Here is a 71,850-nt window from a genome sequence, read left to right on the forward strand (position 1 = left end):
AAGAACAGATTAAGCGATAGGGTTGATTGTGTATTTACCCATTCTACCATTGAGCAAAAGTGAAATGGGATAACACTAAGCCATTTCACAGAGATGAGCAGATATGAGTCACCATGTTACAGAAAGGCTTTTCAACGAGAAAGAGAGGGAGAGAGAAAAAGAGGGGGAGAGGGGGAGAGAGAGAACAGTTAATGAGAGAGGGATGGAAATGGAAGAGGGAGCTAATACTCGGCAGTCATGCTAATTGGCTACATTTGCTAACTCTCTGAGGCGAGAGGATTCCGGCATTACACTCGTTTAATGCTCCCTCCATCACGTTAAAGAAAGGATTCGCTTGAATAATGAAGAGGAGCTGAAATGAATAACAGTTTGTTATTATCTGTGGGAGGGTTGTTTTTCACCTGAGTGACTATGTGTAGTCTTCTATGGATCATATCCATGCTCACCGAGCCTTACTCAAGGACAAACAGCTAAAAATAGAGGGGAGTACGCGACTACTATAATAGCAGGAGCGAAGGAAGGAAGGGAGAGGGAGAGAGAACGAGTGCTGTCAGATTAGATTCGGGTCAGAAAAGATGGGAAGAGCAAGTGAGGCAGAGGGTGTTTCATACGGAGGAGATTAATCACACTCTCTCCCTCTCTTTCTTCCTTTGTCTCTCTCTCTCGCATTCTCTTTGTCCCTCTCTCTCGCTCTCTCTCTACTCAATACCTCACTATCGCACACCTGCAAGATGGGGAGGGAAGTGGGGAGGAAGAGAGACAAATAAACTGAAATATAGCGGGGTAAGGAGAAAGAAGAAACCCTCCATTTCACTCCTCATCACCTTCTCCTCTCTCCTCGTCTCCTCATTGCCCTCTCATCTCTTCCCTAATGCAGATTAAAGTGAGCCATGTACTCTAATGCTCTAATTGGGCCTAGGAGATGGGAACCAATAGAGATTGATAGAGGTGGATAGAGATAGTGATAAAAGAGGAGGGGTGAGAAAGAGAGAGGGAGAGACAGGGGTTGAGGGTTAAGACAAGTGAGAAGCTTTAGTGATTGAGAGACAGAGAGGGTGAGCAATACATTGAGAGAGAGAGAGAGAGAGAGCTTGTGTAATTGTGATGGTAATAGGTTTTGTCAGGAGCACCTGTCAGGGTCGAGCTGGAGCCGCTCCGGAGCGACGAGGAGATGGAGGAGAGGAAAGGAACAGGGTATTGGAGTCAGGATCACTCTGAGGAAAGTCCAATCCATGATAGCGTTACCTGATTGCCAATTTGTGTCTGTCTTCAGACATCACACACACACACATGCACTGTAGTGGAATGATGGAGTTGATTGGACAGGCTCTTGGTGCCTAACGAGGGGTCCAGGGCAATCACAGACCAGTTGCTTTGTGACTGGAGGAGAATGAAGGCCGCTACAGCTTGTATTCTCATAATTTCTCGATGAAAAGGGAGCGCTACACTGATTGTCTTCCCCCCTACTGTGCATGCAGTTGAGTTGTGTTTGAATCGGGCGTGCTGTTCAGAAATGTTTACTGGAACAGAGAACTTTGATCAAACTTCTGTGATTGAGGCTGGAATCCTAGGGACTCATCTTTTTCTCTGTCTTTCTTCCTCTCTCACTCTTTTTCTCTTCACTCAATCTCTTGTTTGTCCTGCATCTCTTTTTCTCTCCTTGCACGCACACACGCACACATCGATTGGAGAGTCGATATTGAGCAGTGGCTCTCGTCTAAATTAATATTTGATTTCTCTGGGGGTTTCAGACTGGAACCCACGGCATTGAGTTACAGTCTAAACGTTACAGTCTGAGGGATTGCTCTAAACGTTGTTTGATTAAGTTTGTGTGTGTGTACGTGTGTGTGTATGCGTGCCTGCCTGCAATACAACCCCCTACACACACATGCATGCACACACTCACACACACACACACACACACACACACACACACACACACACATCACTTGTCTAGAATGCATCACTCACTGCTAAGCCTCTGCCATTAAAGCTGTTCATTTATCCGACACACATGGTGACTTATGTTTGATTGATGTGAGCACTAGGCCCAGAACTGTCTCTCAAACACTAGGCCCAGAACTGTCTCTCAAACACTAGGCCCAGAACTGTCTCTCAAACACTAGGCCCAGAACTGTCTCTCAAACACTAGGCCCAGAACTGTCTCTCAAACACTAGGCCCAGAACTGTCTCTCAAACACTAGGACCAGAACTGTGTCTCTCAAACACTAGGCCCAGAACTGTGTCTCTCAAACACTAGGCCCAGAACTGTGTCTCTCAAACACTAGGCCCAGAACTGTGTCTCTCAAACACTAGGCCCAGAACTGTGTCTCTCAAATACTAGGCCCAGAAGTGTGTCTCTCAAACACTAGACCCAGAACTGTGTCTCTCAAACACTAGGCCCAGAACTGTGTCTCTCAAACAGAGTCCCCAGTTCTCTGCAGCGATATGGTGAAACCAAATGCTTGCCTTGTGTACTGTAGCATCATTCTTGCTTCAAAATCCAATAGTGCTATTTGTGTACAGTATATGGGTGTATTCTAGGGTTTAGGGTGGGAAGAAAATCCTTAGTACTGCAGTCATCCATTGTAATGTAAGGATGAGAGACCCTGGTATTGTGCTATAACTCCAAACACAAACACAAGGTATGTTTCTCTCTGTCAGTGTGTTTGTTTACTTTGTTCTGTTGTTTGTGAGATCTGATTGGTATCAGCGCAGCAGTGTGTGTGTGTGTGTGTGAGAGAGAGTGTGAGAGAGTGTGTGTGTGTGTGAGATTGAGAGTGAGAGTGAGAGAGAGAGAGAGAGAGAGAGAGAGAGAGAGAGAGAGAGAGAGAGCACGCTGGGGTAATCTGCTTCTGCAAGAGTTTGTTACATTATTCATCTTCCTGGGGCTCTGCGGCAGGGAGGGAGCAGCGGAGAGGGGTGGAGGAATAGAGGAAGAGAGAGAAATGGGGAGAGAGAAACAGAGAGGGTAAAGGACTCAGATAGAGCAGCCAAACATCTACGCACTGAGAGATACAGTATCAGATACATTACTCCCAGATTGAAGCGGGTTATTCATGAACTTTACAGCCACAGTAAAACAGTCTTCTAAAACCCAACTTAAAAAATACCGAAGTGACCTTCATGGGAGGGATCTCAGATATTTGTGACTCCAGAGTATGTTGTTCAGAGCAGACATCTGTTCTAAACAGACAGGTACTAGTTAACCTGAGCCTTGTATTAAATGTCCACCCCAAGGCCTGGGGCGAGGTAAAGAGAAGAGACAGTGTGAGGAAAGGGCTGGGTATCGATCCTTAGAGACAGACTTTGGCCTTCGGATCAGACAATATTGACAGGCTATCACCCACACACCCAGCGAAGTCTGACACTGTCGGACACCCATCATTAACACACACACGTGCATGCATACCCATACGCCGGAGGGAGGCTTGAGTGTGTGTGAGGCGGAGGGCTGTGTGCTTGGGATGCGGAGCACGTCCGAGGTCTGTGAAGTTCTCCTTGCAGCAAAGCCTCATTAAAGAGGCTCGCCTTAACACAGCTATCTACAGCCAGACCAGACCTGACCACACACACAGAGAGGGAAGGAGATAGAGAGAGAGCGAGAGAGAGTGAAAGAGACACTGAGGAACACAAGCACGCACACAAACACCTGAAATACTATATAAATCTTTCTCAGGACACTGGTTTTACACAGTGTTTGAGTGGGAGCGAATGGGTTTGTTAGAAGAAGAAGAATGTTCGCTGCCATGGTGATTTAATCAGACACACAAAAAAAGACCTGACGAAGATCCAACTCGGCTCGAAACCCTGTTCTTTTTTTGCGTCAGATTAAATTACCCTGGGAGCACACCAAAGTTGCAGACATTCTTTTTTCTTTGATCTGTCCTGCACCTGATAAGTTGTATGTGCATATTTGTCTATTTTTTATTTTATTATATTTTTACAATGGGATTGTTCTCATCAGGGAGGGTGGGATTTGACCCCTCCCTCTACATCCACAGTGTTTAAACTATGTTCTCCCAAAACAATTCCCCTCCTACAGTAATATGATATTCATGTATATTTGATTGTGTCACCTCTGTGGAGATTGCCTATGGTGTGTCTGTGTGCCTTTTAAATCTGTGTTTATGAATAAGTAATAGATTGCTATGCACTCTGATTATTAAAGAAGCCATATTGCCAGGAAGCCATGATGAAATTATATTGTAATTCCTGCATCTCCGATGAATACATTTATATTTTTCTTTCTTGCAATTTCTTTCCTGTTTCTGTTCCGGTAAATGAGCGCTAAAGCTCTCTTGTTTTGCGCTGAGACTCCCTGACGTTTACATTTGTATGGTTTTCACAACTGCGCTGAGATTTTTTTAATAAAACTGTCCTGTTTCTAAATATACAGCTGATGGGTGATGTTTTCAGAGATATATAATAAAGTGGAGAAGACCATTTCTCAGTGGTCTACCTGGCAAGTGACAGTGATATGAGAGAGGCAGCACTGGTTGTGATGACTGCAGCTTAATAAAGACACATTAATGGGAGGCCATAATAAAGATGTATGCTGTCTCCCCCTCCCTCCTCCCTCCCCCTCCCTCCTCCCCCACCCTCCCTCCCCCTCCCTCCTCCCTCACCCTCCCTCCTCCCCCACCCTCCCTCACCCTCCCTCCCTCCCCCTCCCTCCTCCCCCACCCTCCCCCCCACCCTCCCTCCTCCCCCACCCTCCCTCCCCCATCCTCCCTCCTCCCCCACCCTCCCTCCCTCCCCCATCCTCCCTCCTCCCCCACCCTCCCTCCCCCACCCTCCCTCCTCCCCCACCCTCCCTCCCCCATCCTCCCCCCATACCTCTCTTCTAAAGCACATGATTTCACTGCCAGTGCTTCACCAAGGTAAATGTTCCGAGAGTGATAAAGAGGGAGACGGGTAGAAAGAAGGAGAAGGAGGGTGGGAGGGGAGTGGAGAGGAATGGAAAGAGTATATGTTAGGGATGGAAGTATGGAGGTATGGAGAGAGATGAGAGAGAGAGAGAGAGAGAGAGAGAGAGACAGAGACAGAAAGCGGAATGGAATTGGAGGCAGGTATGGAAAAATAAGAAAAAAAATCTAGAAAAAGCAATTAAGAGCCCTTAGGCAAATAGTTGCTGTTATTTGGTTAATTTAACAATTTCATGATTTCCTTTGCATTTCAAATTAAGAAAGCTCTTGCCTCTCTTTGACCCTGTGGTAATCACATAAGCAGTGTGGTAATGACACATACACCCACCCATACACACGTCATTCCTACCCTCATCCAGATATATGCCTCATTAGCTTTCAAGTTTGTCTTGCCCACGCTCTAATCATCATTTATATACCCCCCCCCCCGCCCCCTTCACTTTGATCCAGTCTCATTAGCATAGCAACGGAACCCTGACCCTCCGCAGGGACCTGGTAACCCTGACAACCAGAACTGGCCAGTCCAGCCACTGAACCCAGCAAAGTATCAGGACTCCTAGGGTGTACTAGGATCTATCTCAATAGTCTATAGAGGGTCTTCGCTCTGCTGCTTGTCTCCTGTCCATCATCTGGACTGATGGGGGATAAATCTAGTTGAATACTCTTCTGCAAGAATGTCAAGACATGCCATAACTTTGTTCCACATGCGCTAGCGCTAACACACACACACACACACACACACACACACACACACACACACACACACACACACACACACACACACACACACACACACACACACACACACACACACAAACACATAAATAATAAGGCAGAGTAGTGTAGGCGTTATCTCTTCCTTCAATGAGATTCTAAGTGATTTATTTGGATTCTATCCTGACACCTTCATAGTGAATTAATTGTGTGGTGTCATGACGTAGGCCTGTGGGTAAGGTTTATGACCCCACCATAAATACCTTTCTCCCTTCCCTCTCTGACTTTACTGAAGGACTCTTGAATAGCCTTTGTTAAACATAGAGAGTCTGCGAACATCAAACAAGTGGGGGGAAAGGAACCATATTTCGGTAATAGAACCAGTTGAAAACATGCATTGGTACTTAATGAATATGATGTCAGTTCTGTGGTCATCTGAGACATTATGACTGATGGCAGGACGACATAAACTGTACCTGGGAAAGTCTACACATTCTAGTTATCAGATTCACATGGAATTGTTGTTCAATTTAAATGTTTGAACATGAAACTATTTGTGAAAAGATTAAATGTAATTTTAGCTTCCAAATGAGAGAATTGGGTTTTCATAAGGTTAGAGCCCTGCTCAATCAGTGGCCCGCCCCTGTGAAGAGACATGGGTTATAAACTATGAAACACACCCTTCTCTCCCTCCACTATATAAGCCCTTGCTGAAAATGTAACCTCCTGTTCCGAGGACGATAGGACGACGGTCCAGACGTTAAAAAGGACTAACATGTCAACTACAGAACTAAGCCAACCTCAGCGTGAGCTTTGGTTGCGAATGGTATGAACTTTGAACTCTTATTCACTAAAGAAGTGAGACATCCTAGCCGTTGAGTTAGCAACAGCAGGTGTAAACGTGGGCGTATGTAATTCTGTGTGATTAGTTAGGTATTTAGTAAATAAATAATAAAACCCAATTTTGTATTGCTGATTCAACTTGTTAGCCAGGGTTCGTGAAGATAACCAAGAATTTACAACTTTCAGATGAGACTGAAATAAGGTGACGATTAATATTGACTGCTATTGATGTAAAATATTACTACGTCTTTAAGAGTTTATTCAGAAGATAACAGCTCTATAAACATTCTTTCGTGGTGCCCCGACTTTCTAGTTAATTACATTTACATGATTAGCTTAATCAGGTAATATTAATTAAAGAGAAAGGATTTTATAGAATAGCATGTCATATCACTTAAACCGGCATAGCCAAAGACACGACAGTGGGCAGACTCTCTGCCCAGCTGTTGATCTGGTCTCTGGCACCACACAACACACCATACTGTATGGGACTCTCCAAGAACAAGAACAACACATCACAAAACCCTATGTGTGCGTGCATGTGTGCGTGTGCATGTACGTGCACACGTGCGTGTGTGTGCGTGCGTGCATGTGTGTGCGTGTGTGTGTGCGTGCATGTGTGCATGTGAGTGCATTCCGTGACAGTAATAGCTGGCACAAAACAAGATACAGGCTTCTAATAATAGAGCTGATTAACATATTGTAGAAAGCACAAAGACAATATGCAGGAAAAATCCCAGGTGGGCCCAAACTGAGAGAAAGAACCCCCACTGGTACCATTTCCCCAATTCAACTGATCTCTACTGTGTTTGGTGTAATGCAGTTTTACACACAAAAAAAGCGACCCTGTGTTTGGGTAGTTTTAGAAGGAAAACTATTCTGAGTATTTCTTTCGAACACATCATTAGAGGTGTGAGGGTAGGTTTAAGATAAGGAACTATTTAAAAAGGTGTTATTTGAGGTCGTTTTTTTTTCCCTCTCTCCTCTGTGTGTTGAGTTTCCTGTCGAGCTGCGTTGAGACGGAGCATTAGAAAGACAGAGCTCTTTAAATAGCTTATTGATCAGTCGTTCTCACACCTCCATTTCCAGAGAGAGAAAGAAAAGCTTTAGAAAGCTTTAGACTCACAGTGGGCTTTTTCCAAAGGACCGCAGGGAACTCCGCTTTGTGTCTGTAAAATTCAATTTACCTTTTCACAGATGGACGGCACTGCAGCTGGTGTATAATGTATACACACAAAAACACACACCGATAGACACACACACAGATACATACAAAAAGAAAATGGAAATTGCTACCACCAGTGAATGAGTGTGTGTGTGTGTGTGTGTGTGCATGCGTGTGTGTAAGCATGTGTATGCGTGGGTGTATGTGAGTAGATTTAGTGAGGTGTAACCTAGCCCTGTGTGAACCTCTGTTCTCCCTGACTGAGATACGGCTTGGTCTCGCTCCAGTTCTCTCTCTGCATTGCATTCCACCTCCACCCAGAGAACAGCATGAAAGAGAGAGAACGAGAGAGAGTGTGAGGGAGAAGGAGAATGAGAGAGGGAGGAAACGGAGAACAAACGAGAGGGCTGTTAAACTGGGCTGGCCTGTCATGTCCTTTGTATAATAGGCTTCCAGCATCTGATGTGAACACAGAAAGGGAAGAGGGAGATGGGAGAAAGAGAAGGATGAAGAGAAAGAGGGGAGGGAGATACGAGAGGAGATATGAGAGAATGGGGAAAGAGGGTGGAGAGAAACATAGGAGGGAGTGGACAGATACCAATTTACTGGGTGGGAAGGATGTTCCAAAATAGGGGAGGGTTGTCAAACCTTTATTTTTTACTGGGCACAGGCGAGGGTAGTGTGTTTTTTTTCCCTCGTTGCTCTTTTGCAGATTTGACTATATCATTTCTTCCATCCAGCATTCATACCATACATAAAAACATTCAAATCTGCATACATGTTTTCTATGAATCAACAAGAACAATAGAAGTAGCTGATAGGCAGCGGAGAGGCCAGGTGGATCATTGTGCATGAAAGACACACAGGTCAAAAATCTCCCCAATTGATCTTGTTTAGGGACAATACAATGATCCTACCTAGCAGAGGTGTGGAATCGAGTCACATGACTTGGACTCGAGTCAGACTCAAGTCACAAATATGATGACTTGCAACTCGACTTTGACTTTAACACCAATGACTCGTGACTTAACTTGGACTTGAGCCTTTTGACTCGACCTGACTTGATACCCTCCCCAAGCCCAAATATTAAAAATGATGCTATTAAAAACAGTGTGCAGCGCATCAACTCTTCATTTAACGGATTACAGTTTGAATCGGACAGCAGCCAATCAAATTGCGCGAGCTGAGAAAAATTGTACGTGGCAGTGCTGACGAACGTCGGCGGGTGAATTCAGATGGAGCCCTTGGAAAGATGAGACCCAAAATTATTATTTTCGGATATAAAGACGACGCTGTATCAACAAAAAACAGATTGCAACTTGCACAACATGTGGGAAGAACATTACAGACGGAGGCGCAACAATTTCCAACTTTGCTCGACATTTGAAGCTGCACAGAATGGTAAGTCGTGGCTAATATAGCCGACAGCTATATATTTTATTACTTTACTAGTGTATCATGTAGGCTAGCGTAACGTTAAATCAATGAGCCTCCACACAGTCAGTCAGTGCAGGAACGTGATCATTGCACCCAAGACTGAGCTACAACTGGTTAGGCAGTTGGTAGCCTAAATCCTGCCTGATGCTCCTAAAACAAGGTTGGGCGATTGTGGTTGGGCGACTGTGTTCAAGCCTACATCGCCCATAGCGATCCTCGATAGTCGATCGCTATTGGGGGGGGGGGTCTTTCTCATGGCTACCCATGTATTTCCATGGAAATATAAAGTTTATTTGGAAAGTAATACATTTATAGATATTTTTAAAAGCATTCATGATTTGCGTAAATGTAATATACTAATTATTACTCTTGTTAAAAATATGAAATGGTATTACATTTGGTGAAGAGCACATTATGACTTGTTGAGGACTCGAAACTCAAAGTTAAAGACTTGAGACTTGACTTGATACATGACGGTCTTGACTCGGACTTGCCTGTCTTGACTCGGGACTTGACTTGGGACTTGAGTTCTAAGACTTGAGACTTACTTGTGACTTATAAAACAATGACTTGGTCCCACCTCTGCTACCTAGACTAGCCTACAACACCACAATGCAATGATCCTACCTAGACTAGCCTACAACACCACAATACAATGAATAATTGCATTCTTGTTTCTAAGTGAGTACAACATTCTAGCCTACTCTAGATTGCAGTGAAAAATAATTGAATTTGAGTGTAGATGTAGCTGTTAAATACTAAGGTGACACCAAAAGCCAGGTGGAGATGTGTAAATTAGACATGCATTCAGTCCTTATATTACTGCAGCGTATGCTGCAGCAAATGTATGGACCACAATGGAAATAATTGTGCAATCCCGGGAACTTTCAAAAGGATTTGAGTATATATATGTATATTTTTTTACCTACAATTAAAATCAATCAATCAATCCAAACTGTGCAGAGTAACTTTGATGAATGGAAAGAGACATCTGTTACAAAACACCAAAAAAGTTGAATGATATTCAAAGATTCAATAGTGGGCAAGCCTACAAGGTAGGGAGGGATGTGTTTTCTGTTTGTCAAGGTTTACAAAGTCTATTTATTGTGGTGTTGAAAACGCAAACCATGTCGGTATGTTTTGTTTATTGGTTGTGTGATGCATTGGCACAGAAAAATGTTGGTGGAAAATCTGTTGCATATATTTGATATAATTCCAAATATGGCACCAAAATGTTGAAAATCTGATTTCCCCCGAGCTGATCATTTTCTTCAACCGGCTCTGATCTTTAAGTAATGAAACAGGCACGGAGAGGGCGCTCCTGTCTGGTGGTCGGGTCCCTCAACCTTCTGTCCCTCAGGAAACTAAAAAGATTTGGCATGGGTCCTGAGATCCTCAAAAGGTTCTACAGCTGCAACATCGAGAGCATCCTGACCGGTTGCATCACTGCCTGGTACGGCAATTGCTCGGCCTCCGACCGCAAGGCACTTCAGAGGGTAGTGCGTACGGCCCAGTACATCACTGGGGCAAAGCTGCCTGCCATCCAGGACCTCTACACCAGGCGGTGTCAGAGGAAGTCCCTAAAAATTGTCAAAGACCCCGGCCACCCCAGTCATAGACTGTTCTCTCTACTACCGCATGGCAAGCGGTACCGGAGTGCCAAGTCAAGGACAAAAAAGGCTTCTCAACAGTTTTTACCCCCAAGCCATAAGACTCCTGAACAGGTAACCAAATGGTTACCCGGACTGTTTGCATTGTGTGCCCCCCCCCCAACCCCTCTTTTACGCTGCTGCTACTCTCTGTTTATCATATATGCATAGTCACTTTAACCATACATTCATGTACGTACTACCTCAATTGGCCCGACCAACCAGTGCTCCAACACATTGGCTAACCGGGCTATCTGCATTGTGTCCCGCCACCCGCCAACCCCTCTTTTTACGCTACTGCTACTCGCTGTTCATCATATATGCATAGTCACTTTAACCATACCTACATGTACATACTACCTCAATAAGCCTGACTAACCGGTGTCTGTATATAGCCTTGCTACTCTTATTTTCAAATGTCTTTTTACTGTTTTATTTCTTTACTTACCTACACACACACACACACACACACACACACACACACACACACACACACACACACACACACACACACACACACACCTTTTTTTCCGCACTATTTGTTAGAGCCTGTAAGTAAGAATTTCACTGTAAGGTCTACACCTGTTGTATTCGGCGCACGTGACAAATAAACTTTGATTTGATATAATTAACTCAAAATAATGTTTACGACCACAAATAACAATAAATGTAGAGACCCTGTGTTTATTAAGTTGGATATCTACTTTGCTTTTGTAGCACAGCCAATGGCACGCAGGGCTACGGGGGAATAGGATTTGTCGTGCCCTCTTCACCACTGTCTTGGTGTGTTTGGACCACTCTACTTTGTTGTTGATGTGGACACCAAGGAACTTGAAACTCTCAACCTGCTCCACTACAGCCCCGTCGATGAGAATGGGGGCGTGCTCGGTGCTCCTTTTCCTGTAGTCCACAATCATCTCCTTAGTCTTGGTTATGTTGAGGGATAGGTTGTTATTCTGGCACCACCCGGCCAGGTCTCTGACCTCCTCCCTATAGGCTGTGTCGTCATTGTGTCGTCTGCAAACTTAATGATGGTGTTGGAGTCGTGCCTGGCCATGCAGTCGTGGGTGAACAGGGAGTACAGGATGGGACTGAGCACGCACCCCTGGGGAGCTCCAGTGTTGAGGATCAGCGTGGCAGATGTGTTGCCACCTACCCTTACCACCTGGGGGCGGCCCGTCAGGAAGTCCAGGATCCAGTTGCAGAGGGAGGCGTTTAGTCCCAGGGTCCTTAGCTTAGTGATGAGCTTTGAGGGTACTATGGTGTTGAACGCTGAGCTGTAGTCAATGAATAGCATTCTCACATAGGTGTTCCTTTTGTCCAGGTGGGAAAGGGCAGTGTGGAGGGCAATAGAGATTGCATCATCTGTGGATCTGTTTGGGCGGTATGCAAATTGGAGCGGGTCTAGGTTTTCTGGGATAATGGTGTTGATGTGAGCCATTACCAGCCTTTCAAAGCACTTCATGGCTACGGACATTTAGGCAGGTTACCTTAGTGTTCTTGGGCACAGGGACTATGGTGGTCTGCTTGAAACATGTAGGTATTACAGACTCAATCAGGGACATGTTGAAAATATCAGTGAAGACACCTGCCAGTTGGTCAGCACATGCCTGGAGCACACGTCCTGGTAATCCGTCTGGTAATCCGTTTGATGTCCCGTTGGTAGGATATTCGTGATCGTACCTCGTCTAATTTATTGTCCAATGATTGCACGTTGGCGAGTAATATTGACGGTAACGGCAGCTTCCTACTCACCTTCTGCGGGTCCTGACGAGGCATCCTCAGAGGAGGAGGGTGTTCCATTTATTTTACAGCACAAGGGGAGGGTCATGTGAAAATATTTTTTATGTTGGGGGGGGTGGATTTTTTTATGACACCTTGAATTGGACCCCCCCACCCCCCACCAACCAGTAAATGTCGATCTGTCCCTAAGAGAGGGAAGAGAATTAGGGGGACAAAAGAGATGGAGATAGAGAGCAAGATAGAATAGATTGGAAAGAGGGAGAGAGAGTGGTAAGCAATGTGTATGACTGATTACTCCGTCAGGTTGTGTTAGTGTGAGTAAAGAACTCCAGCATCGCTCTGCGTGTGTGCGTGTGTGTGTGTGTTTGCGTGCGTGCGTGCGTGTGTGTGTGTGTGCGTTAGTATGTTACGCAGACACTTCATTCCTGCAGGTTTTTAATGAGGAGGAAATTGCTTCGCTCGCTGCCTGCGCCTCTGTAATTTCTGACGCGCTGAAAGAGAGAAAACAATTGTATAGCGTGCAAAGTAATATTGCCTCTCTGGCGTGAAACGATTGTGAATTGTTGACTGCTTATTTCAGAATATAGACACTATGTTCCTGTAGGAATAGCCAAGTGCTGATCATTGATTTGCATTGAATTTAGCAACCTATATTTATAATTCATAAGGCTGATTTACTTTATTGTTTTCTCTCCACGTTTACATCAGGATAGATGTAGAATAAAAAGGAGACCAGAGAGGAAGCAAGAGAGAGGATTGCTATACCTCTCTGGGATAACAGAGTAGAATATCTTCATAAAAACAAAATTACATCATTTTAGCAGTCCTGATCAGGCAATTGTTCTCCAGGGGATCATGCACCTACTAGTTTAGAGGGGGCACGAAGTATGTGTGGATGGAGGGGGGGGATAATTTAGAAAACACCTGAAACAGCTTTTCCCTGTAATCTAGAGCCATAATCACTATGCCTTATTCTATTTTAGAAAATATGAACATTTTGATGCATAGGTTATCTAAGCTTACCCAACAAAGACTCCAGCCACCCTAGTCATAGACTGTTCTTTCTTCTACCGCACGGCAAGCACCAAGTCTCGGTCCAAAAGGCATCTTAACAGCTTCTACCCCCAAGCCATAAGATTCCTGAACAGCTAACCAAATAGCTACCAGGAATTCTCCAAGGCAGCTGTATAGGCCCCTTAATTTTTTCAGTCTTTACTAATGACATGCCACTGGCTTTGAGAAAAGCCAGTGTGTCTATGTATGCGGATGACTCAACAGTATACATATCAGCTACTACAGCAACTGAAATGACTGCAACACTTAACAAAGAGCTGCAGTTAGTTCAGAATGATTGGCAAGGAATAAGTTACTCTTAAATATTTTAAAAACTAAAGGCATTGTATTTGGGACAAATCATTCACTAAATCCTGAACCTCACATAATAAATCGTGTGGAGATTGAGCAAGTTGAGGTGACTAAACTGCTTGAAGTAACCCTGGATTGGTAACTGTCATGGTCAAAACATGTTGATACAACAGTAGCTAAGATGGGGAGAAGGCTGTCCATAATAAAGCACTGGTCTGCATCCTTAACAACACTTTCAACAAGACAGGTCCTACAGGCCCTAGGTTTGTTGCACCTGGACTACTGTTCATTCGTGTGGTCAGGTGACACAAAAATTGGCTCAGAACAAGGCAGCATGGCTGGCCCTTAAATGTACACAGATAGCTAACATTAATAATATGCATGTAAATCTCTCATGGCTCAAAGTGGAGGGGAGATGGACTTCATCACTACTTGTTTTTATAAGAAGTGTTGAGAAGCTGAATGCTTTAAACTACTAGCACACAGTTCGGACACCTATGCATACCCCACAAGACATGCCACCAATGGTCTCTTAACAATCCACAAATTAAGAACAGACTATGGGAGGCTCACAGTACTACATAGAGCCATGGCTACATGGAACTCTATTCCACATCAGGTAACTGATGCAAGAAGTGGAATCAGATTTAAAAAGCAGATACAATTACGCACACTCTACACACACGTACACATGGATTTTGTATTGTAGATATGTGGTATTAGAGTACTGGCCTGAGGGAACACAATGTGTTGTGAAAAGTGTTATGAAATGTAATGTCATATTTAAAATGATATGTACTGTAAGTATGTTAATGTTGCTGGACCCCAGGAAGAGTATCAGCTAATGGGGATCCTAATAAATACAAATACAAAATATAAACCAATGCTCAGTTGGTAGAGCATGGTGTTTGCAACGCCAGTGTAACCGATGTGAAATGGCAAGTTAGTTAGCGGTGGTGCGCGCTAATAGCGTTTCAATCAGTGACGTCACTCGCTCTGAGACTTGAAGTAGGGTTTCCCCTTGCGTTGCAAGGGCCGCGGCTTTTGTGGCGCGATGGGTAACGATGCTTCGCGGGGTGTCAGTTGTTGATGTGTGCAAGGGTCCCTGGTTCGAGCCCGGGTTGGGGCGATGAGAGGGACGGAACCTACACTGTTACACCAGCATGGTGTGTGCAACGCCAGGGTTGTGGGTTCGATTCCCACAGGGGGCCAGTACAATTCTTATTATTTTTTTATAAAAAAAATTATGAAATGTATGCATTCACTACTGTAAGTCGCTCTGGATAAGAGCGTCTGCTAAATGACTAAAATGTAAAAAATGTAAAAATGTATCTTTCTGCATGTCTAAGCATACCTCCTGAGCTGTCTGTATCCTCCTGACTGGTGTAAATAGGCCAATGCTTCTCTGCATCTCTGCTAAAATCTGGGCAAAAGAGTCAAAGGAATGTAAGTCTTACTCAGTATATTTAGTAATTCTTTGCTTTTCTAAAATCTAGCAACTTTGCCAGCAGCCATGCCAGCTAATATAGTTAGACAAGCTACTCTAACTTGATTGATAGCCTGAAATGGCTTAGTAGCTATTTATGAGTTTGGGAAATTGGAACCTATATACCTGACTATAGCTAAAGCCAACTTCATAAAATTGCTTGGTGGCTAGTATTACAGAGAAAAACAAAACATGTTTGTTTTATTTACTAATCAAGACTGAATCAATAAGCTACATTGCTTGATCAAATTAATTTACAAACATACCTCCTGTGAGTCCTGCCCATCACCAGGAGCTAAAATCAAATCAAACACTGTGTTTGTCACTCACTCTACACTCTCTCTTCTCCTCCACTGACAATACTGTCTGCATGCACTAGAGCCCTCAAACTCAACTCTGGACCTCGAAGCCAGTTCCACTGCATTTTTTAATTGTTCCCCTCTAATAAGGGACTGATTTAGACCTGGGACACCAGGTGGGTGAAATGAATTATCAGGTAGAAGGGAAGACTTGCAGGTTACGGGACCTCGTTGGGTAAGAGTTGAGTGCACCTGCACTAGAGTATCTATCATCCTGCATAGCATATCTTTGCTCTGTGATGCACCTTGGAAGGAACCATTTACTAGGGAGAATAAGAGGGGGGTATTCTTTGCCTGGTCCAGTCAGTGTGCCCCCCTCCACAAAATACCGTTGACAGATCTTTTTATAAATAATTATGAAAATAATAATTCATAATTATGGGCATAGAAATGAAGATAAAAAATGTATTTGACATAAAAATGTACATATAATAATCTGAGGGGGTATGTGCCCTTGTGCCCCCTATGAGCATGACGCCTCTGATTGTTCCACTGCTGAAGGATATGGACACACACACATCTCTCTGTTTATTTATCTGTCTGTCAAAGCCAAGATTCTGCTCACCTGGAGTCCCAGATCTGAATCAATGTCTGAAAAGAGAGGAAGAATGAGAATCGGATCTCAAGGCCCAGATTGGAGAAAGGGCCTCAATATCAGACCTGTTACTAGAGGAGCAGTGACATCTCCTGGCTGAGCTACATACTGCAGATCTATCTTTTTACTGTGGAAAGACTGGCCTTTCAACGTCACATAATCACCTTACCGATCAATTGAACTCATATGTGAACAAATCATCCAACACAAACCAGTAGATTACAGAGGTGAAGTTGAATTGATGAAATATGCAGCCAGACAATGCTGTACACAGGTGGGTCATTCCACCAATTAGATGCATTTTGAGCAGTGTAACCTAATTGTTTTAATAAAATGTCTTATTTCACCTAATTGTAACAGTCTGTCGTAAAGAGCACATGTTCAACTTAATACAAATTAAAAATCCCATCTCAAGAGGTTAAATTTAAAAGAGGACTATAGTAAGTGCCTATTAAGTGCCAAATAAAGTAACAGGGTTGACCGTAACAGGGTTGACCGTAACAGTGTTGACGATTTCATCAAAAAATCGGCCACAAATCCCCATGTGACAGGGGGAATGGAAGCTTGTTTTATACAACAGAGAGAGGCAAATGAATGCAAGCTCACTAATCACATGAAATAAATCATAATCTTCAGAAATTACTTTGCCAAAGTAACAAAATAACAAGGGAGTTACAATGATGGTGAAAACTTGGGGTGTGTCGGGGTTAAGTGGGTTAAAATCTTCACAGAAGTCACAGAGGATACACAGAGGGACATTTCGAAATGCTGAATGTTGCCACTTAAGCAAGTCTTTATCAATGATATATATTAAAGGACCCTTCATTTAACATACCAGGCTTTTAAAATGCAATATTTGTGCACAATCTCTACTTAAAATATCAAAAGAGTTTAAAAGGCACTCATTTCGTGGAACGACCCAGGTATAGTGATACCCAGGTATAGTAAGAACACTTGTCCACTGACTCCATCTGCCATGGGAGTAATGTATCAGTGTGCAGCTCCCAGACGTCTAAACGCATCCTATTGAGTTATGAGGCTCTTTGAGCGGCTCGTATCGAAGACTGCGTATCCCGTCACTTCTTAGTCTTACACGTTTATCTCTTCCTGAGATCCATTCTCCCTCAAAACTACTGAGAAAAACCGGCAGTCACTGCAGTTCTGGGCGGACGGAGGCTCAGATCACTGACAAGGGTTTTAATGGTTTTTGGTTTGAGATAAGGGATGTCCAATAAAACGGCAGGCTTATCACTGTACCACAGAGTTGGATCCCAGTCATCACAGCCACAGCCTCTAATCCAAGCCGGAGAAATAGTCAGAGATAGGGTTGATCCCTTTGTCTTACAGAAACCTACACACTCCCATCACTTACCAAAACAAGGATAATGTAGGCCTACAAAAGCTGGCACACTAAGGGGATTGAAAAGAGATTATGTTGGTACTGTTTATTCTTTTAGTGACACTAAAAAACACTCGAAGGGTTTAAATCTGTAAAATGTAACACTGATCTTTATTTTGTTTCATATTACATTTTCTAGAACACAATATCTACTATATCTTTGTTTTTGCTTGCTAGACTTACAATGTGTAAAACGCTCTGAATAATTCCCTTCTCTTATGTTACTGCTATGTGTTCTGTTCCTCATTGGGAATGTTTGGTTTTTCCTTCTGGCTTTCATCCTTTTTCTGTGGAACACTGTGTGTTCTCTATTCTTCAATTGGCTGTTCTGTTTGTTCAGATAACGAGCACACAGCCACTCACATCCTGCCTACAGAGACACACTGAGGGATTTTATTCTGAGACTACTACGTGTGTCCCAGTTTTAGCAATATGGCCTATTTGTGTACAGCAATCTCTCACTGCAACATCTCGCCCCAATGCTTGGGTTATTTTAAACAATGCATGTGTTGGTCCCTGGAGTGTTTTTATCAGCACGCACATGTGTCGTGTGTTTGTGTGACGCGTTGCCGTGGGAGGCCAACTCTCGCTACACTAATTTGTCAGCTCTGTGGGTTGCATATCTGTTTGTGTGTGTGTACGTGTGCGTGCATGCGTATGTGTGTGCACAAGGGTGTGAAGATGCTTGTGTAAACAGTACATTTTAATAAGTTGAAGTAAATTCATGCTTGTTGGATACTCTCTGAACTGTCCCATGATGCACTGCTGCTCCCATCTTTCCCCTACCTGTCACTTCTCCATTCTCTCCCTCCTAACTGGCTGTCTCCTGTCACTTATCCATGGAGCTGCCATCAGTCTCTGTCTGTCTGTCTGTCTGCCATCAACATCTGAATGCCCTCTCCCCTGGGACTGAGCCACCTCTGGCTGCCTGTGAATGAGCAGAATGGCAGCCAACAGACACAGGGTAGAAAATCTTAACTTGGTCCACAGACTAGAATCCCCATGCAGATTATAGTTACTTACTGCTGGGCTAAAGGCATTTAAAGGCCTTATCTGACATGTTTTCACTTGCTTTCATCTCCACCTTCATTGTCTTGGACCAGGCATTCTGCAGCTACTATAATCTTCTACCCCCATTCATATCTCCATGAACCTTCAAAACACTCCTTTGAAAAACAACTCCCCCTCCTTAATGAACAAATTACCATACAAAAGCCTGGTACCACCCAAGACGTCACTACACTGCATCTCATCACAGGATTGAGATTGCCAAACCATTCTGATTCCACTTTGTTCGGCTCCATGATCAAAGCGGAACGGGGCAGACAGTTAGCGAGACGCCCCCAGACATAGAGACCTGCCTGGGGCACACTCTGTTCTGTGCATGGGAAATGTGTTCTTTGGTTCTCTACTCTACTCTACTGTGTGTGTGTGTGTGTGTGTGTGTGTGTGTGTGTGTGTGTGTGTGTGTGTGTGTGTGTGTGTGTGTGTGTGTGTGTGTGTGTGTGTGTGTGTGTGTGTGTGTGTGTGTGTGTGTGTGTGTGTGTGTGACGTATGGGGCTGAGAGTAATGCTCCACTTTCCCTCTCCTCAGTTAAACTAAAAAAAAACACACAGATGGGTCTCAGTTTAGAAACACACAGAGAGAGTTGCTATAAAAATAACCATATCATGACATTTGATTCTTGGCCAGTAAATTAACCCTCATTGAGTCATGCAAGACTGCCATCAGCATTGATGCCTAGACAGCAATGGGATTGAATGGGGTCCTGTTAGCATGTTAAAGTCAAGTGTAATTGGGTGAATCATTCCTCTTACTGAGAGATGTGTGTGTGGGCGATACTGTAGTTATTCACTCCACAGGAGTTCTACTCTCCAGGCCTCAGTTCTGGCCGATGGATGAAAGAGAGTGTTGTTTTGACTACCCAATGATGTTGCCTCCCACCATTGATCCACAACACTAAGTGTCAGAGGTCCCACCCAGACACAACCACCTCCTAGGCACTTCGTGTTGATCTGAAACAATTTGATAGCTATATGGTAGTTGATCCATCTTGCCCTCCAGAATCTACAATGTACCTTTGGGCTATGGGCTATTTCTGGATGGGGCCTCTCACTCCCATCACGGTGGATGACAGTGTAATACGTGTGTGTGTGTGTGTGTGTGTGTGTGTGTGTGTGTGTGTGTGTGTGTGTGTGTGTGTGTGTGTGTGTGTGTGTGTGTGTGTGTGTGTGTGTGTGTGTGTGTCAGTGGTGGTAGGTGCCGTTCAAGATTAGGGATGACGTTTCTTTTTGTGAGCATGGCCTTACAGTATTTCTATCACAGCATATTGGATGACTGTCATTCATATTCCATTAGCCCAGCTTAATGTAAACAACATCGATAGGTTTAAGCTACAACATGATAGTCGAATTTGCCCTATACCCATCGTAAGGTTGCTAGTTGATCTGATCACCCGCACACACAGTTCACTTTCATACCAGCCACATACAGCTTCAGCCTTGTTCTAAAATAGATTCAATTATTTTTTTCCCTCTTCAATCTACACACAATACCCCATAATGACAAATTCGAAAACAGGTTTTTAGAAATTTGTGCAAATGTATAAAAAAAACAAGAAACAGCAATACCTTATTTACATAAGTATTCAGACCCTTTGCTTTGAGACTCGAAATTGTGCTCAGGTGCATCCTGTTTCCTTTAATTATCCTTGAGATGTTTCTACAGTACAACTTGATAGGAGTCCACCTGTGGTAAATTCCATTGATTGGACATGATTTGGAAAATCACACACCTGTCTATATAAGGTCCCCCACTTGACAATGCATGTCAGAGCTAAAACCAAGCAATGAGGTGAAAGGATTTGTCCGTAGAGACAAAAGACGGGATTGTGTCGAGGCACAGATCTATGGAAGGGTAGCATTGAAGGTCCCCAAAAACACAGTGGCCTCCATCATTCTTAAATGGAAGAAGTTTGGAACCACCAACACTCTTCCTAGAGCTGGTCAACCGGGCAAACTGAGAAATCGGGGGGAGAAGGGCCTTGGTCCGGGAGGTGACCAAGAACCCGATGGTCACTCTGACAGAGTTCCTCTGTGGAGATGGGAGAACCTTCCAGAAGGACAACCATCTCTGCAGCACTCCACCAATCAAGCCTTTGGTAGAGTGGCCAGACGGAAGCCACTACTCAGTAAAAGGCACATGACAGCCCACTTGGAGCTTGCCAAAAGGCAGCTAAAGGACTCTCAGACCATAAGAAACAAGATTCTCTTGTCTGATGAAACCAAGATTGAACTATTTGGCCTGAATGCCAAGAGTCACATCTGGAGGAAACCTGGCACCATCCCTATGGTGAAGCATGGTGGTGGCAGCATCATGCTGTGGGGATGTTTTTCAGCGGCAGGGACTGGGAAACTAGTCATTATCGAGGTAAAATGAATGGAGAAAAGTACAGAGAGATCCTTGATGAAAACCTGCTCCATTGCACTCAATACCTCAGACTGGGGCGAACATTCACCTTCCAATAGGACAATGACCTTAAGCACACAGCCAAGACAATGCAGGAGTTGCTTCGGCACAAGTCTCTGAATGTCCTTTAGTGTCCCAGCCAGAGCCCGGACTTGAACCGAATCAAACATCTCTGGAAAGACCTGAAAATAGTTGTGTAGCGACGCTCCCCATCCAACCGGACAGAGCTTGAGATGATCTGCATTGTAGAATGGGAGAAACTCCCCAAATACAAGTGTGCCAAGCGTCATACCCAAGAAGACCTGAGGCAGTAATCACTGCCAAACGTGCTTCAACAAAGTACTGAGTAAAGGGGCTGAATACTTATGTAAATGTGATATTTCCATTTTATTTCCATTTTTCTAAAAACCTGTTTTTGTTTTGTCATTATAGGGTATTGTGTGTAGATTTATGAGGGAGAAAACTATTTAATACATTTTAGAATAAGGCTGTAATGTAACAAAATGTGGAAAAAGTCAAGGGGTCTGAATACTTTCAGAATGCACTGTATGTACATATCCCAACCAGAAGCCATGGATTACAGGCAATATCCGCACTGACCTAAAGGCTAGAGCTGCCTCTTTCAAGGAGCGGTTCACTAATCCGGAAGCTTCTAAGAAATCCTGCTACGAACTCAGACGAGCCATCAAACATGCAAAGTGTCAGTACAGGACTAAGATCAAATACTACTACGCCGGCTCTGATGCTCGTTGGATGTGGCAGGGCTTGAAAACTATCACGGATTACAAAGGGAAACCCAGCTGTGAGCTGCCCAGTGACGCGAGCCTACCAGACGAGCTAAATGCCTTCTACGCTCGCTTCGAGGCAATCAACACTGAACCATGCATGAGAGCACCAGCTGTTCCAGACAACTGTGTGATCTCGCTTTCCGTAGCCAATGTGAGTAAGGCCTTTAATTAGGTTAACATTCACAAGGCCGCAGGCGCCAGATGGATTACCAGGACAGGTACTCAAAGCATGCACTGATTAACCTTTCCCCGACCCTGTTTGTAATACTTACATGTTTCAAGTAGACCACCATATTCCCTGTGCACCAAGGTAACCTGTCTAAATTACTATCGCCCCATAGCACTCACATCTGTAGTCACGGAATGCTTTGAAAGCTGGGTCATGGCTCATATCTACACCATCATTTCAGACACCCTGGACCCACTCAAATTCGTATACCGCCCCAACAGATCCACAGATGACACAATCTCTAATGCACTCCACACTGCCCTCTCCCACCTGGATAAGAGGAACAGCTATGTGAGAATGTTGTTCATTGACTACAGCTCAACGTCCAACACCATAGTGCCCTCCAAGCTCATCAATAAGCCCAGGACCCTGGGACTGAACACCTGCCTCTGCAACTGGATCCTGGACTTCCTTACGGTCTGCCCTGTAAATTCTCTGATGACACAATGGTGGTAGGCCTGATCACCAACGACAATGAGACAGCCTATAGGGAGGAGGTCAGTAACCTGGGAATGTGGTGCCAGCACAGCAACCTCTCCCTCAACTTCAGCAAGACAAAGGAGCATGATCGTGGACTCCAGGAAATGTGAGATGAGCACGCTGAGCACGCCCCCTCCTCATTAACGGGGCTGTAGTGGAGTGGGTCGAGAGCTTCAAGTTCTTCTGTGTTTACATCACTAAGGAATTAAGTGAAGAAGGCTCAACAACGTTTCCTCCCCCTCAGGAGTCTGAAAGGTTTTGGCAGGTTTTGGCAGATCCTCAAAAAGTTTGACTGCTGCACCATTGAGAGCATCTTGACTGGCTGCATCACTGCTTGATATGGACACTGCTTGGCATCTGACCACAAGGCGCTACAGAGGGTAATGCGAATTGACCAGTGCATCACTGGGGCCAAGCTCCCTGCCATCCAGGACCAATGCACCAAGTCTGGAACTCACAGGACCCTGAACAGCTTCTACCGCCAAGTCATAAGACTGCTAAATAGTTAACCAAATAACTACCTGGACAATCTGTATTGACCCCCTTTGTACTAACTCTTTTGACTCATCACATATGCTGCTGCTACTGCTTATTATCTATCCTGTTCCCTAGTCTACCCCTACCTATATGTACAAATCTATCTCCATTACCTCGTACCCCTGCAAATTGACTCTGTATTGGTACCCTGTGTATATAGCCAAGTTATCGTTACTCACTGTGCATTTATTCCTTGTGTTATTATCTTTCTATTACTTTTATATTCCTCTTTGCTGTGTTGTGAAGGGCCCATAAGTCAGCATCTCACTGTTAGTCTAAACCTGTTGTTTACGAAGCACATGACAAAAAATAAATAAAATGGATTAATTGTCACCATATTAACGTTACAGTCAACAAACTAGAACTAATGAGACACACAATCAAATATATGTGTACAATCACGCAGTACAGTGTACAGCAAGAAGTTTAGCAGTTACACCGGTGGGCCCCGGAACCAATACATTAATACAACCGAAAGCTTACCTTGACTTGGAATAGTTGCAGTGTTGGATAGCCTTAGCCAGCTAGCTAACATAAATAGTATTCCTCTCTGCTTGAGTCAGATTGTTGAGTAGACTAAATGAGCTCCATTAGCTAGCTAAGTAAGTGAAAGGTAAACTAAGACAAAAAAATATGAAATATAGCTAGCTCTCTCTCTCTCTGCTGCGTCTTATTTTTTAAAGAAATGTATTTGTTCAAAACTGTTGCCTTTCTCTCTGAGTCAACTACTCACCACACTTTATGCACTGCAGTGCTTGCTAGCTAGCTGTAGCTTATGCTTTCAGTATTAGATATACTTTTCTAATCCTTTGATTGGATTGGACAAGATGTTAGTTCATACTGCAAGAGCTCTGATAGGTTTGACAACGTCCTCTGGAAGTTATCAAATTACTGTGTAAATCTATGGAAGGGGGTCAGAAGAACCACGAGCCTCCTAGGTTTAGTATTGAAGTCAATGTATGGAAAATAGCTGTCTTCCGGCTACACCATGGAGCTACCCTAGAGGGTGCTGTTGAGGCTACTGTAAACTTCATTGCAAAACAGTACGTTTTAATCAGTTATTTAGTGACTTCCTCCTCTGAGGAGCCTCCACTGGTGTGTGTGTGTGTGTGTGTGTGTGTGTGTGTGTGTGTGTGTGTGTGTGTGTGTGTGTGTGTGTGTGTGTGTGTGTGTGTGTGTGTGTGTGTGTGTGCGAGGAGGCAGGGAAAAAGATAGAGTGAGGAATAGTACCATTAGCAGGTTAGGTCCCATGCGGCCCTCCAGATAGCAGAGCAGACAGAATGAGTCCACTGGTTTAACTGTGAGTATGTAGGACACACTGTTCCATCATACATAACTGGAGGAAGAGAGAGAGAGAGAGAGAGAGAGAGAGAGAGAGAGAGAGAGAGAGAGAGAGAGAGAGAGAGAGAGAGAGAGAGAGAAAGACAAACAGAGAGAGAGAGAGAGAGAGAGAGAGAGAGAGAGAGAGAGAAAGACAGACAGAGAGAGAGAGAGAGAGAGAGAGAGAGAGAGACTCAACATGTTGTAATTACTTGAGTTGAGTAATTAAGTACAGATGAACAGAAGTGTAATTATGAGGAAAGCTTTGAGCTTCATGAAGTAGGCCTGCTGTAAAGTTGAGAGGCATTCCAGATCAAGAAAATGTAATCTGGTTACGCATCCACATCGCTCCAGCCAACTAATGTTTCTTCTCCATGATGAATGTGTGTAGCCATAGAACAGCAGAAAAAAAAGGAAAATGTGCTTACAGAGTACATTATGATAAAAATAATGAGTTAAATCAATGGCACTGAACTGATGCACAGAAATTGACAGAAAAAGTTGACAGTTAAACAGATAAACAAAAACAAAAGGAATGTTGGCTATGAGATTGAATTGAATCATTCCAGTAGGCCCTACTGGCATGTCCTGAGTTGCCTTTGAGGGGGGAAACATTCAATTCTCAATGTTTATTATGAGAATAAACATCGCACAGAGCTATATGCAGTGGTGACCTGTCATTCAGGGCAGTTTGGTCAGAGCCCCACCTGTTTTGAGCCCCACCTGTTTAGCAATAAAATATATATACCTCTGCTGCAGATATATATACACAGTACCAGTCAAAGGTTTGCACTCACCTACTCATTCCAGGGATTTTCTTTATTTTTACTATTTTCTACATTGTAGAACACCGCACAGGAAATCCAAAAAGATTGAATTGGTAGTAGCAGCAGCAGAGAGAATTTTGGGTATCAGAGACTTTAATGCAGAAAAACTACAAGGGGTTTTTAGCCTCCCAGGCCGATGGCCTGGTGTAAGACTTGGAAGGGGCCAAGTAGTGTTATGGATAGTAATATATGTACACAGTACCAGTTAAAAGTCTGGACACACCTACTCATTCAAGGGATTTTTTTTTTTTTTTTACTAATTTCTCCATTGTAGAATTATAGTGAAGACATAAAAACTATGAAATAACACATATGGAATCATGTAGTAACCAAAGAAGTGTTAAACAAATCTGAATATATTTTATATTTGAGAGTCTTCAAAGTAGCTACCCTTTGCCTTGATGACAGCGTTGCACATTCTTGGCATTCTCTCAACCAGCTTCATGATGTAGTCACCTGGAATGAATTTCAATTAAAAGGTGTGCCTTGATAAAAGTTCATTTGTGTCATTTCTTTCCTTCTTTCCTTCTTGAGCCAATTAGTTGTGTTGTGACAAGGTAGGGGTGGTATACAGAAGATAGCCCTATTTGGTAAAAGACCACATCCATATTATGGCAAGAACAGCGCAAATAAGCAAAGAGAAACAAAAGTCCATCCTTACTTTAAGACATGAAGGTCAGTCAATCCGGAAAATTTCAAAAACGTTGACCGTTTCTTCAAGTGCAGTCGCAAAAACCATCAAGCGCTATGATGAAACTGGCACTAATAAGGACCGCCACAGGAAAGGAAGACCCAGAGTTACCTCTGCTGCAGATAATAAATTCATTAGAGTTACCAGACTCAGAAATGTAACGGACACATCTCAACATCAACTGTTCAGAGGAGACTGCCTGAATCAGGCCTTCATGGTCGAATTGCTGCAAAGAAACCACTACTAAAGGACACCAATAAGAAGTAGAGACTTGCTTGGGCCAAGAAACACAAGCAATGGACATTAGACCGGTGGAAATCTTAACTTTGGTCTAATGAGTCCAAATTTTAGATTTTTGGTTCCAACCTCTGTCTTGATGAGACGCAGAGTAGGTGAACAGATGATCTCCACATGTGTGGTTCCCACCGTGAAGCATGGAGGAGGATGTGTGATGGTGTGGGGGTGCTTTGCTGGTGACACTGATGGTGATTTATTTCAAATTCAAGGCACACTTAACCAGCATGGCTACCACAGCATTCTACAGCGATACGCCATCCCATCTGGTTTGGGCTTTATGGGAATATCATTTGTTTTTCAACAGGACAATGACCCAACACACCTCCAGGCTGTGTACGGGCTATTTGACCAAGACGGCAAGTGATGGAGTGCTGCACAAGATGACCTGGCCTCCACAATCACCAAACCTCAACCCAATTGAGATGGTTTGGGATGAGTTGGACCGCAGAGTGAAGGAAAAGCAGCCAACAAGTGCTCAGCATATGTAGGAACTCTTTCAAGACTGTTGGAAAAGCATTCCAGGTGAAGCTGGTTGACAAAATGCCAAAAGTGTGCAAAGCTGTCATCAAGGCAAAGGGTGGTTACTTTGAAGAATCTAAAATCTCAAATATTTTTTGATTTGTTTAACTCTTTTTTTGTTACTACATGATTCCATGTGTGTTATTTTATAGTTTTGATGTCTTCACTATTATTCTACAATGTAGAAAATAGTAAAAAAAAAAGAAAAATCCTTGAATAAGTAGGTGTGTCCAAACTTTTGACTGGTACTGTTATATATGACATTTTTTTGCTTGTTTTGCATGTTATTTTGGCATTAATACGTGTCATTGAGTTAATAAAGCCGCATACAAATATGGTCTCCTTTTTGCATTCTTGAGTAAGGCAGCTCCAAAATACAGGTGTTTCAGCCAAGCTCAGTGCTTTCTGTGGTCATGGAGCAGCCAGCGGAAAATGCAGAGCGTAGGGGTTGGTAATGTTCTCTAGTTGCGCCGTGAATGGCTCAGTGTTCTGTCACTCATGGGGACAATACGTCACCACAAATTCTACAGGGAGAGCTAGAAAATTCAAGCGCCTTGGGTGATACCATGAATTTACATTAGAAGTCCCCATCCAAGAGGGCTCAAGGTCATTGCCACAGATAAAATGACGTCAAATCACGTTATATCTACCATAGCTTTGATTGGACTGATCATGTCAACGTCATACTTTCAAAATCTCAGCTAGCAAGATGGACAAGCAGTCATCATCATGCATCAATTCGACAATCTACTGGCAAATCCTTTTCATCCTTGTCACATGAAGAGAAATTATATATAAAATGTATCATTGCTCATCGGCCATTGGACATAAACATTAAATAATAGATTGTAAATTGCAAATTCAACAATGAGTGGTTTGGAAGGAATCAGTGACTAACTGCAAGCTGGTCATCCAACTCGGAATTCCAAGTCAGGATGTCAGGCCTCTTTCTAGAGCTCCGATCTGAAGATCACTAACATCATGATTCAACCTTGTTTTCTTCGGAGTTCACAGTTGTTTGATGACAAAATTTGCCCACAAGAAGGACCGCCGTGCCACCTTCCTGTTCAAGTGTGCAGAGCACAACAAGGTGAGTCCAAAAATGTATTGTATGCTGCTGCATAAATGATGTAATATGCCAGGGAGATATGTATACTGTAGCTAAGAAAGTAATACTAAGTGTATGTTGTGTAGTAAGATGTTAGTAGCCCATGTGCCTTAACCTAATAATTTGGTCCCTTTTCCCCTCATAACTTAGGCTACTGTTCTGTTCTGACTTGGTGGTGCACATGTAGCCTGTTTTTAGAGAAATGTAATCATTGAATATTGCCCGTTTATTTATCCCACGGATCTGACTTGGTGTACAGGGAGAATACTGTAAGAACTGCCCATGTTCTGAATTATGTCAGTGTACATTTCAAAAGTGCTGAACAAATAGTTATATTGACTACATCCATCTTAGCTCGCTCATTAATGTCTTAATCGAAATTACGGATTGCCTTTTATCTGCTCGTCGTTCCCTTATGCCATAGTTTGTGCATATCAACTGTCAGTAGAAATCACTTTTGTTTAAGCAAGTCTGCCATATCAGCTATGTTTTTTAAAAAGGCAGTAATTGAATGAACTGTTTCGCTGCAAGTCAAGGCTCAGCTGATAGCCAGGTGTAGCAGTGGTAAGGATTCACTCCATGGTGCTGAAAAGAAAGCTCTGCTGTTGGGACAGCTTTATGTAGGCCCTAACGGTTTGTGGGCACCGTTTATCACCGTTATAGTGCAATTAATTAATGTATTGTTTAGTGTTGTGCAGTGGCTTTGCTGGCATGCATCCCCAAAAAATGATGTGTTTGCCCCACCAAGATGTACATGCTAAAATCGCCACGCGCTGTATGTACTCACTTATAAAATATTTATGAAGGGAAATACATTTCAGTGATTTTCTTTGTAAGAAAAATGGCTGTTAGGCCTACAATTAAAAGGTGTAAAAAGTGTGTCAGCGTGCGATGTGGGTTATCGGCATGGCACCGCGTCCGACCCTCTGTATTCCACAATTCATGTATGAATGACAACCAGTAGGCTACGGTGAAAGCAGAAATTCATATTTCAAGTGTGACCCACATAATGACGAAGGATGGAAGTGGTTGGGCTTATTTGAACATACATTTTTAGAGTGCGGTACTACCAGTGCCTGTTTTACTGCGAAAACACACTGCTAAACCAGCGAGAAGAGAGGAAGGAGGGAGTGTCTATTTCTCGGGTGGCTTATTGCACTGAAGCTTCTCCATCTCTCTCCATCTCTCAGCTTTCCCAGCAAAGACGCCGACTGAGAGAATATCTGGGAGAAATCGGACAGCGTGAGGATAGGAAAGTAAGTGAGAAGGATTATTTTAAATATTGTCGCTTAATGTGACCGACCTGTCATTACAAGCCCCGTGTCCGCTTTGTGTTCAACTTTTCTGGGGCCAGTGTGTGTGTGTGTGTGTGTGTGTGCAACCTGGACTCAGGTGTAGACTTAACATAGTAAACGTGAATCCGGAACACTCCAATTAGTATGATATGTTATGTTTGGTATGGTTTGTATTAATTTGTGGATGTCCATCATCCATTTCGTATGATATGTTACGAATTCCAATGTGTTGTGGCTAACGTTAGGTAGGTGGCTACGTGGCTAACACTAACGTTAGCTAACCTTAGCTAGGCTAGGAGTTAGGGGTTAAGGTTGGGGTTAAGGTTAGGGTTAAGGTTAGGAGAGCTAACATGCTAAGTAGTTGCAAAGTTTGGGTTGCTAGATGTTGGCGTTATATGCCCGCCCGGTAAGTAGTTGCCCGTGATGAGATTCGGACACGCAACCTTTGGGTTGCTAGACGTTATACGCCCGCCCATCATCCATCCATCCCTACCAACCTACCTACTTTATCTTTTGCCATAATTAACCTTCTGTCTTATGTACCCATACCAAAATTAACCTTCTGTCATATGTACCCATACCAAAATTAACCTTCTGTCTTATGTACCCATAGCAAAATTAACCTTCTGTCTTATGTACCCATACCAAAATTAACCTTCTGTCTTATGTACCCATACCAAAATTAACCTTCTGTCTTATGTACCCATACCATAATTAACCTTCTGTCTTATGTACCCATACCATAATTAACCTTCTGTCTTATGTACCCATACCAAAATTAACCTTCTGTCTTATGTACCCATACCATAATTAACCTTCTGTCTTATGTACCCATACCAAAATTAACCTTCTGTCTTATGTACCCATACCAAAATTAACCTTCTGTCTTATGTACCCATACCATAATTAACCTTCTGTCTTATGTACCCATACCATAATTAACCTTCTGTCTTATGTACCCATACCATAATTAACCTTCTGTCTTATGTACCCATACCAAAATTAACCTTCTGTCTTATGTACCCATACCAAAATTAACCTTCTGTCTTATGTACCCATACCACAATTAACCTTCTGTCTTATGTACCCATACCATAATTAACCTTCTGTCTTATGTACCCATACCAAAATTAACCTTCTGTCTTATGTACCCATACCATAATTAACCTTCTGTCTTATGTACTCATACCATAATTAACCTTCTGCCTTATGTACCCATACCATAATTAACCTTCTGTCTTATGTACCCATACCATAATTAACCTTCTGTCTTATGTACCCATACCATAATTAACCTTCTGTCTTATGTACCCATACCATAATTAACCTTCTGTCTTATGTACCCATACCATAATTAACCTTCTGTCTTATGTACCCATACCAAAATTAACCTTCTGTCTTATGTACCCATACCAAAATTAACCTTCTGTCTTATGTACCCATACCATAATTAACCTTCTGTCTTATGTACCCATACCAAAAGTAACATATTCTCATTTGAATTTCCTGGATTTCCATGTACTATGTTACAGCTAGTTTATGTGACCATGCTAGTGAGTGCACCTCAATAAATCACAGATAAGTGTGCGATACATACAGTAGCATATAAACCTATTATTAATTGTGCTACACCTATTATCTCTTTTCCAGTTCTAACTTGTTATTTTTACAAGTGGTAAGATGGTGATGATGATTGTGATGATTGTGGTAGTAGTGATGAGGTTGGTGTTGTTGTTGGTCATGACTGTACTCTTGGTAGTGATAAGGAGAATGATGCTGAAAAGGAGAATTAATAATGACTCATGCCATTTTCAGTCTGAAAGGTCATTTGTATGCTGACTGGCTGGCTGTGTAACCCCCAACCCAAACACACGCTATACAGCTAGTAGCAAGGCTGGGAGATCTGGGACACTCACTGAGCTGAATACAGACTGAAATCCTCTCCTCTCCTTACTTCTTCTCTCCATCCTCCACTCCTCTTAGCATCTATTAATTACCTACAGTCATGAATGCCCTATAAATCAATGGACCTGTGCATTGTGCATGGAGATACTTGTGGTTCATGCTAAATAAATACATACAATTTCGAGGCCATTGTAAAGCTGCTCTAGGTAACTCTCCTTATTGCTTGCACAAACAGAAGACTGAGGCCCACGACCACTCTGCCAAAGTTAACAACTCTGGAGTTTGGCCTGTCAGTCTGCTTCCTCTCACTGCTGGGAGCCTTGGCAGTCCCCTTCCCCCTCACCCCTCTCTCTTTTTGTCTCCATCTCGCTGGCCCAGTCAGCACAGCAGAGAGTGACCCAAGAGAGTCACGTTCTGCTGACAGAGGAGAAATAGTTAGACTCTGGTCCTGTAGGCTTTCTTTCTTTCCCCTTATTCCCCTCTCATTCTGTCTCTCTCTCACACACACACACACACACACACACACACACACACACACACACACACACACACACACACACACACACACACACATACACACAGTAGTAGTAATTAGGTATAAAATCCTATAGGGGGTACTGTGTCCCTGGCTCCCCTCTGTAATAGAACTACCATCAATACTTGTTCTTCCATCCCTTTATTGCTCTCTCAGTCATCTCACTCATTATCTACCTTAGCAATACTCCCTCTTTTATCCCACTCCTACTCAATACTCCCCTCATCTCTCTTTCCTTCTTTCCCACTCTCTTTACTCTCACTCTTTGCCCTCTCTCTTTCAGCGCTCATGCCTTTTCCAGGCTGCCACATTGGCATTTCTAATGGTTCTCCCACCCAGCAGCCAGTGTTCTGACTGCGTGTCTGTGTGTGTGTCCAAGTGTGTATGTGTGTGTTTGCAGAAGTAATGTACAGTGCAGTAAGCCTGCAGTGTTTTTTTATTTTTATTTTGTATTATTTTCACCTTTATTTAACCAGGTAGGCCAGTTGAAAACAAGTTCTCATTTACAACTGCAATCTGGCCAAGATAAAGCAAAGCAGTGTGACACAAACAACAACACAGAGTTACACATTAACAAACGTACAGTCAATAACACAAAATAAAATAAAAATAGAAAGATCTATGTACAGTGTGTGCAAATGTAGAAGAGTTGGGAGGTAGGCAATAAATAGGCCATAGAGGCGAAAATAATTACAATTTAGCATTAATACTGGAGTGATATATGTGCAGATGATGATGTGCAAGTAGAGATACTGGGGTGCAAAAGAGCAAGAGGGTAATAATAATATGGGGATGAGGTAGTTGGGTGTGCTATTTACAGATTGGCTGTGTACAGGTACAGGGATCGGTAAACTGCTCTGACTGCTGATGCATAAGTTAGAGAGGGAGATATAAGACTCCAGCTTCAGAGATTTTTGCAATTCGTTCCAGTCATTGGTAGCAGAGAACTGGAAGGAAAGGAGGCCAAAGGAAGTGTTGGCTTTGGGGATGACCAGTGCAATATACCTGCTGGAGCGCGTGCTACGGGTGGGTGTTGCTATGGTGACCAGTGAGCTGAGATAAGGTGGGGCTTTACCTAGCAAAGACTTGTAGATGACCTGGAGCCAGTGGGTTTGGCGACAGATATGTAGTGAGGGCCAGCCAACGGGAGCATAGAGGTCGCAGTGGTGGGTAGAATATGGGGCTTTGGTGATAAAACGGATGGCACTGTGATAGACTACATCCAGTTTGCTGAGTAGAGTGTTGGGGGCTATTTTGTAAATGACATCACCGAAGTCAAGGATTGGTAGGATGGTCAGTTTTACGAGGGTATGTTTGGCAGCATGAGTGAAGGATGCTTTGTTGCGAAATAGGAAGCCGATTCTAGATTTAATTTTGGATTGGAGATGCTTAATGTGAGTCTAGAAGGAGAGTTTACAGTCTAACCAGACACCTAGGTATTTGTAGTTGTCCACATATTCTAGGTCAGAACCGTCCAGAGCAGTGATGCTAGTTGGGCGGGAGGGTGCGGGCAGCAATCGGTTGAAGAGCATGCACTTAGTTTTACTAGCATTTAAAAGCAGTATGTCTGATTGAGTATACAGTCCATTGGTCTGAATAACAGAATGCCTGCAGCATATGCTGTGATTAGTTTATTTCATATTTAACCTTCATTTAAGCAGGGAGTCATGCTGACACCACAGTCTCTTTCACAGATGAGCCCTGCATGAACACATCAATGAACAATCATTACACTATACATACTGCATTTATATACACATCAATTACACAAGGACATTTTATGCGCATAAAAACTAAAAGACGATTTACCTAACTCGTGGTGATTGAAGGGATCTCCAGGGTTAGCCATCCCTGAGTCCGGGTCTGGTAACTTATACGTCATGATGAATACATCATATTGATCTAGACAGTAGCAGCTCCAGTGTCTTCCATTCTTTGCCTTGATGCCTACATATATAAAGACTATTCCTGTTTGGCCAACGTAAAATATGGGCAACAGGTAGCCTAGCAGTTAAGAGCATTGGATCAGTAACTGAAGGTCGCTGGTTCAAGTCCCTGAGCTGACTATGTGAACATTATTTTGATGTGCCCTTGATCAAGGCACATAACCCTAATTGCTCCAGTGACCCCACTCTCTGAGGGTGGCTCTGGGGGTATATGATATGCAAAAATAATATACAATTCACATGCTTATAATACACACTTGTATATGTGTGAAATAGGACAAATGTACCTATCTTATAATTAAAAAGGAATATTAGCTTATTGTTGGGATGGGTGTCGGGCCTTATATTCATTTACAGGGACATGTTCTAGTCTAGAGACATATTCTAGTCTAGAGACATGTTCTAGTCTAGAGACATGTTCTAGTCTAGAGACATGTTCTAGTCTAGAGACATGTTCTAGTCTACAGTGGTCTGTTATTTGGCAGATAGGGTGTCATTCTGCCTCAGCTTTTGATATTCTCAGCTCTCATTGTGACATCATCACCTCTTGGTCATTCCGCCTTGCATCCGCTTGTGCTGCCTGTATGCATGCTGCTGGGTTGCTATGGAAACGATTGGTCTGCTTTTACAGCAGCTGTTTACCGAAAAGCATGCGAGCGAGAGAGCACATTTACTCACACACAGACAGCACACAAAGACACACACACATACACAAACACACGTGCGATGCCAGGAGGGCGAGACAGACAGAGCGAGATAAGATACATTGTAAAAACAAATATCCTGTTATGTTTACTGGCAGCCAGTTACCTGTAACTAACTGTAAGAAAAAGGTATATTAAGTTACCATACATTTTTTACAGTAACTTACAGTTAACTGGCTGCCAGTAAGTTACTGTATAAACAGCAGAGAGAGCGAGAGAGAGAGAGACAGAGATAGAGAGAGCTGACTTGGCCTCCTCTCATCGTTGCCATTGTGTATTGACCCAAGGCTCATCAGGTCAAACCCCCTGGGTGAGAGAGAGAAAATGAGCTGTTAGATATAATTAGTCATGTGGATAATCACTTAGTGGCCTGGCCTCAGCCAATAGCCTTACATCAGCTGGTCCAACCTTGGTCCTTTAATCTAGCACCCCTAACACGCCTGATTCTACTAATCAACTGCAGGGCCTTGATTAGCTGAATTGCTGTGTGTTAGTGATGGGCTGTAACAAAAGCCTGCACACCCTGTAGGTGTCCAGGAACAGGGTTGGGGACCACTGCCCTTCACTGGGTACAGTAGCTCCAAGAGATGCATTTGTCATTGTTATTGATTTACTGTTTGTGTGTCAGTTGCTGATAGAAATGGGAAGATGTAAGTCAGTGGCTGTCAAAGTAAGTCAGTGTGTTTCTGTGTGTGAACATACATACTGTACAACAACAAGTATTGAAAGAAAGGTATTGCTTCAAGCTAACAGTGGAGACATTTAAACCAAACGTCCAGGTTGTTGTTCTTGTCGTCATCGTTTTCATTGAAAACACATGTTCTATTATCAGAAAGCAGGAGAGCATTGCGGATACTAATGAATGCAGGCAGAACCGAGTGAGAGGGAAGAGACAAACACTGAAATTCCTTGATACAACTTTTGTAGTGATGAAACATGAGGATGAGATTTTCTAATTCCTATATTTGGCCCTGTCGAGAGAATGTTCTAAGCAGTAATGGTAGCCTGCAGGGTGGTGTGACGCTGTGATAGACTACCTTCTTGCACTTTACTGTGCTGTAATTCTGTAAACAAAGAATAATAGCGTAAGCAGTATACTGCTGTATAGCACGTCCCCAGGCTGGTAAAACACTAGTGTAGAACTGCAGTCAGGAGTAGTGTATTAAAAGGTACTACATGAACAGTTCTACGGTAGGTTTGTTTATATCTGGATCTCGTCTCTGTCTGGGACTGGGTCTCATGGGGCCAGCACCGTTAATGTACTGTGTTGGAAGTCAGTGAATTATCCACCTTAGTGTGGACAGCCTTGTATGAGTGGAATTAAGCCGTGTTGGACTGGGTTTGTACTGCATTGAATTGGATTTGATGACAACGTTAGAGCAGCAGTTTTATGGTCCTAGCATTGAGTGGCTCTCCTGGGTGTCCGTTTATTTAAACCCAGCATGAACACTGTTGTTGGAACTGCTGTACCTGCTGTAAGCACTGCTGTACGAGGGGCCAATTTGTGGATATAAAGGGAACGAGCCGAGGGAGACTAACTCATTAAAAGTTTGGAAAGAGATGCATGCTGATTGTGAACGACTTATGTGGGTGCTGGTGGAACTTCTGTTGATCTCAAAATGTTCAAGCAGTTAATTAAAGAAAGATGTGGTGAAGCAAAATCGGTTACAGATTGCAATTAATATGCTCTGCAAGGCACAACAGGAGAAAGCAATCCTGCCTCGCTAACAAGACTCTGCCTGCCTGGGTCAGAGTGGAGAAAAACACCACAGCTTTTATTTGCTGTTATGCTTTTCTTTAATCCATTATTAAAACCAAACCAAACAATATACTGACTGGGTGGAACTCTGTACCCTCACAACAAAACATGTCACTGTTTCTATGGTAACCCGTCCCTGTACTCAAATGTTCCAAAGAGAATAAGAAAATATTCTAAAGAAGTGTCTCTCTCTTCATTCTCTCTCTTCCTTTTATTTGTCTGTTTGCGATTGGAAGAAAGGTATGACAGCCTGACAAGACAGTGAGAGAGAGAGATAGAGAGAGGGCGTGAGCAGACAAAGACAGAAGGAGGGATGAGGGAGAGACAGAGAGACAAAGAATCTGTCTACTGCATATACACACTTTGACAGTAGTGGGAACTCTTTAGGGAATATAGTGCATTGTGGTCAAACAATGAAAATGGATGGAGAGACGAACTAAACTTCCGTTGTTGAATGTGCCAAACCCACACAAATTCCCTTGCAGAATTTTTTTTATTTGTACTGAAGTAAGCCAATTATGTTTGAGTGACCAATTATGTTTGAGTGAACATCCAATCTATTCAAAATTAAATAGCTGTGGCAGTGGCAATTTTAGCATGGAAATGTTGGTGGGTCCAAAAAAATAACAAGTGGGATGCATGCCAACAAAGCCACAACACAACACTAAACAATACATGAATTGCACTATAACGGTGATAAACGGTGCCCACAAACTGTTAGGGCCTACATAAAGCTGTCCCAACAGCAGCCTTGTCTGGCAGCGAAACGGTTCATTCAGCCTCATTTACTTCCTTTTAAAAAAACATAGCTGATATGGCTGACTTGCTTAAACAAATGTGGTTTAATGACAACTGAGATGTACAAACTATGGCATAAAGACACGACAAGCGGATAATAGGAAATCCGTAATTTCGATTAAGACATTAATGAGCGAGCTAGGACGGACGTAGTCAATATAACTATTTGTTTAGCACTTTTGAAATGTACAGCAACAGAATTCAGAACATGGGCCGTTCTTACAGTGTTCTCCCTGTACACCAAGTCAGAACCGTAGGATAAATAAAGGGGGCATATAAGCAGACATTGAAAGCTCTTACAATATTCAATGATTACATTTCTCTAAAACAGGTTATAGGCTACATGTGCACCACCAAGTTAGAACAGCAGGCGAAATTAAGAGGTGAAAATAGACCAAATTATTAGGGTGAGGCACATGTGCTACTAACATCTTACTACACAACATACACTTAGTATTACATTCTTAGCTACAGTATACATATCTCCCTGGCATATTACATAATTTATGCAGCAGCATTCAATACATTTTTGGACTCACCTTGTTGTGCTGTGCTCACTTGAACAGGAAGGTGGCGCAGTGGTCCTTTGTGGGAAAATGTTGTCATTAGAGTCTGGCATTCTTTGGATTTATGGTGCTTTCAAAACACCTGGGAACTCTGAAAAAAACAATGCGAATCATGATGACGTCATTGATCTTCAGGTCGTAGCTCTAGAAAGAGGCCGGATTTACAATTCCAAGTTGGATGACCATTCAAAACGTATTTTCCCAGTCGGTGATTGTTTATTCCCGACTTCCCAGTTGTCTTGAACTCACTGAAGTCAAGTTTTTGCAGTTCCGAGTTAACAGTTGTTTTGAGCGCGGCACAAATCATGCTTCATTGACTGCATGGCCAATGTTGAATGTTTATCATTTTAAACTGGGAAAAGATCCCCTTAATCCCAGATTTGGGACCACACAGCCACTCCACTGAATAGCAGGCTAGTGATTGCTTTGCAATGCTTGCAGTTAGCCACTGTCACTGATTCCTTCCAAACCACTCATTGTTGAATTTGCGATTTCCAACTTGTGTAATGTTTATGTCCAATGGCCGATGAGCACCGATACGTTTTATCTATAATTTCTCTTCATTATTTCTCGTCATATGATAAGGATTAGAAAGGATTTGCCAGTAGATTGTCGACTTGATTCATGATGATGACTGCTAAGATTTTGAAAGTATGATGTTGACATGATCAGTCCAATCAAAGCTACTGTACATATAACATGATTTGGCATCATTTTATCTGTTGCCAATGACCTTGAGCCTTCTTGGATGGGCACTTCTAATGTAACTCTATGGCAGCACCCAAGGGGCTAGAATTTTATATCTCTACCCTTAGAGTTGGAGGTGACATAGTGTCCCCATGAGTGACAGAACACTGAGCCAATCACGGCGCAACGCTCCGTATTTTCTGCTGGCTTGCTCCACCACCACAGAAAGCACAGAGCTAGTCTGAAACACCTGCATTTTTGAGCTGCCTTACACAAGAAAACAACAAAGAGACCATGTTTGTATGCAGCTTTATTAACTCAATGATATTTATATTTTTTGACATTGTTTGCAAACTGATATGTGACTCATATTAATGCCAAAATAACATGCAAAACAGGCAAGCCAAAAAACAAGTGAATGACGGGTCGCCACTGGCTGTAGGTTGCTTTGATTAGAAGCATCTGCTCAATGACCATATTATGACTCAGTGGGAAATTAGATGAGGACTCTTTATGTCCTTCCTGTTCCATACTAACCATCCTTCTCTCTCATTTCCTGCAGGACCCAGTCTGAGCCGGTAGTCAACTCCAGTGGAAGAGCCTCTGCCTGGGCTTTGCGGACCTTGCTTTACCCCCTATCTTTCCACCTGGGTCACTGGATCTCCTGACAACACCACTTTCTTAGCTCTTCCCTAAGACACGGCTCTATACCCCGGGGTGCTAACCCTGTCCATCGCCCTCTGGTTCCCTGGACCCACTTCACCCTCACCTCTCCCCCAGCAACCCTTCCCTGGGCTGGGATAGAGATGTCTGTGCCCTCGGCCCATGAGTTTCACTGGCAGAGCCTGGCACGGCTGCCCAGCGGGCGTGTCTACCACTCCCTGGCGGAGGTGGGGGGGCAGATGTACATGCTGGGGGGCTGTGATGCTGCAGGGAGGCCCTCCCCAGCCCTAGAACTCTACTCTCCAGAGGTAGGTTGGCGCACACACACACACACACACACACACACACACACACACACACACACACACACACACACACACACACACACACACACACACACACACACAGGATTAAACAAAGAACACACACAGTTCAAACATAACAGGACTAAACACTTTATTGATTGTTGTTATCAGGGGGACCGGTGGCTAAGCCTTCCCCCCATGCCCACCCCTCGGGCGGGTACAGCCGTGGCGGTGCTGGGCAAGCAGATCCTGGTGGTGGGCGGTGTAGGGGATGACCAGCGCCCTCTGAAGGTGGTAGAGGTGTACAACACAGAGGAGGGGAGGTGGAGGAAGAGGAGCGCCCTCAGAGAAGCACTGATGGGGGTGGCCATCATTGTGAAAGGTGTGTAGGGTGGGGGTTACTCACTGTTCATAGTTAGTTGCACATTCTATACATGACCAGAAACATGTTTTTGGCTCAGTTTTTACCTCCTCCCCTCCCTCCTCTCTCTCTACCCCCCTCTCTCTGTCTTTGTCTCTCTCTCACCTCTCTGTAGATGGACGTGCGTTGGCTGTAGGGGGTATGGGTGCAGACCTGCTCCCCCGTAGTATACTGCAGCAGTATGACATGAGGAAGGACGTGTGGGCACTACTGCCCCCTATGCCCACACCGCGGTATGACGCTACCGCACACCTGCTGGGCAACAAGATCTACGTGGCAGGTAAGGAAAGGGTATGTGTGTGTGTGCATGTTTGCAAGTTTGCATGTGTAATGGGAAGGAGGAAAGGGGGTACCTACTCAATTGCACAACTGAATGCATTCAACTGAAATGTGTCTTCTGCATTTAACCCAACCCCTCTGAATCAGAGAGATGCAGGGGGCTGCCTTTATTGACATCCACATCATCAGCGCCCGCAGAGTACACTAAGTGTGTGTGTTCTCTCTAGGTGGGCGTCAGTGTAAACGCACGTTGAAGGTCTTCGAGGTATACGACTCAGAGACACGTTCCTGGACTACACTACCCAACATGCCGTGCAAACGTTCGTACGGGGGCATGTTCTGGGACAGTTCGGGGAGGCTGTGTCTGCTGGGGGGGCTGAGGAAGGGAGGAGGCCACCAGAGCTCCAAATTCACCAAGAACGTCAACATCTTTGATACTAACCAGGGTATAAACCACCAAGAACACACACACACAAACACACATGTAAGTGCACTGATTTCCTTCTCCAGGAAGACAATAAAGTCCTATTCTACTACTATTCTACTCTATTCTATTGTAAAAGCCACACTGCAAATCTGAGAGAGTGTTAGGAGAAAGACATCACTCTGTCAGGGCTTTCAGAAGGATCGGACCGATACGCAGCGTGATCGTAGTTCCATATCATTCATTCAATCGTGAAACTAATACAATATACAATAAACTTTAAATCTCAAAACAAGAAAGCTGTGACGCAGAGCAGGCATACACTACTCACAAAATTAATCACCCACAAAAACCAAGTGGGACAAACATCAACTTAAATATGGCCTCCAATTAGAGACAACGACAACCGGCTGCCTCTAATTGGAGGTCATGCCAAACAAAACCAACCTAGACATACAAAACTAGAAACTAAACATAGAAATACAAAAACGGACAAACACCCCCTGTCACGCCCTGACCTACTCTACCATAGAAAATAACAACTTGCTATGGTCAGGACGTGACATGTAGAATTTAGAACACACATACAAAGACAAAAACATACACAAACAGAATTGTGTGTGTGTGTGTGTGTGTGTGTGTGTGTGTGTGTGTGTGTGTGTGTGTGTGTGTATTATCATACTGATAGTGTCTCCTATTAATTTTAAAGGTGCCTGTCAGACAGTCATCCTATTGAATTTCTTCCCAAAGAAAACGCATTCTCTAAATGTAAAAAGCTTGTCCCTGCTGGCTGCACACACACATCTCATATTCCTGGAAAAAATGACTTATTTTTCACCTCACAGAAAGAAATCTCTGAATAACAAAATATCAAATTGAGAAGAGACCAGGAAGAAAAAATCGAGATCCATACCCAGTTAAAAAAAATCGATAAGTCATTTCAGACAGTAGGGTATTTTGTCACGCATTTGTATTTTTGTATTTTTCCCAAACAAAGCCAAATGAAAGGAGCAGTAGGAGTCTGAATACTAATCTAACACCTCAGTGAGAATGTCGGTGTGGCCGTCTGCCTGTCTGTCTGTGTTTTACTCCAGATATATTATACATTAATTTACTCTACCCTCCTCAGACACACACACACACACACACACACACACACACACACACACACACACACACACACACACACACACACACACACACACACACACACACACACACACACACACACACACACACACACATACACACACACACAGTAAACAATAAGACCCATTCACACCCCCTCCCAATCTAATCTAAGTGGAGATGAGATGGGAGACGAGCTATAGCTAGGAGGGAGGTGTTTAAATTACAGGATTCAGAAACAGATTGCTTTATTATCTTTCTTTCCCCACAGAGTCTACAACTGACACACAGGGATTCTGGGATATTATACCCGGTATCGCAATCATTGCTATACTTATCCATTCTTTAATGTCTTTAGAGGATGTTGACTGAAAACCAGTGTGCAAAATAGCAAAAAGAATCTGCATCCCCTGGGGTGCCCAGGTCTAAGTTTGGGAAACGCTGTACTATGGGGAAATATAATTACGCACCAAGCTGACCCCAAAGGATACTAAATTAAACGGCACATGGCAGAACTGAACTGACCCCGCCAGATGCATCAGTCTGGGTGTTGAGCACATGGCGCGCTGCCTAGTGACTTTCCCCTGTCCCAGCCGTAAGAACAGCTATACTGGCAGAAGTGACATCCAAGAGATAAAATCTCACAAAAGATATCCATAATCCAGTGGGAGAGACGCTGTTTAGAGAGCGCCCTGCCGCAAGATGGATTAGCAGAACAGACAAAACGTTGATCACATAACCGGATATCCTGGGTCCGTTCAATGTACGTGCGTAAAGCTCTCACCGAACACAGGGCATGTAACCTCTGTTGCTCTTCAGACCCCTACACTTTTTCCACATTTTGTTACGTTACAGCCTTATTTTAAATTTGATTAATTCTATTTTTTCCCTCATCAATCTACACACAATACCGAGACGACGTACACCTTTCAGGAACCGCACCACCAGGGGGTGAGCCCCCGGTGAGGTTCCATCAATTCCCACATGACACGCCGATACAGCAGACATGTACACTTTTAAAGTGGAGAATGCTTGTAAAGCCCCTATAAGAACATAAGTATGCCCCTCACAGAGCAGTGTAAAGTCCTTTATCTTGGCACCAGAGCTCAAACGCTTGTCACTTATACGCATACAGCCCTCTCGTGGAGGGCGCCCTTGCAGACTGAATGGTAGCAATAACATTCAGAGGTAAACCTCTAGCCATCAGATTGGTCCTCTTAGGGGCCAGGCCCATAGGAACCAAATCTGTAGCCTCTCTTGACAAACCTGCCCTACCTGGGACAACAGGTCCCTGTGCAACAGGAGTTTCCACGGGTTCCCACCTAAAAGGCGAATGATCTCCGTGAACCAAGGCTGCCTAGGCCAATGGAGAGCCACAAGAAGCAATGGTACGCCCTCCCGGCGCACCCACTCAGGAAACAAATAAAGGAGGGTCTGAGGCCACTGATGTGCCAGAGTGTCCGTTCCCAACGGGGCACTCGTGCCCTCATCAAGAAAAACAGACAACACTACGGGTTTTCTTTCATTATGTAAAGATCTACGTCGGTCCTGACAAAAATATTCCATACCTGGGAGAGTCTCCACTACTGAGAGAGAGGGTCCCACCTGGATAAAAGATCTGCACCCGAGTTGAGGACACCGTATGTTGAGGACACCGTATGTTGAGGACACCGTATGTTTGCACTGCTCCGCAGCAACAGAGAGCGAACCAAGGTTAGGAGTCTCTCTCCATCTGTTGATGCACGCCACCACTGACATATTATTGGTTCTCACCAGCCCAACAAAAACGGGGAAGTGCCTGAGCGCCAGATACTCCGGATAATTGACATGCGGTGAACTCCGCACCAGTGACCATACCCCCTTGATCGAGTTGTCTTCGTACATCGCACCCCACCCTGACAGGGACACCCGAAGCGACCGGCTTAGGCTGTGAGATGCGGCCAGGTGCACTCAGCACTGGAAGGGCCTTATCAACAAAAGCCTCATGGGAACAACTTCCATCACAGAAGCCACCATCCCCAGCAGGTGTAGGCACTGGTGAAAACGCCCTGTGACCCAGACAAAATTTGGCTAAGCAGAGCCAGAACCCGGACACCGTCCGTGAGTCTAGCTCGAGACCCAGAAACAGATTGCGCTGAGTCAGACAGCTCTTTTTCTAGTTCCTTATGAAGCCTAGAGACTGAATATGGGACAGTAGCTCCCACCAGTCAATCGCTGTAATAGCCGGCGGCTCGTGAACATTCTGTTTGTAGATTCTGGAGATGATTGTTGAGGGCACATTCTCTAGAATGACACACAAAGTCCCCTTTTCGTAACCAGGAGTACCGGCTGTACCAGCAGTCCCAGATCTTCGACACAGGAACCACTCAGATTGCCTGCTTCTGGAGATGGAGGACATTTCCTCCCTCAAAACAGGCACTGAGGCCTCGGGAACAGTCAACATGATGACACTGCAGAAGTGTGGGAGACGCACAACCAATTGTAGCCTGTACCCTGACATCACTGTTCACATGATCCAGGGCGACACTGCGCATGCCAGCCATTGGTTGAAGCAGACAGTGAGAATCCTGTGAAGTGCCATCTGAAGTGGCTGGGAGAGATTGGTTCTTCTTCCATTCGCACCACTCTTGACGACCGTGTGTCTGAACTTGGAATAGGAAGACTTTTCATCTAACTCACATACAGGAGGAAACACTTTTAACAATGGTGAACACTCTGGAACTCTGTTGAAAAAACGGTGTTTGTGCCAAGGTTTGCCTACCGATCGGCCCACTCTGGGTCCGGTGACCAGTGACATACCCTCATTGGTTTAGGCGGTAAGATGCGTTCCGGTAACCGGCTGGCACCCAGCGCTGGACCGCATGCATTAAAAATAGACCCAGAAAAAAAAACATTATCATGGAGTGAACTCCGCACCAGTGACCATACCCCCCTGATCGAGTTGTCTTCGTACATCGCACCCCACCCTGACAGGGACACCCGAAGCGACCGGCTTAGGCTGTGAGATGCGGCCAGGTGAGTGGATAGCACTCAGCACTGGAAGGGCCTTATCAACAAAAGCTACTGGCGACAAAGCTCCTTGTAACCTAGCTGGGAATGGGACAGACAACTCTGAAACAGTGACCCTTTCTATTTTAACAGACAGCTCATTTGGGGGCTCATATGAACCCCAGAGACTGTGTGTGGGATAATAGTACAGTCGTGTCCAACCCTCCTCGTTCCCGCGGCACCGCTACCAACAACTAAACACCTACAGAGCCCATAACCTGTATCACTAGACACCTCATAGGGACTAGTGAGCAACAGACAGGAATCAGCAATGAATCACAGTAATGAGCCACCTATGGGGGAGGGGCGCCCCCTTGTGGACAGTGTCCCATCTTGTCACTCACCCTGGGGAGATTGATATTCCCCTTGAACCCTGTGAATACTGTGGAAGGCGGGGTAACAAAGGGGGCAGCATTAAACATGGATAAGCTTCCAACATACATTGTGCTTCCGTGAGACTGTATAGCCTGCATAAAGCCTGGCCTCTTTACAGGCACAGGGGGCTTTGGCAACGGCTGACGTAGTACCCCATTTGCCCAACGTGGGGGCACTGTTGTCACAGTAATGTTTTTGTGGAGGGGCACACTGGTCACTCAAACCCATGCCAAGGCCTCTCGCTCTGGGGGTTACCCCAGCCAAGTGCTCGGGAGGCTGCTTTTTCATCTGAGATGTACACAAACCCCGTTTCCTTCTCCCCCTCCAACTCAAGGAACTTTGTGTTTCCATAACGCAGAGGGAAAGCTAGTGAGTTTCACTCCTGGAAGTTAAGAATGCTAGCCAAAGTTAGCCAGGAGGCTTTTTAGCATAAGATAGGCTAGCTAACCTTTTTGACCGCAGCACGGCCCGTTTAGAATAACCAAGCGACTTAACACAACGTATACTAAACAAGAGAGCTACCCCAGCAACTCCATCACGAGGAGGCAGGAAGAGCTGGTAATAGCTAGCTTGCCTATGCAGTACTCGTTTATCTAGCCAGGTCTCGAAAGTCCACGTAGCACCAGATCTGGCCGCCCTCTCTCTTCGAGTAGCCTCCCGTAACCGATGACAGAGCACACAGGAGATGGGTTGGGCTCAGGCAGCCACCGCATACCCCATTCCAATGCAGACAAGACATTTGCTCCGTCCAGCCAATCCATCTCCTGCTTTCTGCACCTTGGTCCCAGCCAAGGTACCGGCATCCAGGAAAGGAAAGTTGCCATCTGTAATTCCAAGCTTCCTCAAGGGAGTTTGTACGCAGTACGTGGCAATGTGCCCACAGACTGGTTCGAGCGAGGGGCCACCTGAGCGTGCTACAAGCCGAGACAAACTACACATAGATTGTTTGTTTGTATCTTTCAGAGAAATGCTATAACCGCATGACTGGGGACTTGAATTAATGAATCCGAGCCTCATGATTATCACCTGTGAAAGGCGGGCCTTCCAGCGAGGTGCAGATTTCATTGGTCTTGTCAGGCGTGATTGTAGATCCTTCAACCGAAGTCGCAAGAGTGCGACTCCCCATAGAATGTTGTACCCAAAGTTGACTGACTGAAAAGGAACCCCTGACTACAAAAGACTCTCTACAGAACTGTAAAAAACACATCACACCCATACACACTCCCATATGGCCCAGCACATACAGTACCAGTCAAATGTTTGGACACACCTGCTCATTCCAGGGTTTTTCTTTATTTTTACTATTTTCTACATTGTAGAATAATACTTAAGACATCAAAACTATGAAATAACATATGGAATCATGTAGTAACAAAAAAAGTGTTAAACAATTCAAAATATATTTTAAATTTGAGATTCTTCAAAATAGCCACACTTTGCCTTGATGACAGCTTTGCACACTCTTGGCATTCTCTCAACCAGCTTCACCTGGAATGCTTTTCCCACATATGCTGAGCACTTGTTGGCTGATTTTCCTTCACTCTGCGGTCCAACTCATCGCAAACATTTCAATTGGGTTGAGGTCAGGTGATTGTGGAGGTCAGGTCATCTGATGCAGCACTCCATCACCCTCCTTCTTGATCAAATAGCCCTTACACAGCCTGGAGGTGTGTTGGGTCATTGTCCTGTTGAAAAACAAATGATAGTCCCACTAAGGGCATACCAGATGGGATGGTATATCGCTCCAGAATGCTGTGGTAGCCATGCTGGTTAAGTGTGCCTTGAATTCTAAATAAATAACAGACATTGTAACCAGCAAAGCACCTCCACACCATCACACCTCCTCCTTCATGCTTCACGGTGGAAACCACACATGCAGAGATCATCCGTTCACCTACTCTGCATCTCACAAAGACACGGCGGTTGGAACCAAAAATCTCAAATTTGGACTCATCAGACCAAAGGACAGATTTCCATTGGTCTAATGTCCATTGCTTGTGTTTCTTGGCCCAAGCAAGTGTCTTCTTCTTATTGGTGTCCTTTAGTAGTGGTTTCTTGCAGCAATTTGACCATGAAGGCCTAATTCACGCCGTCTCCTCTGAACAGTTGATGTTGAGATGTGTCTGTTACTTGAACTCTGTGAAGCATTTATTTGGGCTGCAATCTGAAATGCAGTTAACTCTAATGAACGTATCCTCTGCAGCAGAGGTAACTCTGGGTCTTCCTTTCCTGTGGCGGTCCTCATGAGCCAGTTTCATCATAGCGCTTGATGGTTTTTGCGACTGCACTTGAAGAAACTTTAAAAGTTCTTGGCATTTTCCAGATTGACTGACCTTCATGTCTTAGCTCAGTTGGTAGAGCATGGTGTTTGCAACGCCAGGGTTGTGGGTTCGATTCCCACGGGGGGCCAAGTACAAAAAGAAGAAAAAAAAAAGGTATGAAATGAAAATGAAATGTATGCATTCACTACTGTAAGTCGCTCTGGATAAGAGCGTCTGCTAAATGACAAAAAAAAAATGTAAAAAATGTTAAAGTAATGATGGACTGTCATTTCTCTTTGCTTATTTGAGCTGTTCTTTCCATAATATGGACTTGGTCTTTTACCAAATAGGGCTATCTTCTGTATACCATCCCTACCTTGTCACAACACAACTGATTGGCTCAAACGCATTAAGAAGGGAAGAAATTCCACTATTTTACTTTTAACAAGAAACACCTGTTATTGAAATGCATTCTAGGTGACTACCTCATGAGGCTGGTTGAGAGAATGAGTGTGCAAAGTTGTCATCAAGGCAAAGACTGGCGACCTTGAAGAATCTTGTTTAACACTTTTTTGGTTACTACAGGATTCCATATGTGTTATTTCATAGTTTTGATGTCTTCACTATTATTCTACAATGTAGAAGATAGTAAAAATAAAGAAAACCCTTGAATAAGTAGGTGTGTCCAAACGTTTGACTGGTACTGTACATTAACTACACCACTTACTATAATATCTCCAGTCCCTGCTAGTTTAGCTATCTGCAGTAGAGCAACTAAACTCTGATCTGTCTTCCTGCTAGTTTAGCTATCTGTAGTAGAGCAACTAAACTCTCTCATCTGTCTTCCTGTTAGTGTGTTAGTGTGTTCCCCTCACTCTGAATCTGAAGGGAACTTACTTACTGCTGAATATGATATGTTTTAAAAAAGTTATTTTGAGGAAGCCCCTGAGAGTGCCAGCCAGCCACCACTTCAACAACAAAGGCCTTGGCAGAGGAGTGTGCCCGTCGCCAGCTGTGCTCTGCCTTATTCCCTTTCAAGTTCAAGTCTGGGCTGGCATCAAAACACTTTATTAACACAGTGCTTTTATCTGCTGGTTCAGTTTCTCTCTCTTGCAGTCTCTCAATCTCTCTCTGTCTCTGTCTCTCTCTGTGGAGCTGTGGAGCTGATTGTGATGCCAGAAATACTTAACTTCCTACAGACAGATGAGGCACAACATAAAAGCTTAAAAAGAGTACTTGAAAAACTTACTGTGTATTCTCCCTAATTGCAGTTTCTCTGAAATAGTTTCACTGTCTTTAGCCGCACAAGTGTTTGCCTAAGTAGAAGTGTAAATAATATGCAATTTTACTCCAAAGGTCATCTCCTGCCAGATTGCAGGAGGGAAATATCTTGTTTTTCTCCTTTGAAGCAATTAAAATGTTCCGACTGGGTGGTTTCATAGGGAAATTGTCTCTATCTTCTTATTTCCAATATCTTGGGCCCTGACCTGATAGTTTGGTGTGTGTGTGCGTGCATTGGGCCCAGGTATGAGTGCGAGGACATTTGTATTCATGGTGCGCACAGTATTACTGAGTTGTGATGCCACCAGTATTCAAGAACACCAAATTGTAGCTTGCAGAATTGGCAGAACATGGAAAAATGTTTTATGCAGTGGTCAAAGTAGATTTTACAACACTTCAATGCCTCCACTAAAAAGTGGTTGACACTTGCACACAAAAATGTTAACATCATCGTCTCCTGTCCCCCCAGGGTCATGGCTGAAGTCAGAGGACACGGTGGCCATGAAGACTAAGAGGGCTGACTTCGCCTCAGCTTTCCTCAGGGGCAGGATGGTTGTAGCAGGAGGACTTGGTGAGGGAGGGAGTGTGAATGTGTGTGTATATGTGTGTGTATATGTGCCTGTATATGTGTGTTTTTGTTGACACCTAGTTGGTCTTGACAACGTGTGATGGCCGGGTGTGATCCCCAGGTCACCAACCCTCAGTTCTCGACACGGTGGAAGCCTTCCACCCTCAGAAGAGGAAGTGGGAGAGATTGGTTCCTATGGCAATGCCACGATGCTCCGCCTCCTCCATCGTCATCAGGGACCGCCTGCTGGTGGTTGGAGGAGTTAACCAGGTGCTGGAATACTGCTCTGCATGTTGTCACACACGTTAACTAACTCACTTTTGTACATCGCGATGGTCTGTACAATTGACCTTATTTTAGCGCCCAAAAAATGTAATACTTCCAGATCAACTGTAATATCAATACCATTGTAATGCACAATTTCTCCCCTTTCCAACAAAATCAATGACGAGACCTTCATGATGCCCATCTCTGCATGATTCCATATGGCAATGAGCTCCGTCGTTTTTTTAAAAAAATGGCGGGTGGGGAAGTGAAACCTCTTGCATGATAGTGAAAAGGACAGAAAGGACACAAACCTATTTGAAGGTTTGTGTCGAATTTGAATCTGGTTTTTAGGGCGCTAAAGTTATCTTCAGAAGTAAACAGCGTCTTTTGAGAGTTATGATGGCTTGCAAGTGATGAAGCAAAAAATGACTAGATATCCCCCCTTACCGTGTCCCTTTCTTGTTTTTAATCTGCGAGAGAAGCGCTACACCTGGTGGAGAGAGAATGTAAGACACAGAATGAGTTGCATTGTGCTGTGCATTACGTCATGACACGTCACAATTTAACATACAGCGTCAGAGAGGTCAATTTTTTCAGCTTTCCTCCGCAAATTTGTACGGAATGGGGTTAGTCACCGTTACACACACTTGTTTTTTTTACTATCTGTCTCTGTCTGTCTATAAGGTCCCTAGTTCAGCCCATGAGATCCTGTACGTGAAAGAGGAGGAGTGTCTGTAGGCTCAAGGACATGCCCCGTACATGATGATTGACAGCAGGATGACAGCAAGAAGATTCCTGGAACATTCTATTCAAGATCAGTGGCTCCAGTGCTTTCAGAACGGCTGCTGGTCTTGGACAAGTGCAATATTTTCCAAAGATCTACAGCAGAATAGTAAGGAAGGGGAAGTCATGCCACAAACTCAGAACATTGCTCTCTGCTGGGTTGTCTATACACACTCAAACAAACACAGATTAGATCCCACACACAGAATTGATCCCAATAATAACCATGCTGACTCACAACATCTAAATATACTCTACACAGACGAGGAGCTGGCTTTCTCTGTAAATAAGTTATATATACGAGTTTTAGTAATGAGAAGATTCCTCTGCACTGTGTGTGTGATATCTCTTTAGGGCAAGGCTCTCCAACCCTGTTCCTGGAGAGCTACCATCCTGTAGGTTCACTCTAACCCTGTTCCTGGAGAGCTACCATCCTGTAGGTTCACTCCAACCCTGTTCCTGGAGAGCTACCGTCCTGTAGGTTCACTCCAACCCTCTTCCTGGAGAGCTACCGTCCTGTAGGTTCATTCCAACCCTGTTCCTGGAGAGCTACCGTCCTGTAGGTTCACTCCAACCCTGTTCCTGGAGAGCTACCGTCCTGTAGGTTCACTCCAACCCTGTTCCTGGAGAGCTACCGTCCTGTAGGTTCATTCCAACCCTGTTCCTGGAGAGCTACCGTCCTGTAGGTTCACTCCAACCCTGTTCCTGGAGAGCTACCGTCCTGTAGGTTCACTCCAACCCTGTTCCTGGAGAGCTACCGTCCTGTAGGTTCACTCCAACCCTGTTCCTGGAGAGCTACCGTCCTGTAGGTTCACTCCAACCCTGTTCCTGGAAAGCTACCGTCCTGTAGGTTCACTCCAACCCTGTTCCTGGAGAGCTACCGTCCTGTAGGTTCACTCCAACCCTGTTCCTGGAGAGCTACCGTCCTGTAGGTTCACTCCAACCCTGTTCCTGGAGAGCTACACTCCTGTAGGTTCACTCCAACCCTAATCTAGCGCACCTGATTCTAATAATAAGCTGAATCAGGTAAGTTAGAACTGGGGTTGGAGTGAAAAACTACAGGAGGGTAGCTCTCCAGGAACAGGGTTGGAGAACCCTGCTTTAGAATTATCTTAGAAAGCTTAGAAATGTCTTCAATGTTTTTTAACTTTTACATATATTGTTGTAGACTTACTGATTGCCTTGCATTAAATGTTTTCGACAGGAAATATAGATGGGATCTTAACAGTAAGTAAAGGCTAAAGTAGGGTAGAACAGTTTGTTTTGTTACTTAGAGTTCTATGTATATATTAGTTGTATATGAAATGTGTGCAGTTTGTCAACAGTTTGCTATTCATACTGTAGATGCAAATGACCTCATGTTAGTGTCCACCCATTTCTAGGGCCTAAAGTACAGTCAACTCCTGACGTACAGTATGCAGTTGCTTGGACTGGCATGAATACAAGCACTGTTTCCAGCTCCACTTAACTGGAGCGTGCACATAGCATGCAGATATCCTGAGCCGGTCCAAATCATGTATCTGAAAAACTACACTGTACGGAAACAGAGTGCAATTATCCAAAGTTGACTGTTCCCACACATTTGATAGTGTAGCCTTTGTATTGGCTATGGTAATATGAATTATTTTGGTCATATATTAGTCAATGAGTATGTAGTGTATATTTCAAATGGTGTAAATTCAGTTGTGTTATTCAATCTTATTTAAGTTTTGTTTGGGAGAAAGTGCTCTTTAACATCCCAATATTAGAAAATGTGTTATACTCATAGCTGCAATAATACTCTTTGATTCATACGTTAGGGTTTGTCATTAGTGCACTGTGTATTGGCAATTGATTGATGTGAAATATCATTCATGAATAGCTTCATTCTCAGGATGTGATTTAATAAGCACAAGCCAGTAGATGGATACTTCTACAGTCAGTATGTGTTCAATGAGATATTCTTCTTGTTTAGAAAATAAAACAACAGAAGTTTTTTTTTTAAATCCATAGAGTGCATCCAGTTCCTACCTGTATCTAGTGTGCTTATATATATATCATTTGTGTTCAATTGTTATCAATTCTCTGCATCTGGTTGGTGTAAATGTAAATGTGTTGAAAATGACCTTGCAATCTCACTATTCACCACTAGATGGCAGTTAAACAACATATAAACTGTGGGAGATAGATGAACTATCTCTAGCACAGAATTGACCCAAACATTCTAAACAGCCTTACAATCCTCAGTGTTGGCACCATATACATAGTCACCTTTTATGGTGTACGTATCCTTTTGTTCAACAGTCTTTTTGGTTTGACAGTCTATCAATAGGCAGTGGCGGATTTACCATTAGGCAGAAGAGGCAATTGCCTCAGGCCTCACATCATCAAGGGGTCTCATGAAATTATACTAGTAATGTTTGTTTTATCTCCGCCATGCTCCGTCTCAAGGCCCCGTCATGCTCCGTCTCGAGGCCCCGCCATGCTCCGTCTCGAGGCCCCGCCATGCTCCGTCTCGAGGCCCCGCCATGCTCCGTCTCGAGGCCCCGCCATGCTCCGTCTCGAGGCCCCGCCATGCTCCGTCTCGAGGCCCCGCCATGCTCCGTCTCGAGGCCCCGCCATGCTCCGTCTCAAGGCCCCGCCATGCTCCGTCTCAAGTTCCCGTGCATTGTTTCACATGATATTGCAAATGGGACTTTCATTGAAATTAACATGCAACAATGAGGTGTTTTCAGAGCGGGGCCAAGAAAAAAAAAGAAAGATTTCATTTTAACAGAAGAATGACCTAAGTTAATGCATTTCTTTAGTAAAAAGACAGGTGCTGCTGATAGAACATGTGCTGTATGTGCAGCCCATGTATCTGATGCTGTCAGGTCAAAAAGAGTATGGCATGTCATGGGCTTCATACAGTAAGACAGGGGGTGCTGTTTTGCTCACTCGGATGTTTGGATACTGGAATTATTGTGGATGAATGTGAGAAGTAGCCTACTTTTGAAGTGATTTGTTTGACAATCAGATGAAAACCTCATGATTGTGTTCATGGCACATTAAGAGGGGGGAGGGGAGGGGGGGGCGGGGCTCAGGCTGGCCTTTGCCTGGGGCCCCTGGCAATAGGTCAAAGCATGATAAAACAAATGATCCAAGTTCACACTAACTATGCAAACACACGCTCAGTTTTGTACCTTCTCCCTCAAACTCAATGACCCAGTGAATTTATAACTGCGCCCTGAAACACTTGTCTTTAGAAAATACTAATTCCTCACCAAGGTGAGAAAAATAGGCAGGTTGACATACTCGGATGAGTTTTGTCCTGTAGGCAGAACTGAGCGATTTCTGCTAGATGGGCCAGCTGCAACGTCAAAATTGGCTATATTGTAAAAATTCTAAAAAACTCTAATGTGCTTTTTGTTCTATTTAAGGCTAGGGTTAAGGTTAGGCTTAAGGTTAAGGTTATGTTTAGGTTTAAAATCAGATTTTCTGACTTTATGGCTGTGCCAGCTAGTAACCATTCTTCAGAGCTGCCTCCTGAACAAGATTCATGACGAAAAATGCTAACCTGCGAAAAATAGGTGAAACGTAAGCATTACTCTTACATGTTTAAGCCACTGATTTATAAGCCCTGTTTGACACACCATCGATTCAAAAGAAAGAGTTCTAGAATGTTGGAGTGAACCATTGTAGAATGTTGGAGTGAAGTGGAGTTTTAGAATGTATTGTGAACAGTTGAAATAAACATGTTATAAGCATCATTTACATGAATATTCTTCCAAATAGTATTCCTCCTGTTCATCCACCACAGAGGAGATTTGTTGTGAATGGAAACGTCCGTTCTTTTAATTCTAATGCTGTAACTTAGACTTCCTGTGTGTGATGACTGCTGGTGTCCATTTTTGGTTTAAATTCACCCCATGACCCCTCTTTGCCCCTACACACACACACTGAGTCACCACTGCCTAATGGTTTGTTTGCTTTCAGAGGAGAGAGGTTGCGTGTCCCGGGCTTGACTGTTTTCTGTGACCACTGTATTCTCCCCTGTGCTTTTTCCACATTATTAACTCAGGGTAATTGGCCTGCCTCTATGGCCTTGCCCTGCAGCAGAGAGAGAGAAAGAGACATTATGATGGACAGAGGGACAGTTTCAGTTCAGACTAGCAGCATGTTTAACTATTCATTTGTGACTGCTGCCAACAGGCCATGATATGGGTAGGATCCATAACTGCTGTATCCTTTCAATTGATCCCAGTCAGATTCAGTCAGCCCTTAATGGCTATGACATTGTCTTATGTCAGATAGTGAAATTCTCAGTCAATGGACTAGTATCACATAGGAGTGATGCCACCTGTCGAAAGACAATGTGGCTACTGAGGATAGAGGGAGAAAAGTAGGGAAGGAAGGAAGTCATGGCTTCACCTTCAGCTCTTCTGTGTCAGAATATGATTGGTTGAGAGCATGTGACCAAGGCAGGAAGTGTTTCCCTGGCAGCAGGAAGTAACAATATGGTCAGAACATCACAGCCATCCTGTCATCAGGATTTCAATGTAACGTTACTAACAATGGTGCCCAGGGCCGGCCCGCCCACTAGGCAGGAGTAGACCGCCACCTAGAGCGGCAGGTTGACGAGGGTTAGCATTTTCTGAGCTAAACTGACCAAGACGCACCTCCAACAACACCTGACATAATTCAGTCCCAAAACAATGAGAACGTCTCTCACCCAGTGGCATATGGGCTATTAAGGTGAGCGCTGATACCGGCCAATGATAAGCAGTGCCCACTTTGCCAAAGGCAGGGGCACAAAATATGTATCTTGTCCATGCCCAGTATGCCTCTTCAAGGTGATGTGGGAGAGACACAGCATTGCGGCGCTCAACCAACACTCCATCAAAGTCATCTAACATACACTGACTGGCCAGTTTATTAGGTACCACCCCATTCACAAAAATGGATCGTTCCTACAGACAGTGAGTTAAGAGGCCGTGGCTTGCTATATACTGTAAATCAAGCAGACAGGCATCGAAGCATTCAGTTACTGTTTGATTGAACGTTAGAATGGGCAAAACGAGTGACCTAAGCGACTTTGAGCGTGGTATGATCATCGATGCCAGGTAAGCCAGATCCACTATCTCAGAATGCGCTGCCCTCCTGGGCTTTTCACGCACAACAGTCTCTAGAGTTTCCCGAGAATGGTGCAACAAACAAAATACATCCAGTCAGTGGGAATCCTGTGAGTGAAAACAGCTCATTGATGAGAGAGGTCGAAGGTGAATTGCAAGAATTGTGCAAACTAACAGAAAAATAACGGCGCAGTACAACAGTAGTGTGCAGAACGGCATTTTGGAGCGCACAACTCATAGATCCTTGTCACGGATGGGCTATTGCGGGAGACGACCACACCAGGTTCCACTCCTATCAGCTAAAAACAAGAAGAAGCGGCTCCAGTGGGCAGGCGATCACCAACACTGGACAACAGAGGAGTGGCAAAACATTACCTGGTCCAACGAATCCCAGTTCTTGTTTCTTCATGCTGATGGCAGAGTCAAGATTTGCCATAAGCAGCATGAGTCCATGGACTCATGCTGCTGGTGGCAGTGGTGTACTGCCATCCAATCTGCAGCAACTGTGTGATGCCATCACATCAGCATGGACCAACATCCCTGTGGAACGTTTCCGACTTCTAGAATCCATGCCCCGGAGAATTCAGTCTGTTCTGGAGGCAAAGGGAGGTCCGGCCTGGTAGTAGATGAGTGTCCTAATAAACTGGCCGGTGAATGTAAATCATATAGCAGATATAACTTATGGTAGAAAGAGAAGGCCCATGTGGCCTTTTCTGTAGCCCACAGGGCAACCGAATTTATGACAATGTCATGAGACATACAGTTTTTACATCATGTGTGTTTCCAATCAAATAGCCTAAATGGCGCCATAGCAAATAAACATTTGCATCATTGTGAATATGAATGAACATGTTATCAAACACACCATATCCTAAAAACAGGACAAAGTAAAATGGACAATAGCCTATGGAATGACATTAGGCTACTCATGACTTCTGTCCCGGAGTTTCACTCACTGGGCTAAACTGTCATGATTGTTAGCCATTTCAAGTTTGTAGGCTTATTCATCAATTTCTTAGCTGATCATGGCGAAGAAGAAAATACGAACTGCATTTTCCAAGACAACGTGATGCCTGATAAACTTGGGGAGGCCAATAGCTGACATACAGTAGGCACTGTGGCATGTGAGTTTTTGGGGAAGCTAAGAATGTATTCTACCATTTCCACCATCTGTGTGACAGTTATGATTTTAATATTAGCATTTTCGTGGAAGTTTCATTTCAAATATACGTTTTTTCTTTCTCAAAATCGTTGTTACGTGGTTAATAAAACAAATCTGAATTAAAATGATAAAAAAATCTAAAAGTTCAAATTCAACTAATGCGAGAGCACCAGCCTCTGCCTTATGGACACACTCATAGGTCTAAACCACGAGCCATTGGAAATGAGCGCATGGAACTCAGAGATAGCCTATTGGCCAATGCAGCAGTAGGCCAATAGCTTCCATTGTCAACTAAGTAAAAATACATAAAACTGACAAATAAAAACAGTAGAAAATATCCTGATGAAAATTCAGGTTCTTTCAATCACATTCATCTATCTACTCCTCCTGTCTGCCTCCCTTTCTATCTGTCTTGACTTGAGCTATTGCTAGTGAAGTGCAACATTGCATCACATCAATCAACTGGCTAGCAAACTTGCAACATTGTATCAACTATTATGGGCCCTCAGAGTTTCCACACCAGTGAGCTCAGGACAGACAGCTGTTTTTACACAAGGGAAAAGTGTTCAGGCATTTTATCATGTTTTAACTGGATGTATGACATTTTGCTCTTTCACACAGGCTTGGTGATTATTGAGGGGGAGTGTGTTGGAAAGATTTTTCAAATACTGTGAGGAACTATTAGCTTATCGTTCGCAGTCGATGTAAAAAAGAGGACTTTGTTGACTTACTGTGTGAGGTGAAGAAAACAATGACTGACAAGCTCAGCTTATGGTGTGGTCAGATATCAGTGGTGGTCAGATATCAGTGGTGGTCAGATATCAGTGGTGGTCAGATATCAGACAACACCAAATGGGCACTTTCTAACATTTGCGCACAGCAGGCCAGGTAGCCTACTTTATGCTTGCTCAGGCGTGCACACTGTTGAAATTAACAGGACAGAGAATCAAACCAGACACAAAACTCATAGGGCCTAAATGATGCTATGAAATAAACCAAAACTGGTTTCTCACAAGTGTAGCAGGTTGTGAGTTCTGCAAACAATGTTTCCACTCTAAGAATTAAAATGGTAAATGACTGTGATTAATACATGCATTTACAGAAATACATGCATTTTTTTAAAGAAGCTAATGATCCTCTGGAGCTAAGTCATGCTCTCTGGTGAAGTATTTTAATGATCCTCTGGGGCTAAGTCATGCTCTCTGGGGAAGTATTTTAAGGATCATCTGGGGCAAAGTCATGCTCTTTGGGGAAGTATTTTAAGGATCCTCTGGGGCTAAGTCATGCTCTCTGGTGAAGTAGTTTGAATGATTTCATTTATTTCTGTAAAGACAGGAGCAATTATATAATTTTGCCAAATATATTTCTATTTACTTTAGGACACACTGCCCATGGTAGGCAGCTGATATTCAGAGTTTGAATAGCCAACATGATTAGTCTTAAGTCTAAAGCCAATGCAACTGCCTGTTTTACAAACCCCATGGATAGGCATTCATAAAAGTGGATTGACGCCGACACTGTATAGCCTAGGCTACTATTCTACTTTGCAGGAATAGGAGGAGGGCAGCATTTTTTTTGTCTCACCTGGGGCGGCATATCGGCCAGGACCGGGATTGCATTGGTGCCCATCCCAGATCTTCAGCGAAGTGAGAAGAACTATTTTGTTTCACCTGTTTGTTGTTTTTCATCAAATCAAATTTCATTTGTCACATGCGGCGAATACAACAGGTGTAGACCTTTCCGTGTAATGCTTACTTTCTGTGCTGTCTGTGGATATCTGAATATTTTGATCTCGTCTGTTCCTGGGTCTTTAAACTTTCATCTTAACCTTGTCTTCTGCCTGACAAAGGATTTCTGACTGAAATGGCCTTAGTAATACTCTATTTAGTAATACTGTCTACAGTACATGCACTTTTATTGAATTCTCATTGTCCTCCAGGAGTGGTTGAACATTTTTAGTAGTCAGTTTGCTCCTGGCTCTTTGAAAAGGTCATATTTGACCAGAATGTCAAATAGACATGTTACATCATTATTTTAAAAGTGAAATGATAAACCCATCCCTGGGGCATTTCCTGATAGAATTCTGAGACAGAGTGAGCTGTGTGTGTGTTTGTCTTGCTTCCAACACACTGACAGAGTCATTGCGCAAAATAGTCGCAGCATCATCTGGATATGTGTGCAACAAAAGTTCAACATTCACCTTCTGCTACCATTTCTGTCAAGCCGTCTACGCACACAGTTTGACGCATACATTCGATAAATCCAACATATGCACCTCACCGAAGTTACTGCAACTGCCTCTGCAATGCAATGTTGCAAGGAAAACCCAGCGTTTCATTGGAAATGAATGTAATTCTGGTGTACCAATATGCAATGACGCTGTCGGTGTGATCTAAGCATCTGGGTAAAGTACAGACTACTGTCTATAGACTGCAGGGACAAACAATCCCCTTCACAAACATACTATCATAAACTCAGCAAAAAAAGAAACATCCTCTCACTATCAACTGCATTTATTTTCAGCAAACTTAACATATGTAAATATTTGTATGAACATAACAAGATTCAACAACTGAGACAAACTGAACAAGTTCCACAGACATGTGACTAACAGAAATGGAATAATGTGTCCCTGAACAAAGTGTGGTGTGGCCACCAGCTGCATTAAGTCCTGCAGTGCATCTCCTCCTCATGGACTGCACCAGATTTGCCAGTTCTTGCTGTGAGATGTTACCCCACTCTTCCACCAAGGCACCTGCAAGTTCCCAGACATTTCTGGGGGGAATTGCCCTAGCCCTCACCCTCTGATCCAACAGGTCCCAGACGTGCTCAATGGGATTGAGATCCAGGCTCTTCACTGGCCATGGCAGAATACTGACATTCATGTCTTGCAGGAAATCACGCACAAAATGAGCAGAATGGCTGGTGGCATTGTCATGCTGGAGGGTAATGTCAGGATGAGCCTGCAGGAAGGGTACCACATGAGGGAGGAGGATGTCTTCCCTGTAACGCACAGCGCTGAGATTGCCTGCAATAACAACAAGCTCAGTCCGATGATGCTGTGACACACCGCCTCAGACCATGACGGACTCTCCTCCTCCAAATCGATCACCCTCCAGAGTACAGGCCTCGGTGTAACGCTCATTCCTTCGACGATAAACGCAAATCCGACCATCACCAGTGGTGAGACAAGACCGCGACTCATCAGTAAAGAGCACTTTTTGCCAGTCCTGTCTGGTCCAGCGACGGTGGGTTTGTGTCCATAGGCACAAGGTGTTTTTCAGAGTCAGTAGAAAGGCCTCTTTAGTGTCCTAACTTTTCATAACTGTGACCATAATTGCCTACCGTCTGATAGCTGTTAGTGTCTTAATGACTGTTCCACAGGTGCATGTTCATTAATTGTTTATGGTTCATTGAACAAGCATGGGAAACAGTGTTTAAACCCTTTACAATTTTGATTTTTACGAATTATCTTTGAAAGACAGGGTCCTGAAAAAGGGAGGTTTCTTTTTTTGCTGAGTTTATATATATGCATAACTATTTAATCACAATTTGCACCGTACAACATCCCACCTTAGCTGGCTATGGAACATACAGTATGAGATCTTCTTGATCAGATCAACCTTTACCGTAGGTTCCATCTCTGTGGTCTCAACTGTCTAACAGGAAAAGCTAAAGCAGCCTCTCCCCTCCTCCCTCTGTGTCCTGTACCTGCCCTGGGTTTACATCTGCCAGGTACATGGCAGCCCACGCCTGACCCTGAAACATGGGTCAGATACAGAAATACGGGCCAGTCCCTGAGGTTATACAGAAGAGAGGACATTCATTCTTGAGTGAGGAAAGAGTGTGTCCTCATCCACTAAGGTTAAGGGTCACATCCCTCCACCCCCTAGGACCAATCCCCTAACGGCCATCTATGATTCTGCTTCCTTGACAATATAAAGAAGATGAATAGTTATGAGAGGCATAAATGAAGTTATTCACTCACACACCACACACCACACACACACACACACAGAGGTGTGGTGGTTAATGGGTGAGGTTCCTTGTTAATCTCTAACATGCTACATGATGCAGGTTTCTGCATAATTTCTTGTCAGTGAGTTTGGTGTGAATGAGTGATGTCGTCCAGTGTAAATGTTTCATTGCTGACATAACCCTAACGTACATTATAGACATAACCACTTTCCAAGTTTCCATCTTGACTAACTGACTGGCTGACTGATTTGTAGCTCCATCAGTTACTGTACTGTGCTCTGTATGTGGTTGGTGATGAAGTAGCCTGGGTTGCTTGAAATTGTGATGTTTTATGCTAGCTAGTTTTTAAGTAGTGTTCAGATTTGCATGACTGTACATTTTTACCAGGATAATAAAATAAAATAAATCTATCGTATTAAGTGATTCCTTTTAACGAAGTTACAGTGAAGCAGCAGGTAGCCTAGTGGTTAGAGCGTTGGACGGTTAGAGCGTTGGACGGTTTGAGCGTTGGACGGTTAGAGCGTTGGACGGTTAGAGCGTTGGACGGTTAGAGCATTGGACGGTTAGAGCATTGGACGGTTTGAGCGTTGGACGGTTAGAGCGTTGGTTAGATAGAGCGTTGGACGGTTAGAGCGTTGGACGGTTTCAGCGTTGGACGGTTAGAGAGTTGGACGGTTAGAGCGTTGGACGGTTTGAGCGTTGGACGGTTTGAGCGTTGGACGGTTAGAGCGTTGGACGGTTAGAGCGTTGGTTAGATAGAGCGTTGGACGGTTTGAGCATTGGACGGTTTGAGCGTTGGACGGTTAGAGAGTTGGACGGTTAGAGAGTTGGACGGTTAAAGCGTTGGACGGTTAGAGCGTTGGACGGTTAGAGCATTGGATGGTTAGAGCGTTGGTTAGATAGAGAGTTGGACGGTTTGAGCGTTGGACGGTTTGAGCGTTGGACGGTTAGAGCGTTGGACGGTTAGAGCGTTGGTTAGATAGAGCGTTGGACGGTTTGAGCGTTGGACGGTTAGAGCGTTGGACGGTTAGAGCGTTGGACGGTTAGAGCATTGGACGGTTTGAGCGTTGGACGGTTAGAGCGTTGGTTAGATAGAGCGTTGGACGGTTTGAGCGTTGGACGGTTTCAGCGTTGGACGGTTAGAGCGTTGGACGGTTTGAGCGTTGGACGGTTTGAGCGTTGGACGGTTAGAGCGTTGGACGGTTAGAGCGTTGGTTAGATAGAGCGTTGGACGGTTTGAGCGTTGGACGGTTTGAGCGTTGGACGGTTAGAGAGTTGGACGGTTAGAGAGTTGGACGGTTAAAGCGTTGGACGGTTAGAGCGTTGGACGGTTAGAGCATTGGATGGTTAGAGCGTTGGTTAGATAGAGAGTTGGACGGTTTGAGCGTTGGACGGCTAGAGCGTTGGTTAGATAGAGCGTTGGACGGTTAGAGCGTTGGACGGTTTGAGCGTTGGACGGTTAGAGCGTTGGACGGTTTGAGCGTTGGACGGTTAGAGGGTTGGACGGTTAGAGCGTTGGACGGTTCGAGCGTTGGTTAGAAAGAGCGTTGGACGGTTTGAGCGTTGGACTAGTAACCGAATGGTTGCAAGATCGAATCCCCGAGCTGACAAGGTACAAATCTGTGGTTCTGCCCCTGAACAAGGTAGTTAATCCACTGTTCCTAGGCCGTCATTGTAAATAAGAATTTGCTCTTAACTGGCTTGCCTAGTTAAATAAAGGTTAAAAAAATTCAAAAGCACATCAAAACTTTGAAAGAGCACAAGCAAGTATATTCAGCCAGATTGTGCAGTGTGAGACAAAAAAGATCCACAAACCTGATGGTTGAAGTTGCTTGTTTGGGCCTCTCAACTTTTAAAGGAGGTAGTGAAGGGGAGGGGGGCAGGTCAGTGGACAGCTATTCACCCAGGCCCAATGGAAGGTTCCAAATCTCCCCTGACATTCTTCTGGGCTCAAAGAAACGCAGGGACAGAACTGGCACAGAACTGGCACAGACTGCCCCACGGTTGCTACAGAGAAGCGCTTTCCTGAAGCGTTGCCAGGGTGAATGCTGTTTTTTGTCCCTTTGCCACCTCACTTCCTGTTGGAGAATAAGGAGGAGACAAAAGAAGGAAGAGAATCATTAACCCTCTGAGTGCCCCTACTGTCCAACCAGAACCCCCCAGCAGTGCCAACACCATCTCTACAGTCTCACCATCCACTTTGGTTACCTATTTCTGTCCTCTGGCAGCAAATGGCATTATTTTTATCCTAAAACAAACATCCATACACCAGTGTAACCGGGCAGACACAGGGATAGCGCAGGTTTATGTGTAATGGAGGCTTTCAAGAAAGAAGAAAACCCCTGCATACCTCCAGTAGTTGTACTGACTGGTTAACAGACTGACCCGGGTCAGATCTTTCCATACTCTCTGTGTCTGTTCGGAGAGCTTACACTCTCTAACCATGACCCTGTGGTGTCAAGATATGTCCTCAATCCACCGGGCCTGTGGCTGATAGGCCAGGGAGCAACAGCGATGCAATTACAGGAGGCCCCATAGAAATTGAATCACTAGATAGTAATTAATAGAAGAGTAATTGTTTTATATTAGAGGCCCACGACTTCACATGCTGGAACTCCAGACAGAGACTAATTTCTAATTTGTTAACATGATGTTTCATGTACATTTCAGTGCCTTCTTTCTCTTGCTGCCGAACAAATGGCCTATATTTGCCAATACAGTCAGATCTACTCTATTTTACCCTACACCCAGCCTCCCAATTCCTTTAACACTCAGAATGTCAAGGAAGGTATCTGATGAAAGCTCAGAAATGGGAGAATGTGACCATAATTGTAGTATGAAAGAAATGTCATGCTCTAAATCCAAAACTGAATCCTCTTAAATGTGCAGATTAAAGGAAACCCTGTGAGTTTCCATATTCTCTGCATTCCTGCAAGTACTCAAATGTGTGTCAAGTAGGTCTACCAGGCCCACATATGCCTGAATACAGTCCACATGGAAATCTACTTGACTGAATGAAGTCTACAGACGCACATCCGCCTCGGATAAACCCACAACATTGATTGACCCACACGTTGAAGTTTAATTTCTGTATGAGAGACACCCCACTGGGCACAGACTGGTTGAATCAACATTGTTTCCACATCATTTCAACAAAATTACGTTCAACCAACGTGGAATAGACGTTGACTTGACGTATGTGCCCAGTGGGACACCAATTTTACAATAATGTTACAAGTCAGAACTCCCTCGTAACGTGTGTGTGTGTGTGTGTGTGTGTGTGTGTGTGTGTGTGTGTGTGTGTGTGTGTGTGTGTGTGTGTGTGTGTGTGTGTGTGTGTGTGTGTGTGTGTGTGTCTTGCCGGTCGGGCCGGTCTCTGCTTCCTGTCCCACTGCACTCAGCTCAGTTCAGCATGTCTAGACTCACTGACCCCCTCCTTTGCACCTCTGCCTTTGTCCCTCTCTCACCTCAGACGCACCATAGATTCTGATTAACCATTGTGGTTTTTCTGGTTTTACAGATATGGGCACGTCTAGTCTTTTTGACAGGGTTGTCTCGTACAGCACTATCATTGTGAGAGAGGTCACACAACCCCCCTTCACAGAGTCATTCATTCAGCCCCAGCTAGCAATTGCACACCACAATAGAACAGGCTCCTTCCAGAGCACAGCACACCTGGACACACATACAACAGACTCACTATGGACAACAGAATCAGCCATTTTCTGAGGACACACACCTGTGTGACGTGGAGCAAGTGAGCATGCAACATTTCTGCACAAGTAGACAAAGTATAATATATTCTCTCTCTCTCTCTCTCTCTCTCTCTCTCTCTCTCTCTCTCTCTCTCTCTCAAACACACACACACACACAATGCACAGAGAGCACATCTAGCCTGGCAGATTTGGCAGAGGTAATTGACATGTGACATGATGACATCACATTGATGTGTCCCCAAGCAGCCACCATCCAAACCACAGAGACACCCTGCTCCTGTTTCTCTAGTCCAGGGACGGGCAACTTTGATTTGGGTAGGGCCACAAAAAAATCTGAACTCATCATGAGGGGCTGCAGTTGCTCACGGGTCTGCAAACCCACATTTAGCAGCTCCCCTCTTGACAGCGGAGAGAACATTTTTACATTTTAGAGTACATTTTGTGCAATTCTACACATTTTTACATTAGGCGTAGAGACAATGTTGCAGCTTCAAAGCAAGCTTGCTGCAATTCTACACATTTTGCCATGAGGCTGAGAGAAGATTTAGCAATTTCCTAACTAATTTCATGCAATTCTACTCATTTTGCCATGGGGCCGAGAGGAAAATGCGCTGTTTTACAGCCAATTTCCTGCAATTCTAGGTTTTAACACACCTCCAGGCTGTGTTCGGACTATTTGACCAAGAAGGAGAGTAATGGAGTGCTGCATCAGATGATGTGGCCTCCACAATCACCAAACCTCAACCCAACTGAGATGGTTTGTAATGAGTTGGACCACAGAGTGAAGAAAAAGCAGCATATGTGGGAACTCCTTCAAGGCTGTTGGAAAAGCATTCCAGGTGACTACCTCATGAAGCTGGTTGAGAGAATGCCAAGAGTGTGCAAAGCTGTCATCAAGGCAAAGGGTGGCTACTTTGAAGAATCTAAAATCTAAAATACAGTTGAAGTCGAAGGTTTACATACACCTTAGCCAAATACATTTAAACTAAATTTTTCACAATTCCTGACATTTAATCCTAGTAAAAATTCCCTGTTTTAGGTCAGTTAGGATCACCACTTTATTTTAAGAATGTGAAATGTCAGAATAACAGCAGAGATAATGATTTAAATCAGCTTTTATTTATTTCATCACATTCCCAGTGGGTCAGAAGTTTACATACACTCACTTAGTATTTGGTAGCATTGCCTTTAAATTGTTTAACTTGGGTCAAACGTTTTGGGTAGCCTTCCACAAGCTTCCCACAATAAGTTGGGTGAATTTTGGCCCATTCCTCCTGACAGCTGGTGTAACTGAGTCAGGTTTGTAGGCCTCCTTGCTCGCACACACTTTTTCAGTTCTGCCCACAATTTTCTATGGGATTGAGGTCAGGGCTTTGTGATGGCCACTCCAATACCTTGACTTTGTTGTCCTTAAACCATTTTGCCACGACTTTGGAAGTATGCTTGGGGTTATTGTCCATTTGGAAGACCCATTTGTGACCAAGCTTTAACTTCCTGACTGATGTCTTGAGATGTTGCTTCAATATTTCCACATCATTTTCCTACCTCATGATGCCATCTATTTTGTGAAGTACACCAGTCCCTCCTGCAGCAAAGCACCCCCACAACATGATGCTGCCACCCCCGTGCTTCACAGTTGGGATGGTGTTCTTCAGCTTGCAAGCCTCCCCCTTTTTCTTCCAAACATAACGATGGTCATTATGGCCAAACAGTTCTATTTTTGTTTCATCAGAGCAGAGGACATTTCTCCAAAAAGTACAATCTTTGTCCCCATGTGCAGTTGCAAACCGTAGTCTGGCTTTTTTATGGTGGTTTTGGAGCAGTGGCTTCTTCCTTGCTGAGCGGCCTTTCAGGTTATGTTGATATAGGACTCGTTTTACTGTGGATATAGATATTTTGTACCTGTTTTCTCCAGCATCTTCACAAGGTCCTTTGCTGTTGTTCTGGGATTGATTTGTACTTTTCGCAACAAAGTACGTTCATCTCTAGGAGACAGAACGCGTCTCCATCCTGAGCGGTATGACGGCTGCGTGGTCCCATGGTGTTTATACTTGCGTACTATTGTTTGTACAGATGAACGTGGTACTTTCAGTTCTACAATTTTTTTCTGATGTCTTTGCTGATTTCTTTTGATTTCTCCATTATGTCAAGCAAAGAGGCACTGAGTTTGAAGGTAGGCCTTGAAATACATCCACAGGTACACCTCCAACTGACTCAAATGATGTCAATTAGCCTATCAGAAGCTGCTAAAGCCATGACATAATTTTCTGGAATTTTCCAAGCTGTTTAAAGGCACAGTCAACTTAGTGTATGTAAACTTCTGACCCACTGGAATTGTGATACAGTGAATTATAAGTGAAATAATCTGTCTGTAAACAATTGTTGAAAAAATGACTTGTGTCATGCACAAAGTAGATGTCCTAACCGACTTGCCAAGTGATTGAAAAAAAACGAGTTTTAATGACTCCAACCTAAGTGTATGTAAACTTCTGACTTCAACTGTATATTTTGATTTGTTTAACGTTTTTTTGGTTACTATATGTGTTATTTCATAGTTTGGATGTCTTCACTATTATTCTACAACGAAGAAAATAGTAAAAAATTAAGAACATTTCTGGAATGAGTAGGTGTGTCCAAACTTCTGACTTGTGCTATATATACACATTACATGGCCAAGACACCTCTTTAAAGTAATGGATTCGGCTATTTCAGCCACACCCGATGCTGACAGGTATATAAAAAGGAGCACACAGCCATGCAATTGTCTGGTCCTTGTTTGGGAACAGAATGGCCCGTACTGAAGAGCTCAGTGACTTTCAACATGGCACCCTCATAGGATGCCACCTTTCCAACAAGTCAGTTCGCAATTTCTGCCCTGCTAGAGCTGCCCCGGTCAACTGTACGTGCTGTTATTGTGAAGTGGAAATGTCTAGGAGCAACAATGGCTCAGCCAAGAAGTGGTAGGCCACACAAGTTCACAGAATGGGACCGCCCAGTGCTGAAGTGAGCAGCGAGTAAAAATCGTCTGTCCTTGGTTGCAACACTCACTACCGAGTTCCAAACTGCCTCTGGAAGCAACGTCAGCACAAGAACTGTTCGTCGGGAGCTTCATGAAATGGGTTTCAATGGCCGAGCAGCCGCACACAAGCCTAAGATCACCATGTGCAATGCCAAGCGTCAGCTGGAGTGGTGTAAAGTTCGCCACCATTGGACTCAGGAGCAGTGGAAACGCATTCTCTGGACTGACGAATCAGGCAGTCTGACAGACGGATCTGGGTTTGGTCTATGCCAGGAGAACGCTACCTGCCCCAATGCATAGTGCCAACTATAATGTTTGGTGGAGGAGGAATAATGGTCTGGGGCTGTTTTTCATGTTTAGGCCCCTTAGTTCCAGCGAAGGGAAATGTTAATGCTACAGCATACAATGACATTCTAGACGATTCTGTGCTTCCAACTTTGTGGCATTAGTTTGGGGAAGGCCCTTTCCTGTTGCAGCATGACAATGCACCCGTGCACAAAGCGAGGACCAACTCCATATTATGCTATACACTTTTTGGGGGGGAAATTGATCTGAGGGCCTTCGAAAGGGGCCCTCTAGTCTAGTTTTTATAAATGCATGCACACAACGCAGAGAAGTGGTGGTTAATCCTGTGCATGCACGTGTACACACACACTCCCCAAACAGGCTCTCCATGTGAGCTAAACACCTCATTAGCCTTGTTGTCCTTGTGTTATTTGGTGCCAGTCACTGTCATTCCAGGAGATGGTTTGACGTGGTGTGTGTACACTGAGGCGTACAGGCTGCCAGGCAGCACCAGAGGCCTGAGATGTGGTGATAAACAGTAAGCATTCCTCCATCATTCCTGCTGTTGCTAAGCCCCCTGATCCCTGTGGTGCTACTAGTTTGGGGAACTCATTAGCTGGGCTCCCCTAGGGATGGAGAGAGGGAGGGAAGAAGGGGGAAAGGTGGGAAGGGGAGGCAGGTACAGTATGTCTGCCTCTCTCTCTCTCTCTCTCTCTCCCTCTCTCTCTCATTTGGTTTCCCCTCCTCAACTTGTTTATACAGCACTCAAACCCTACCCATGGGATTACACACTGTCTACTACACAGATCTTGAATCAGAAAAATGTAACCACTGTCTTCAATCAGTTTGGGGAAACTCTTACCTGTGCTTTCCAAAGGTTTTAGCACTATGCTTCACTAACTTAAATGAAAACTCCACCCCAAAACTATCTTTTTGTATTTGTTTCAGTAGTCTATTGTTGACATAGTCCCAAAATGTTTTGCTTGTCAGCACTCAAGTTTCCAAGATATGTAACTTTCAAAATACAGAAATCATCCCCGTATGATGCATTTTGCCTCTTCAGATGCAGAAACGCAGCATCACATAATGAAAAATGCATCATAAGGGGATGATTTCTGTATTTTGAAAATCCAACATAATTTACAATAGAAGTATTTGTGAATTGGACCATTTTCCTGTCCTGCTAAGCATTCAAAATGTAACAAGTACTTTTGGGTGTCAGAGAAAATGTAAAAAGTACATTATTTTATTTAGGAATGTAGTGAAGTAAAAGTTAAAGTTGTCAAAAATATAAATAGTAAAGTAAGGTACAGATACCCAAAAAACCCGACTTAAGTAGTACTTTAAATAACTTTTACTTAAGTACTTTACGCAATACTGTAGCTAGGGTTGCAAAGGGTCGGAAACTTTCCAGTAAATGTCACGAATTTTTCCGGATATTTTCCATAGGAAGTTAAGCCCGGGAATTTGGGGAATTTTGCTTAAATTCATCAAAAAATTTGGCTTATAACAGCGAACCTTTTTTTGTGGGATACACATAAGGCAATTATAGGTCTTGTGGCATATTTTGGTTAAACTATCCCCAATTCAATGGAATTGCAACCCTCACATGTACAGCTGATTCTCACGATCTTGCACACTGTCATACAATAAGTTGTACTCATCATTGAAAATGTCGTACTGGAGAGAAGAGGACCAAAACGCAGCAGGTATGTGCAGGCTCATCTTGACTTTTATTCACTATCAAAATGAATGCCAAAATAACAAACCATGAGAATGAACGAACAACCAACAAACAGTCTGGCAAAGCATAGGCTCAACACAGAACAATTCCCCAACAACCCCAAAGACAAACACACACACCTATATAGGACTTCCAATCAAAGGCAACTATACACACCTGCCTTCAATTGGAAGTCCCAATCATCAACCCAACATTTAACAAAAACAAACATGCCACGTCCTAACCAAAACTAAAACACTAGCTCCATCTGCTGGTCAGGACGTGACACACACTAATGAAAAATAATGTATGTCAGATTATTGAGCCCACACTACTACACTGTCTGAGCCAAGGACTACATGCTTTCTGGTAAGTTTTGATTACATACTGGGTGGGGTGAATATATTTTATATGACATACATAATTTTTTGATAACTCATAAATAGTAGCCTACAGCAAAGTGTGTTTAAATCATTTCTAACTTGTTAACAATTTCTGATAGTTCGTTTTTGCTACCATGTGGGTTTTAGTTTGCTTGAGCCTGCTAACTGAGGAGTGTTAATTCACCTGTTTCCATACATGTTTAAGTTTAAGACATTTTCTTACAAAATAATTGTTTAATCTAACTGCTTAACTATTTATCTGTACATGGATTTGTATTTGTGTTTGTTTTACTCCTTTTTATCTATTCGTTACAGGAAAATGCCACGGGCACTATCGGATGTGTGGAGACATTTCACTGCAGCTAACGTAAAAGGAAAAGCTGTGTACATTTGCAAATACTGTGCCAAATCATATGTGAAGAATGCAACAAAGATGCAGAATCATCTGGCCAAGTGCATAAAGTTCCCTCAGCGCTCACAACAAGCAACCTCTGACAAAAGTCCCTCTACTTCTATTCGAAAAGAAAATGATGAATCAGACACCTTATCGATAGCAACAGCTCATGGTCCTCCTGGAATAAGACGTTTTTTGACTCAAGGGAGGAACGTAGTCAGAGAAATGCTGACTAATGTCTTGCTCGAGCTGTGTATGCAACGGGTTCACCTCTGATGCTCACAGGCAATGTGTATTGGAAGAGATTTCTGAATGTTCTTCGCCCAGCATACACCCCTCCAACCAGACATGCTTTATATACTCATTTGCTGGATACAGAGTTCAACAGAGTTCAAGTGAAGGTCAAGAAAATCATAGAGAAAGCAGACTGTATTGCAATCATCTCTGATGGGTGGTCGAATGTTCATGGGCAAGGAATAATTTACTACATCATCTCCACCCCTCAACCAGTATTCTACAAGAGCACAGACACAAGGGACAACAGACACACCGGTCTCTACATTGCAGATGAGCTGAAGGCAGTCATCAATGACCTTGGAGCACAGAAGATATTTGCACTGGTGACAGACAATGCTGTGAACATGAAGGCTGCTTGGTCTAAAGTGGAGGAGTCCTACCCTCACATCACACCCATTGGCTGTGCTGCTCATGCATTGAATCTGCTGCTCAAGGACATCATGGCACTGAAAACAATGGATACACTCAACAAGAGAGCCAAGGAAATGGTTAGGTATGTGAAGGGTCATCAAGTTATAGCAGCAATCTACCTCACAAGCAAAGTGAGAAGAATAAGAGCACCAAATTGAAGCTGCCCAGCAACACCCATTGGGGTGGTGTTGTCATCATGTTTGACAGTCTCCTGGAGGGGAAGGCATCTCTCCAAGAAATGGCCATATCACAGTCTGCCGATATGGACAGCCCCATCAAATCAAATCAAATTTTATTTGCCACATGCGCCGAATACAACAAGTGTAGACTTTACCGTGAAATGCTTACTTACAAGCCCTAACCAACAGTGCAGTTCAAGAAGAAGAAAATATTTACCAAGTAGGCTAAAATAAAAAGTAAGAATGAAAAGTAACACAATAAGAATAACAATAGCCATCAAGAGGATCCTCCTGGATTATGTATTTTGGGGGAGAGTGGTAAGCAGCCTGAAACCTATAGCAGTAGCCATTGCACTGATTGAGGGAGACAATGCCATTCTGTCTGATGTTCAGACTCTGCTTGCAGATGTAAGAGAAGAAATCCGTACTGCCCTGCCCACTACACTGTTGCTCCAAGCAGAGGAAACTGCAGTTCTGAAATACATCAAAAAGCGTGAAGACTTCTGCCTGAAGCCCATACACGCCGCAGCGTACATGTTAGACCCCAAGTATGCTGGCAAGAGCATCCTGTCTGGTGCAGAGATCAACATGGCCTATGGTGTCATCACTACCATGTCGCACCACCTTGGCCTGGATGAGGGCAATGTTCTTGGCAGTCTGGCGAAGTACACTTCCAAGCAAGAGCTTTGGGATGGCGATGCAAAATATGGCAGTTGTGCCAACATATCTCATCAGCCACCTGTTGGAAGGGACTTTGTGGATCTGAGGCTCTTTTCCCCTGTTGCCTCCATCATCCTCCAAATCCCAGCAACACATTTACATTTACATTTACATTTAAGTCATTTAGCAGACGCTCTTATCCAGAGCGACTTACAAATTGGTGCATTCACCTTATGATATCCAGTGGAACAACCACTTTACAATAGTGCATCTAAATCTTTTAAGGGAGGGGGGGGGTTAGAAGGATTACTTTATCCTATCCTAGGTATTCCTTAAAGAGGTGGGGTTTCAGGTGTCTCCAGAAGGTGGTGATTGACTCCGCTGTCCTGGCGTCGTGAGGGAGCTTGTTCCACCATTGGGGTGCCAGAGCAGCGAACAGTTTTGACTGGGCTGAGCGGGAACTGTGCTTCCTCAGAGGTAGGGAGGCGAGCAGGCCAGAGGTGGATGAACGCAGTGCACTTGTTTGGGTGTAGGGCCTGATCAGAGCCTGAAGGTACGGAGGTGCCGTTCCTCTCACAGCTCCGTAGGTAAGCACCATGGTCTTGTAG

The 71,850-nt window shown here is 43.9% G+C and overlaps 1 protein-coding gene across 1 annotated transcript; it reads left to right on the forward strand.

The window, feature by feature from the left end:
* Positions 1 to 28,863: 28,863 nt before the first annotated feature.
* On the forward strand, positions 28,864 to 50,415 carry klhdc8a (kelch domain containing 8A). Its single transcript, XM_014132938.2, has 8 exons — positions 28,864 to 29,203; positions 38,705 to 39,113; positions 39,282 to 39,492; positions 39,647 to 39,811; positions 40,038 to 40,256; positions 48,797 to 48,898; positions 49,017 to 49,165; positions 49,847 to 50,415. The coding sequence occupies exons 2-8, from the start codon at positions 38,949 to 38,951 to the stop codon at positions 49,898 to 49,900; spliced, it is 1,065 nt and encodes a 354-aa protein (XP_013988413.1). The 5' UTR covers positions 28,864 to 29,203; positions 38,705 to 38,948; the 3' UTR covers positions 49,901 to 50,415.
* Positions 50,416 to 71,850: the final 21,435 nt, after the last annotated feature.

Source organism: Salmo salar, chromosome ssa12 (genome assembly GCF_905237065.1).
Source record: "Salmo salar chromosome ssa12, Ssal_v3.1, whole genome shotgun sequence".
NCBI lineage: Eukaryota > Metazoa > Chordata > Actinopteri > Salmoniformes > Salmonidae > Salmo > Salmo salar.

Coding starts and splice junctions, on each gene's coding strand:
- klhdc8a (XM_014132938.2), top strand. CDS start 38,949: ATGTCTGTGCCCTCGGCCCATGAGTTTCACTGGCAGAGCCTGGCACGG. Junction 39,493..39,646: donor GGTGGCCATCATTGTGAAAG/GTGTGTAGGGTG, acceptor ACCTCTCTGTAG/ATGGACGTGCGTTGGCTGTA. Junction 39,812..40,037: donor CAACAAGATCTACGTGGCAG/GTAAGGAAAGGG, acceptor TGTTCTCTCTAG/GTGGGCGTCAGTGTAAACGC.